Here is a 72,089-nt window from a genome sequence, read left to right as displayed (position 1 = left end):
GGAGTCAGGAACTAGGCTAGAGAAGTATTTCCAATGAGTGAATGGAGCTGACTTGGAGGCAATAGAGATCAGTGGGGTCTGTGGCAAACTGGTGTGCCCATGCTTTGTCTCATGGGGCTGTTGTGGCCCAGCTCCAGTCAATGCCAGGTTTAAACATGGGCTAAAGACTCAGATTTTTTTTAAAAGACTTTTTTATTTAGTGTGAAATTAGTTGGTTACTGTTTAGTATCCTTTTAAAACATGGTACAGACCACCTGCACATTGAAGTCAAACCATGTTTGTGGGCCAGATGCAGGCTCTACTGTGAGACCTCTGGCCCATAAACCCTGCTTTCTTTTGGACAGGAAGGAGGCAGGGGGGAGACGGAAAAGCAAGGAGCTGGCAGAAGCTACTAGGTCTAAGTCAGCTTTTGTAGGACTGTGGGGACAAATAAAAGTCTAGCACAGTGCCTGGCAGATGACAGGAATTCAAGGCTGTGGTGTTATATGTGCTATAAGTGGATATTTCCCCAAGATCACTTAGGTCAGTGATGACTTTGGGGGCTACATCAGCTCCAACTTCTGTCCCCATTTCAGGATTAATGTCTTTATAGGGTCTTAGGACCTGAAGAAGGGCATGGCAACCCATTCCAGTATTTCTGCCTAGAGAATCCCTTGGAAAGAGGAGCCTGGCAGGCTGTAGTCCATAGGGTTGCAAAGAGTTGGACACAACTGAAGTGACTTAATGCACACACATACACAGGGTCTTGGGAGCATCATTATGATTTGAACTATAATCTACTTCTCTCAATATTTTTTGCATTTGTGACATCCCAGAGAAGCAGAGTGACTTATCCAGGTTCTACGGCAGACGGCTGGGGCTTCTGCTTTAGGATTTGAGGTTCCAGTTCTGTCTTGGCTTAGTTCAGGGCAAGGCTAATCACTTGTCTGACAGGAACCAGATAGGGAACATCACAATGTTGGTCTGGGGACTGGTGGATGGTTCATGCTGTTAGTTGTGAGCTGAGTAATGGAGTCTGATTCATGAGGGGGATTAGGAGAGAGGACAGAGAGAGAAGGAAGGGAGCTGATACCAGGGTGTGGAGGGGAATTGCAGTCTGGGGATGGATGAGTCTCTGATTCTTGTCAATTCCCCATCCTCCTGACCCTGCTTATTTTTCTCCACCTCCTAAAATCCCCCACTGTTTGATGATATATAACAGTATCTTCCTTGTCTGACTCCTCCTAGTAGAACGTAAGTTCCATGAGGGCAGAACTCCTTGTATTGGCTGCCACTGGGTCCTCCATGCTCAGCGCAGGCCCTGGAGCAGAGCAATATTGATTGTCAGAATAACAGCGGCCATGGATGCACATGCTGAAATAGTCCCCATCGTTCATGCCAGGGATGGGACCAGTCATGGCTTCATTTACGCCTGAGGTGCTCCAGGTGACTAGCCCACTGCGATGCTGCTGAAAAGTAGTTGCTGGTCATTTGGACCCAGAAACCAGTCCCCCTATTTTAAGCATGGGGCTCAATCCCCACATTACTTTGCACATAAAGTCCACAATCTTGGCAATACCACTTTGACTGTTGCTTCAGTGTTTGTGAGCGGAAAGGGAGGTCTGAGTTAAAAGCTTGAAATGTAAGAGATTCCTGGATACAGTACTGTATTACTCTGAATTGTAGTGGTTGACACCAAGACAGAGCGTGTCATATTGAAATAAAAGTGATCCCACTTTTATTCCCAAAACTTTGTCCGAAGTTGTGATCCAGATGGAAAGATGGAAGTGTTTCCTGAGTTTCAGAGATAAGGTGGGAGCCTCAGTCCTGACCTGGTGCCCAGACTTGGAGAGCCCTCAGCGAGTCAGGAGATTACTCCATTCATAGAATTACAGACTCACAAGGCTCAGAGCTGAATGGACCTTAGAAATAACCATCTGGCTCCAAGTTTTACAAAGAATTGTGCATAGACTCTGGTTAACAAGAATATGAACATTTTATATTTTAATAGTCACTACTTATTTTAATGTGTAGTAGACAAAAATAACTATTTCATTAATCCCACCATGTCAGGCTATTGTTGAGGGGAAGGCTTGTAAAAAAAAGTGTTTTTAAAAAGAGAAGTATTAGGTTAATTAAAAAATAGGGATATAAGAAAATGGCAAAAATCCTTTTGGCACATAAATGTCTGAAGTTTGAGAAACATAATTTTGTAGCTGAGGAAAAAAAAAATCAAAGTCACTAAGCAAGTTGTGGCAAAGCTGTCACTTAAGCACAGGTCTTCGCTTTCACTCCCAGGCAAGTGGAGTGCCAAGGAGGGAATGTCATTGTCCCAGCCTCATCAACAACTGTGTTCATCCTTTCCTGACTGCGCTGCTGTGTCATCCCTCCATTCAACAAATGCTTCTTGAGCAGCAGTGGCCAGGTATTGGGTGGGATAGAGAAGTTGTGGATGAATTATGTCACTCTCCCTGTCACCAAGGAGACTTCAGCCTATTGGTGAAGCAAAGCACTGACAGGAGGCAAGAGTGCTCACCATACACTTTTTAAAAGAAGGTTTATTGATCCAATTTTATTTTTGGCAGTGTTGGGTCTTCATTGCTGCACACAGGCTTTCTCTAGTTATGCTGAGTGGGGCTATGCTTTTTAAACTTTTTTTTTAATTGAAAGATAATTGCTTTGCAATGTTGTGTTGGTTTCTGCTGTACAGCAACATGAATCAGTCATAAGTATACATATGTCCCTTCCCTTTTGAACCTCCCTCTCTATTCACTATGATGTGCAGGCTTCTTATTGTGGTGGCTTCTCTTGTTGCAGAGCACAGGCTCTAGGCACGTGGGTTTCAGTAGTTGTGGCCCACGTGCTTAGTTTCCACGTGGCATGTGGGATCCCCCCAGGGTGGATATGGAACCCATGTCCCCTGCATTGGCAGGCAGATTCTCAAGCACTGTACCACCAGGAAGCCCCCACTATATACTTTTAATCATGAGCCCCATCAGTCCCCTTTTATGATTCAGTTCCGTCACTCAGTCGTGTCCAACTCTTTGCGACCCCATGAATCACAGCACGCCAGGCCTCCCTGTCCATCACCAACTCCTGGAGTTCACTCAGACTCACGTCCATCGAGTTGATGATGCCATCCAGCCATCTCATCCTCTGTCGTCCCCTTCTCCTCCTGCCCCAAATCCCTCTCAGCATCAGAGTCTTTTCCAGTGAGTCAACTCTTCTCATGAGGTGGCCAAAGTATTGGAGTTTCAGCTTCAGCATCAGTCCTTCCAATGAACATCCAGGACTGATCTCCTTTGAAATGGACTGGTTGGATCTCCTTGCAGTCCAAGGGACTCTCAAGAGTCTTCTCCAACACCACACTTCAAAAGCTTCAATTCTTCGGTGCTCAGCTTTCTTCACAGTTCAACTTTCACATCCATATATTACTATTGGAAAAACCATAGCCTTGACTAGATGGACCTTTGTTGGCAAAGTAATATCTCTGCTTTTGAACATGCTATCTAGGTTGGTCATAACTTTCCTTCTAAGGAGTAAGCGTCTTTTAATTTCATGGCTGCAATCACCATCTGCAGTGATTTTGGAGCCCCCAAAAATAAAGTCGGACACTGTTTCCACTGTTTCCCCATCTATTTCCCATGAAGTGATGGGACCAGATGCCATGATCTTCGTTTTCTGAATGTTGAGCTTTAAGCCAACTTTTTCACTCTCCTCTTTCACTTTCATCAAGAGGCTTTTTAGTTCCTCTTCACTTTCTGCCATAAGGGTGGTGTCATCTGCATATCTGAGGTTATTGCTATTTCTCCCTTCAATCTTGATTCCAGCTTGTGCTTCTTCCAGCCCAGCATTTCTCATGATGTACTCTTCATATAAGTTAAATAAACAGGGTGACAATATACAGCCTTGACATACTCCTTTTCTTATTTGGAACCTGTCTGTTGTTCCATGTCCACCTGTTATGATTACTTATTTATAAACCATATGTATGTCTTTCTGCACTAGTGTTCTATTTAGGATAAAACATACACAGAATTAGAGACTAATTGATAGTGAGCTAAAAACAAAAGGAGTAGCACTTTAAAAATGTTTATTAGTTGCATTTATGAATAGGACAAAAGAAACTAGATATAAAAGGAAATAAATACAAAGGAAATTAAGTACTTACAGAAACAAAGTCCATGGAATAAAGGTACATTTATTAACATTTTTTAGTATTAAAAGGTTAATTTTGTTAATGGCAAAAGACATTTTGTTCTCATTCAGAATTATTATTAGTTTTAAAAAATGTATTTGAATATGTTTTAATGTTGGTTTAGCCCTTTGTGGTAGACCATTGGATTCAAAGCTCTGGTTCTAAGTTTGGTTTTCTAAAAATACTTAGTTTTAATGGTGTCAGAGCTGAAACAAGAATCTTTATAAAGACATTGAAATCCAAATGGAAGAAATGCAATGTTGGCTATGCTTACTAAATCAAGATGCTCATTAAAAAAAAAAATCCCATCTAGCAATTGTGCAAAGGTTTTTATTGAAATTCATCTAGTCAGCTAGTCAGTTTCCATCTTCCTTAATGTCAATTCGTGTAAACTAATCAAAAGTTATATTTTTAACAAATGGGTTCAAGATCCACTGAAGCTCTCCTTGGAAAATTTTTAAATAGGTTAGAAAATTGTTTCCAAGTTGTTTTTTTTTTTTTTTTAAGTGTGCAAATACTAGAGTTTTATAAAGAAAGAGTATGACATATATTATCTTGGGGAATAAAATCACACAGTGATGGAAACATTTACAAACATCTGTTCTCAAAGTACTTTTATTGTAGCACATGTTGCTTGGGCAAAATGGTTATTTATCACTCCTTGTGAAAATACTACCTTTACCTGGAAAATATAGGTTTTTTTTTTTTGTTCTTTGTTTTAAATTAAGAATATTCCAGCTGTTAAACTACAAGAGCCAGTTCCATAAAAGAAAAGTTCAGCAAATCTAGAACATTTTTTTTTTTTGCAAAAGAAAACTATACACTCACCTTTACTTAAGAAAAAAAATTACTTTGCCAAGAGATAACCTACAGTCCTCTTATGATACAAAAGATTTTCATGGTCACCCCATATCTTATTTTAAAATATTATAAACATTCTACTATTTAAGATGATGTAATCCATAATTTCCACATATACTATATATATCACAAGATGCTGAAACCATCAGAAAAGTGAGGGAGGCGCCATCATTCCCATTGTATTGTCAGCCAGCCACTGTCCCCTCTGAATTCCCCACATACCATGTGACACATGAGGGTCTGACTTAATGAACTGGTGAGGGCAGCAATGCTTAATCCTGAATTAGATATTTGTAAAGTTTGTGTTACTCTCTAGCCAGGTAATAACACAAATAGAATTTCCTATTCTTTCTTCATACATCCTAGCTTGGAGGTGATTGAATTGGAGACAATCCAGAATGATATACATTGCAGAGTCCCATGGATGGAGGAGCCTGGTGGGCTGCAGTCCATGGGGTCGAGAAGAGTCAGACACAACTGAGCGACTTCACTTTCACTTTTCACCTTCATTCACTGGAGAAGGAAATGGCAACCCACTCCAGTGTTCTTGCCTGGAGAATCCCAGGGACGGTGGAGCCTGGTGGGCTGCTGTCTCTGGGGTTGCACAGAGTCGGACACAACTGAAGCGACTTAGCAGCAGTAGCAGCAGAGTTATGTATGGGGTGTAGACTTTAAGGAAAGTGGGCTTGGATGTCAGAAGGTGGGCATGGGTTGGGGCACTGGGTGAGTGAGGTGATCTGGAGGTGAGAGAGGAGCTGATCAGTGTCCATCTGGCAGGACCCCGGGCAGCCTCTAGAAAGGCGTAGTTTCCCTGTGTCCTCTCCTCCCCACAGAGACTGACAGCCCACCTCCTCAGATAGAGAGTAGAGCAGAGCAGTATGATGGGCCCACTGTTAGTGTTTCTGCCCAACTCAGCCCAGTGATGTCATTTGGCATCTTGAAATCAGCCAAAGGGACATATTTGTGTGTGTGCTCAGTTGCTCAGTCATGTCCGACTCTGCAACCCCATGGACTGCAGCATGCCAGGCTTCCCTGTCCTTCGCTATCTCCCGGAGTTTTCTCAAACTCATGTCCATTCAGTCAGTGATGCTATCCAACCATTTCATCCTCTGTCAGCCGCTTCTTCTCTTGCCTTCAGTCTTTCCCAGCATCAGGGTCTTTTCCAGTGGGTCAGCTCTTCACATCAGGCAGCCAAAGGATTGGGGCTTCAGCTTCAGTCCTTCCAATGAATATTCAGGGTTGATTCTCTTTAGGATTGACTGGTTTGATCTCCTTGCTATCCAAGGGACTCTCAAGAGTCTTCTCCAGCACCACGATTAGAAAACATCTTCTTCGGCTCTCAGCCTTCTTTATGGTCCAGGAGATATTCCTGACCCAGGGATCGAACGCTTATCTCTTGCATCTCCTGCGCTGGCAGGCAGATTCTCTACTGCTCCACCTGGGAAGCCTCAAGGGGACATATTTGCATCACAGAAATTGGCAAAGTCTACAAATGAGGGTTCTCTGTTTTCAGCAAGAATCCTGTTAAGTTGGTTTAACAGAAGCCCCTTACCCTTGATGCCTCCTCTTAGGAATTTCCCATCCACCGATGCCCTCACTCTGCTGTGAGGCCATAAGGGAACCTATGCCTTCCCAGAGGCTGTGTTGTCCCACTTCTTGAAGTTGAGCCCACTTCTTCTCCCCTGTTGTGATGGTTCACCAATTGCAATAGTTTAGAATAAGGCCTTCCCTATCACTTAAAGAAGTTTCAGAATAAGATTTTTTTCTTTAACCACAGCAGGTGTGAGGAGTGTCTGTACCTCTAGAAGCTTCCCTACCCTTGTGTAGACACAGGGCGCACATCTGCAGCTCTCCTCTTGGCTCCCCATCCAGGTTTCTTTTCCGAACAGCTGGGACTGGAGTGTCTGCAACACTTGGCACCACTGAATGCTGCTCTCTCTCAGTTCCTCCTCACATGCTGCTCTCTGTCTACTCCTCCTTCTGTCCTCACTGTTCTTCCTGGCAAGCTCTCTTGGGGCTCCTGCCCCACAGGGAAGTGCTCTGCCCCTACCCAGCCCTGATGCCCACTTCCTTCCATGTTGCTTCTATTCCTTAAGGTCCTAATCTCAGGCCCCTCATCTCCATTTTGCTGTGGTTATTCCCAGTTATTCTCTCTTCCTGGTCCTTTCAGACTGATAACAGGTTGGAATGATTCATCTAGCTTCTGATGTTCCAACCAAACTGAGTTTTCAGAAATCTTAAACTTCAGCATCAACTGATGCCAGTGGTGACGTTTGTTTGATTGGAACGGGTGGAGACTCAAGGATTCCTCATAGGAGCCCATCACCTCTGTTCACATTCCTTGGCTGGGCTGGGAATGTCAGCAAGGATGAGAGTTCTTCTTGAGGTGACCTTGAAGGGAAGTATGACGTTAATGGCCCCATGATCAGACCCTGACCCCACATGTCTGCCCAAAGCATTCACAGGAAAGTACTTGGTGGGGTCCTGGCCCAGCCTTGTGAAGCCACCATAGTTTGTCCTGGGCTGTGCAGGTTGGTCCATGTGGCCCTGGCACAGGCAGCTTCTTGGCCTTTTTGTTGGTGTCACTGCTGTTATGCCTAGTTCCTGATGGACAGGATTCCACTAGGCTAGTTTCCCCCAGTATCAATACTCTGACCCCAGAAACCCTTGAAGATCTAGCTTCTACTCAAGACTCATCTTCTGCCACGCCACAACCCATTCCTAGCCCCACTGCCCTTCCATGCTGAATGGAGGGGCAGGTCCTTATGCCATGTGCTTTTATCTGTTCCAGCTGCCTGAATTATCCCTCCTCTTTTCCTGGTTATATTTTCTTGCCCGTCAACCTTCAACCAAGGGACCATCTCTGTTAGGCTTCTCGCTTGATTTCATTGTCTTTCTGCCCACCCAAGCTGGCACCCCTTTATATCTTCCTGGCACCTGGGCATACATTTTGCTATACCTGACCTCACCTTTACATGGACCCTTTCTCAGAAGACACAGAGAAGCCTGTGCAAGGGCACAGCATGGATTTTTTGAATGAATGAAAATGCTCAGCCCTTTAAACCTGACCCAAAGATTCCTTCCTTTTTCCCTTCTCTGCTTGTATTTCTGAGTCCCAGACATCTGCCTTTCTGTTATGTTTAGAGGGGCCTGAGTTTGCCCATGAAACTCTCAGGTTGATTGGCCTTGAACTCAGTGGGGAAGATGAAGGCAGAGGCAGGGCACCAGGTCTAACTTTGTGACTTCGTGTTGGCTATTGTCAAGCTACTCAGGCCCATGGTCCTCTCATCTCATCTTAAACAAGGATGAAGGCATCTCATTCCCTCCTCTTCAGTTTTCACCCCTGACATAAACCCAAGCTACTCTTGTTCTCACTCAATGTGCCCAGTGGTTCTTTTTGCTGTGATTTCAAATTTTTTAGCATGACTCTGAGGACTTTCCAACTTGGCTTCTATATTGTTTTAGTTCTTCTCTCATCCACCATGTGGTCCACTCAGTTCACTGTTTCCTAAACATATTGTGGCTTTTTCATACCTTCTGGGACTTTGCACATACTCTTCCTCTCACAAAGAATGCCTCTCCTTCTCTTCCCTGACATACCATCATCCCCATGACCTGGCTTGTTTGAACCTCCTTTAGTTCCCATAGAATTGGCTACTCTTTCCTCAGGGTCCCCATAGCACTTCAAGTTGAAGATCTATGACTCCTATTTATTGAATTTCACCTTAGTTCTTTTTTTTTTTTTTTTTTAAACCCCCCTCCCTCCCACCGGATCGGGAGCGGAGGGACCGTCCCGGCCGCGCAGCCGGGCTGTCAATCAAAGGCTCTCACCTTAGTTCTTTATCCATACTTTACTTTCACTGGAGATTATGCTGATGTCCAACTTTCACATGTTCCCTCTTGGACTCCCCAACCTCAGGCCTTTGGACATGGGTCTGATCTGTGGAAGGTCCTTAAGAAACACTCGATGTAAGTGGAATATTCTTTCCTAGCTCCATTTTAACACCCTAATGCCTTGCTCTATAACACATGGCCTGTGGACCAGAAGCTATGGCATCATCTACCCATTGCAGTCTGCATTTAATAAGATCCATTCTGGATTCATTAAACACACATTAAAGTTTGAGAAGATCAGACTTATAGTCAAAGAATTCCTTTACGTCTGCCCAAAATCCTTTCTGCTTTTAGCTGACTGCTGGGACAAAACACCATTGCCCAGGCCCTTTATCTTCCCAGTGACTTGAGAATGTTTCGTTGCACCTTTGCATGTCCTCAACCAGAATAAATGAGAACAGTCTTCTTAATGTGCCAACCAGCAGGTTCTTTTCTTCTAATCAAGTCCATATGCTGTTTGTGACTCCCTTTCTGGAATGTAAAAATAACCCCATTACCAACTCCTCCTTCTAGTAGCCTTTTCTCTGTAGCCAAGTTAATTCCAAATAGAACATCTGGAAATTCTATTTTGTTGCCTAATTTAAACCAGACTAAAACCAATCTGCATAAAAGTTTATGAACTTTCTAGGGCCTCACACCTTATATTTTCCCATCTGCAGAAGCCTGCAATTTGGAAGCTAGAAGAGGAGGGATTTGGCCATCTCTTTCTCTAGGACTGCGGGGAGTGTTTGTAAGCTTTGTGCACTGGGGCAGGGAATTGGGTTGGCAGTATGGTGGGTGGGTGGAGGGAGAGGGAAATGAGGGCAATGGATAGAGCTGTACTTCCTTGTGCAAAAATAAATCTGCATAGGTTAAAGGTCTTTTAACTCTAAGCTAAGGTGATAGGTGGCAGAAGGGGCTTGGGAGAGGGAGAGTGCTGGGAGAGGGAGAGTGCTGGGTGAGGGAAGAAAAATGGAGTGTCAGCCAATGGGAGAGGGGGATGGGGAAGGAGACATACATCACCAAGGATAACTGGAGAGGTGCATTTCAACAGCTGCCCATCGAAGCCAGTGGCTCAGGACTTGGGGAGAGGCTAAAGGGTTCTTGTCTTTGTCATTAGCTTGAATAGGGATCCCAGGTGAACTGAATGGAGGGGGAAGTCCAGAAGCAAGGGCCAGGGGAGACTCTTTGTTAGCCTGGATAGAGAACAGGAAATAAAATGAACTCTAGATATTTTAAGCAAGAGTCCATATAATCCCATTCAAAATGGCAGCAGGCTTTATTTATTTACTTATTTTTGGAGAAATTGACTAGCTGATTCTAAAATTTACGTGTGGAACAGCAAAGTATGTGTGCTAGCCAAACAGCTTTTGGAAAGAAGAATGAAATTAGAGCACTTGATTTCAAGTTTTCCTATAAAGCTATGGTAATCAAGACAGTACGGTATTAAGCAAGAATAGACATATCATGTTTTGAGCGGAAGGAAATCTCATAGAATTGTTGTTGTTTCATTGCTCAGTCATGTCTGACTCTTTGTGACCCCATGGATTCTAGCCTTTCAGGCCCGTCTGTTCAGGGGATTCTCCTGGCAAGAATACTGGAGTGGGTTGGCATTCCTTTCTCCAGGGTATCTTTCTGACTGGATTGATCTTTCTTTCTGGATTGAACCCTGGTCTCTTGCTTTGCAGGCAGCTTCTTTACCATCTGAGCCATCAAGGAAGCCCTGTGTTACTCAAAAGATATGTCCAAATCCTAACTCCTGGTTTGTGAATGTAATTGTGTTTGGAAATAGAGCGTTTGCAGATGTAATTAAGGTATAATCTTGAGATGAGACTACCTTGGATTGCAGTGAGCCCTAAATCCAATGACCAGCTTCCTTATAAAAGAACATGAGGACACCCAGAGAAACATAGGAAGAAGGCCACGTGAAGACAGAAGCAGAGATTAGATCAGAATGATGCTGCCACAAGCCAAGGAATGTCAGAATGTTAGGGTAGGTGGATAAAGTAATATAATGTCAGGAGCCTCTACCAGAAGCTGGAAGAAGCAAGGAAGTATCATCCCCTAAAGCCTTTGGGGAGAGCCCTGCCAACACCTTGATTTCAGACTCTGGCCCCTGGAACTATGAGAAAATAAATTTCTGTCTAGTCATAACCACTGAGATGTAGTATTTTGTTATGACAGCCTGAGGAAATTAATGCAACAGATAAGGAGATAGAGCTCTCCTTGATGGAAGAAATTTTCTTTGAGTTTTTGTTGGGTTGTCTTTTTAGAATTTATAATTGGTTTGCAGGCACCCTGGTTTTCGTCTTTTGAGATTGAGCATTCAACCTTTTTTCATGTTTTTTATTTAAAATAAAAGCATTTTTTCTCTCCATGAACTTCTTCCTAAATTTCTCTTGCTAATCCAAGTCCTATACCATGGAAGAACCCTGGAGAAGGAAATGGCAACCCACTGAAGTATTTTTGCCTGGAAAATCCCATGGACAGAGGAACCTAGTGGGCTACAGTCCAGGGGGTCGCAAAAGAGTCAGACATGACTTAGCAACAAAATGACAATGAGGAAGAGTAGGAAGATGTGGGCTGTAGGGTCAGATAGCTGCGGGTTTAGGCACTGACTCTGCTGTGGGAACTTGGGCAAGTTGCTTAAATTCTCTGGGATTTGTTTTCCTCATCTGTGAAAACAGAGATGATCTCAACATGTCTTTCATAGTGTGGGTGAATAACGTAACATACATATCTAATATGATGTAGTATTCTCATTCTTTATCCCTTTCCTTCAAGACCAAAGTCAGGACCCTCTTCCAGGAAATTTTCTCTCTGAGGAAAATTAGCTCCAAAGTCTTTTCCTTGCAGTAAAAACAGCTCCCCTTGAGCATACGCTGTGCGTGCTATTCCCCAACGTATATAGACCTCACCAGCTACCTCCTATCCTGGGAGGGCCAAGCAACAGTCTCCACTTCTGCTTCCTGTTTTTCTTTATCAGCATCTAGCACAGGGCTAGTGTGCACATGCACACACACACAACCATACCGAAGGAGCCACAAGGAGGTGTAACCCTGAGTGGATAGCAAAGCCTCTGCCCAGCCACTGGGGATATGTGTCTTTACCTCCTGAGCCCCATTTCCTGAGAGTGCCTGTGCAAAATCTCAACCTGGAAATACTCAAGTAGGAACAGGGTATCCCTAGGAGACACAGTGTAGAAATGAGGGCTGTACCAGTGGAGTAGAAGTTTGTTAGTACTTACCTCTCTCTGTTGCAAACACAGTAAATTCTTTAAAAAAAAAGAAAGAAAAAAAAAGCCTGTCACTTTTGCCCCATTTCTCAGAGGCTTGTGCACAGACTCACTGAAGTCGAGCCTCATTACGAGGACTTTATTAAGCTTGCAAAACAGACGGGAAGAGCAGCGTGAAGCACACAGAGCTCAAGTTGCCAAAATAAATGAACAAAGCACCTCCTGATGCCTGGGCCCCTCAGGGACGTCAGCCCAGGAGACCTCGAAGGCTATTAGGATGCAACTTTATTAACTTCACTCAGGCACGTGGCAGTTAGCCTGGGGCGGCTCCAGCAGCTCCTGGCTGGAGCACGAAATCCAAGTTCAGGACTCCTCCTCAGCCCTGTCCTGATGCTCACTGCCCTGCCCTAACACCGTTGCTGTTGTAGTCCACTTGGGCCTCTCACTTCAAGGCCCTGGGATCAGAGGGTCTGTTGGGAGCATCCTTTACTTTGACGTGCCTCTCACTTGCCTGTACACCTACAGCCAAGCCATACTGAAGTGGAGAGGGGTAGGAGAGGGAGAGAGCCTGCAAGGATAGATCACTTTTGGTCAGTATTCTTGTCACACCAGTCTGCTCAACCATTACCCACTCCCACTCAGAATGGTCCACATGCTTGTAAGAGGTGAGAGGGAGTTACCCTAGGATGCCTTTGTCTTCAGGGAGAGTTACTGGGAAAGTCATGTCACCTCTGAGCCTCTCTGTCATCATCTATGAAACGGGACACACATGAACCCCAGCCCAGCACCTGGCATGTAGCAGGTACCTGCCTGTCAATCCTCCTTGCCTCTTCCTCTCCCATCAGGAGCTGCTCTGGGCAGGGGAACCTAGGTGCATGGGGAGCTGTAGGCTGGATGGGGCACTGCCAGCCTTGACCTCTCTCTACAGCCATGTGTGCTCTGAGCTGCTCTAAACACTTTACAAAACATCTGCTAGTTTCAGCCCATACTTCCCTGGGGGACTGTATGGTCCCTGTTGCCTTGAAACAAAGGATTTACCCTTTGAGATAGCAGTGTTGAAAGGGACTTTGGGCTGCCCAAAGGTGCCAGCCCCCTAAGGTATCTCCTCTTGAATCTCTCTGAAGCCTTTGAGTTTGGACTGTGATGAGACAATGATGGGGTGAAGAAGGACCTGGATCAATCCCACAGGGATGTACTGGACAGGGAGGAAGTCTGGCCTAGATGGGGGAGGGTTATATGTGTTCCCACAACTGTCTGTCAGGGGGGGCACAGCGAGGGCCAGAGATGGCCTGGCTGACATAGTGGTGAATAGGAGACCCAGCTTGCATTCTTCCCCACACTGAAGGTTCTTGCTCCACCTTAATGGACACAGTTGATTTCACTGATGGTTTTCCGGGCTTGTTTAAGTCCAATGTTGGTGAATTCACATTCACCTTCATGATTTTCTGCTACCAAGCCTGGGGGACCAAGCAGACTAGAATGTTCTTAGGGAAGGTGACTGGAGAAGAGGAAGTGCATTTTCTAGTACTACTTCCACAGACTAGAAGTCTAAAACTAGAAATGGCCCTGAGGGTTTTTTCAAAAACAATCTTAATAATAAAAAAGAATCATAGGACCTCCAACACAGATGCACATCTTCATGAGAAAGTGATTTTTTTTTTTTTTTTACTTACTGGAAATTTAGGTCATTAATGCTTCTCTTCATGCTACCTCTGTCCTGGTTGCATCTAGAAATAATTTTCTCTGAAGAGTGATCAGTTGAATGCTAAACAGGGCAAGATCCTTAAATTGTCCTTTTGTCTGAAGCACGTGAGCTTGAGAAACTGAAAGAGGGTGCTGTGACTCCCAGCTCCCTGAAAATTGACTGAAGCTTCAGGAAGCTAATTGCATTTGGAAAACTAAGGACTCAGCCTGGTGCTTCCTTCAGTTGAGCCTAAGCATAGCTTTCAGGACCCACCAGCTAAGTCCAGCTCAGCTCCAATCAACAGCATCTTCTTTAGCAGAGGGGTCCTTCGAGCATGCTCACTTTGGCAATAATAGTTCCACATAGTGCCTTGGAGATCAAACCAGTCAGTCCTAAAGGACTATGCATTAGTTGCTCGGTCATGTCTGACTCTTTGTAATCCTGTAGACTATAGCCCTCCAGGCTCCTCTGTCCATGGGATTCTCCAGGCAAGAATACTGGAGTGAGTTACCATTCCCTTCTCCAGGGGATCTTCCCAACACAGGGTTAGAACCTGGGTCTCCCATATTGTAAGCAGAGTCTTTATCATCTGAGCCACGTGGCTCAGCTAATCCTAAAGGAAATCAACCCTAACACTCACTGGAAGGACTGCCGCTGAAGCTGAAGCTCCAATACTCTGGCTATCTGATGTGAAGAGCCTGGAAAAGCCCCTGATGCTGGGAAAGATTAAGGGCAAGAGGTGAAGGGGATGACAGAGGATGAGATGTTTGGATGAGATCACTGATTCAATGAACACGAACTTGGGCAAACTCCGGAAGATGGTGAGGGACAAGGAGGCCTGGCTTGCTACACTCAAAGGGGTCTCAGCAAGTCGGACCCAACTTGGTGACTGAACAGCAATAGTGCCTTGGAGCTCTGGTTTTCTGTAGTGGTATCTGATCCAGCAGTCCTTGTTGGCAAACCATTTCACAAGTGGGACCACGGACTGCATTAGGGAAGCTATAAGATCTGTCTGGCGCCACACAGAAGATTGGGGTTGAACACAGAAAGAGGATCTGAGGCCCCTGTCTGTGACCCCCCATCCCCACAACCCAAGACTGTCCATGTCACCAAACAGGCAAACTCAGCCCAGGTTGGACAGCTTTAGCTTGTTCTTGCTCAATTCATCTACTCAGTTTAACAGAAGAGGACAATTTTGGGGGATGGCTATAGAACATGTTGAGCTTGACTGATCTGGAGTGTGTTCCTAAAGATGCTTCGTTTGGTAATGGTGGTAATTGGTGATGCTAGACCTATTTTCATCCTTAAGCAACACTGCAGGGAGAAGCGTGCACTCGGACAGAGTATCAGCTTCTAAGTGTGAAGCAGTTATTGAATGCTTCCCACCATACAGATGTCTATAAAATAACACGTATATATGTGGGCATGAGGTTTCAAAAGCCATCTGCTCTTTCATTCTTCTTGGAGGCAGTCTTTACTTAAGTTGTTCAAGACAGAAGTGTCATTTTCATTCATTCTCCCTTTTTAAAGAGTGTCAACGAAAGAGAGTCCTTAACATCTGTGGGTCAACAGCTTTAGCATTTAACAACCCTCATGGTCAGGAAATTAATCCTGACATTTAACCTAGATTCTTCTTGTTGACTATTTCCTCCATTCCGGGACTCAGTGGAGTGAGGAACAGCTGCTCACCATTCTTCCTTTGCTCTACCTGCTCACAAATGAAAACTGCCACAACCTCTCTCTTCATCCTTTTCTCCAGGCTCAAGAGTAACAATTCACTTGAGGGTTTTCCCTTTCTTCCTAGGACCTGTTTGCAAATTTATTCTAAATCTTTTCCATATTCCCCACATCATTCTTGAACTGTGATAGTTCAAAGCAATCCTGATTAAGTGGTCCTATTTTATCCCAGACCATGGACTATGTTCTTTCTCTCCACTCCCAGGCAATCCCCTCCATTAAAAACAGCCTTATCCAAATGACTTGTGTTATACCTCTATATGCTTGTTGTCTGCTATGGTTCTCTGCTTTTCTTATATGTGCCCATGGTGTATAGTTTCCCTACCTATTATTTCTTTATCCTGAGTCTGAATTGGTTTTTTTTTTTTTTTTAAAGAATCCTGCTTAACATATTTCCTTGCTCAATCAAATCTTGAAGATTACAGCCATGCCTGCAATATGGCCCACTGATGTTAGATGTTACAGAGGATTTTCTCATATTTTCTTTTTGTACTTACAGATTACTTGCATGCATATACCCTTGTGCTTTCAAAGTTGAAAACAAAAATAATAGTAGTAAGCACTTGGTGAATACCAGGGGAGTACAGATCTAAGTTCTTTCTCTCAAAGGTTAAGATTTTTTGATTGTACAGGATGTTTACATATAGCATTTTGAGAGCCTCACTTAAGATGGAATACATCCAGGGCTGGCCTGTGTGGTAACAGTGATGGTGAGGAGAGTGAACGTTTGCTGGGCCAACTATATAGTAAGCATGTGCTAAGCATATTATATAACTCAATTGAAACAGATAGTTAACAAAATTAAAATTCCAAAAAAAGATAGATTGGTGAGGGATACCCAATCTATCTATCTTATTCAGTGCTATATCCCCAACATTTGGGAGATGCTTAGCATACAGTAGGCGCTCAATTAATATCAGTTACACAAACTTATTAATTAAACATTCCCCTCTGTAACACCTACAGCACGATTTATCTCATCACCTTTCATTCGTTCTCTCCTCTGTCAACAAATATGGTGAGCCTATTGTGCAAGGCACTGTGGAAAATGCTAATATGACTGGGAAGATAGGACGAGGTGTGACTTGAGTTCCACCTAGACTTGGCCCAGATGTCCTTGCCCCAGGTTCATTGCCTTGCTGGTGCTTGCTGGGTTTATGAAGGCTAACATTTCTAGAGACAAGAAAATTGATGGATATTTTTAAGCTGAGAAGTCTTATTCATGTTATAATGGTATGTTGTTTAACATATGACTTCTGTCTTCATGAAGGATCATTAGTGCAGGTGAATTTGGGGCAAGCGGTGGCTTCCCAGGATATGGCCAGATTTTGCAAAATGATTTGCCATTTGACAAGAAAGTAATGGGCAAGGGGTTGTAGACAACTTGTTTTCTTAAGACTCCACATACCTGGGTCCATTTTCATCCATGCCCAATACCTGTATTCAAAAATGGCATAAATTCACACTTTTCTGTGCCAGAAATAGGAAGGAGGGTGAGCCCTCAAAATAGGTTGAGGGTCATGGAAGATGAGGGGGTGACTGTGCCTCCAGGGAGTTGTGGGTCTTTGGAGGTATAAGACATGAAAATAAGTAACAAGACGTGTGGTGGGAGATATGCTAAAATCAGAGCCTTCTATCTGATCCCACCACTCCAGCAGAAGGCAGCTTTCCTCTCCTCTGAACAACCCCTGTGCAATAGCATTACACCTACCTGGTATCTTCTTACATATACATATATATATATATATATATATATTTGTATATGTGTATGTACTAGTCTATATCTCCTCCTTGGCTGTGAGCTCCTAGACAGCAGGCTTGTCTGCTAAGGTCAGTCTGTCTCCCCAATCATTTTAGCATTTTCCACAGTGCCTTGTGCAATAGGCTCACCATATTTGTTGACAGAGGAGAGAATGAATGAAAGGTGGTGGGATGAGTAGTGCTATAGGTGTTACAGAGGGGCATGTTTAATTAATGTTTGTTTAACTGATATTAATTGAGCACCTACTGTATACTAAGCATCTCCCAAGTGTTGGTGATACAGCACTGAATAAGACAGACAGAAACCTTGCCCCCAGGATGCTTATACTCAGGTTGGGGACATTGCTTCTTACTTGAGGGCTGAGTGGGCTCTACTGTAGAACTGGTTGTGACCTTGGCCTTGGAATATGGAAGGAATTCTGGTGGGTGGCAAAGGGTGAAGAGGTCATTTTAGGTGCAGGGTGTGAGCACAGCCTGAAGTCAACTATGTACATTTCTATCACATGAACACGTGAGACATGACAGCAGATGACCTCACTACAGATTTTGCTGTCTCCCTGTGAGTACGCTTTACTATAAGAAGACAACGTGGGGTCCATGCACTGATTCTGAAACTGAGAGAGAGGTAGAAAAGGAAGATAACTATTTATTGGGCTGGACTTTTTTCATTTACTCTGCACAGTGGTCCTGCAAGTTGGTTATTGCATCTTCCTTTTGCAGAAGAGGAAACTGTTGCCCAGAGAGGATGTATAATTTGCTTAAGGTCACAGTGAAAAGTGAAAGTGTTAGTCTCTCAGTTGTATCCAACTCTTTGTGACCCCATGGACTGTAGCCTGCCGGGCTTCTCTGCAATGAGATTCTCCAGGCAAGAATACTGGAATGGGTTGTCATTCACTTCTCCAGGAAATCTTCCCGACACAGGGATCAAACCCAGGTCTCTCACATTGCAGGCAGATTCTTTACCATCTGAGCCACGAGTGAAGACCCTGAAGGTCACAGAGTAGGATCTAAATCCAGCTCTGACTCCAAAATGTGCACTTTTGACACTTTACCACTAAAGCAAAGGTTTGAACCAACAAGCAAGCAAATAACAAGCTGAATCTCTTCTGATGAACCTCTTGTTCCTGGTGCCTGCTTTACAAGAGTCTTCCTAGGAGTTCAGTTCTCACCATGCCATGATGACTTTATTCTCTTTCAAGTTCTTGGTAGCTGGAAGCTGGATGACTCTGCTCAGGGTTCATGCCTATTCTCAAATGTTAGCTAGAGGCAGTGAGGTCCATGGGAACTCCTCCAGGTTATAAATGATGACTACAGGGGAATTCACATGGGAGATTAGGAGGGACAGGAAAGGAATGTCACCAGACCCAACACAAAGTCATGGGGAGAGTGGGGAAGACTTCCTCCCATGCTTTCTTAGACTGTTTGGATGAAATCATGGAGCATTCTCATGAGTTTTGTAATGGTTACACCCAATGGGACACTTCCTTGATTTTCTCTAGTTTTCTATTCTTTTTCTAGAAGCATTGATCTGATCCATCTCTTGAATTTCATTAGCCTCAAGATTGTCTGAAGACTTGGAAACTGTTTTACTAGCCCTTCAGTTTTAGCTTTCCTGGGAATAAGCATATAAACTATTTTTCAAATAGGAGCTCTGATCACTGAGGCTGGATCTCTGCATCATATTTCCTGTCCCTCCATTATAGCTGGGTAGAGCCTTGAGATTTAAGTTTTCTCCAGTGGAATGTGAGCAGAATGGCCATTTCTTCCTGACCCATCAAACCTCTCATGCTTTCTTTCCTGTTCTCATTGGCTGGAAGAGTGAAGACCAGGGCTGCCTTGAAAACCTCTTGTCAAAGATGACAAAGCCTCTGTTGGCCTGGATCACTGAATGACTGTGTGTAGTAGAGCTACCCTCCAATATGCAGCTTGTCTCTGGACCACTATGGTAAACTTCTGTTGTGTTCCAGCCATTAGACCTCTTGGGTGTGTTGGTTACAGCTGTTTAGCCTACCAAACTGGATTCATTCCTTACAGCTGCTGTAACAAAATTTTCCTTGGAATGGAACTCAACCACTTTCTGTCTTCCTAAGGAGTTACCGCAGTTTCTGTGATAGATTCTGGGGTTACCAGTCTCCTTCTCTCTTCTGGGTTGGACTCAGGGAGGCAGCTGGCACCTTAAGCCAGTTAAATATACTGTCCAGCAAAATAGAAGCCTGTGTGTACATATTTATTACTTTAGTTCCTCCTCCATTCCATGGCTCCCCATAAATGAGGAAATTTTAGAAATAGAGGTAGACTGTAAGATAAAATAAGAGGAAAAGTTGGAATGTAGAAATGCCTATAATAAATCTGGTGTCACTTTTAGAGATCATCTTGAGAATCCTTGTAGCCAAAGAAAAAAGTAACCAAAGAACATGACTGATTATGAAAATGAGCAGGTTGATCCTTAGGAGAAGCCCAGCTTTCTTGGCAAGGAGGTCTGAACCCTTATCTCCTGTGATCCTCGGTGCTATTTGTACACTAAACACACAGTGACTGCATAGTATACATTTTCAGTTCAGTTCAGTCACTGAGTTGTGTCCGATTCTTTGCGACCCCATGCACTCCAGCATGCCAGGCTTCCCTGTGCATCACTAACTCCCAGAGCAGGCAAATTACATTTTTACTTATTTCTTTTATTTCATTATTTAAAATGATGGCTGTGATGCTCATTAACATATGTCATTAGTTCAGTTCAGTTCAGTCGCTCAGTCGTGTCCGACTCTTTGCGACCCCATGAATTGCAGCACGCCAGGCCTCCCTGTCCATCACCAACTCCCGGAGTTCACTCAGACTCACGTCCATCGAGTCAGTGATGGCATCCAGCCATCTCATCCTCTGTCGTCCCCTTATCCTCCTGCCCCCAATCCCTCCCAGCATCAGAGTCTTTTCCAATAAGTCAACTCTTCGCATGAGGTGGCCAAAGTACTGGAGTTTCAGCTTTAGCATCATTCCTTCCAAAGAAATCCCAGGGCTGATCTCCTTCAGAATGGACTGGTTGGATCTCCTTGCAGTCCAAGGGACCCTCAAGAGTCTTCTCCAACACCACAGTTCAAAAGCATCAATTCTTCGGCACTCAGCCTTCTTCACAGTCCAACTCTCACATCCATACATGACCACAGGAAAAACCACAGCCCTGACTAGACGAACCTTTGTTGGCAAAGTAATGTCTCTGCTTTTGAATATGCTATCTAGGGTGGTCATAACTTTCCTTCCAAGGAGTAAGCGTCTTTTAATTTCATGGCTGCAGTCACCATCTGCAGTGAACATATGTCATTAGGGAAATGCAAATTAAAATAAGATATCATGACTTACCTATTAAAATGATCAAAATCCAAAATGTTGGCAACATCAAATGCTGGCAAGGATATGGGATACTAGGAATTCTTATTCATTGCTGGGGTAAATATAAAATGGCAAAATGACTTTGGAAGACTGGCTGGTAGTTTCTTACAAAACTAAACATATTCTTACCATTTTATCCAGCAATTGTGCTCCTCAATGTTTAACCAAATGAGTTGAAAACTTTTGTCCATAGGAAATCTAGCATACCATACTTATAGTAGCTTTATTCACACTTGACAAAACTTGGAAGCAATTAAGATGTCCTTCAATGGATGAATGAATAAGCAAACTATGGTGCAGCATACAATGGAATATTAGTCAGTGATAAAAAGAAATGAGCTTTCAAGCCACAAAGAGACATGGAGGAAACTTAAATGAATATGGCTAAGTGAAAGAAGCCCATCTGAAAAGGTTACGTACTATATGATTCCAACCATGTAATGTTCAAGAAAAGGCAAAATTATGGAGCTAGAGAAAGATCAATGGTTTTGCCAAGTCTGGGGGTTGAGGAGGAAGGGTGGGATTAATAGGTTGGAGCACAGGGGATTTTCAGGGCAATGAAGCTATTTTTCTATACAATACTATAACATTCATCAAACAGGATGTATAATACAAGGCATGAATCCTAATGTAAACTATGGACTTCAGTTAATAACAGTGCATCAGTATTGGCTCATCAATTGTAACAAATGTACCACACTAGTGCAAGATGTTAAAAATAGGGAAAATCAGGATGTGTGAAGTGGTTTATGGGAATTTGTATTTTCACTCAATTTTTTTCTGTAAATCTAAAACTTCTCAAAAAAGTCCATTAATCAGAAAAAAAGATGCATTTGTAGATACTCCTAGAATTGCAAGACACTGGGGAATGGACTTGGCACCCCCAGCTGTGACAAAGTCTTCCTTTTCTTGTACTCGTTTCATAGGGCCAAGGACCCTGCAGGCTTCCAGAAAAACCTTGCTGACTTACCTCCAGTGAGGGAGCCAGGTCCCACCCAAGGAGGACAAGCCAGGGGGTGGGGGAACTAACATAGAAAAAAGGCGCCCCTTTAGTCCCTTCTCAAGGCTGCATATTTTACTCTCAGGCAGGATCTTTTAATAGCTTTTCATCTATTACCTAACCAGTGTTATAAAAGTGTCACTTTTAGAGAACATATTCAGCTTGCCTAGGGCAGCAATCCCCAACCTTTTTGGCACCAGGGACTGGTTTCATGGAAGACACGTTTTCCACTGACCTGGGAGGGGGGATGGTTTGGGGATCATTCAAGAGCATTACATTTATTGTGCACTTTATTTCTATTATCACTATATCAGCTCCACCTTAGAACATCAGGCATTAGATCCTGAGGTGGGGGACCCCTGGTCTAGGGGTTTATTATAACTCCCATTTTGTAGATCAGTAAGGCAATGGCACCCCACTCCAGTACTCTTGCCTGGAAAATCCCATGGACGGAGGAGCCTGGCTGCGTCCATGGGGCTGCTGAGGGTCGGACACGACTGAGCGACTCCACTTTCACTTTTCACTTTCATGCATTGGAGAAGGAAATGGCAACCCACTCCAGTATTCTTGCCTGGAGAATCCCAGGGACAGGGGAGCCTGGTGGGCTGCCATCTATGGGGTCGCACAGAGTCGGACACTACTGAAGCAACTTAGCAGCAGCAGCAGCAGCAAACTGAAGACTGGAGACAAAGTCCACAGCAGAATTGGCAGGGAGGATTCAACCTAGTGCTAATGGCATGCTCTCAACAACACACAGATCTGTTCAGCTGGGTGGAGAAGCAACCTCCACCCCACCTCCACCCCATCCTTCCCACCTCTTGCATCCCCTCCATCTTCCTCCTGCCTCGTGTCCCTGGAGCCCTGCCCCAAGGCCAGTTCAGCCTTCACCTGGCCCCACCCCTGGCTCTGCCCCCAGCCAGTGTCAGCTCCCTGAACTTTGGGCAAAGCCAAATGCTTGGGAGATGCAAGTTCACATGTATTTAGCACCAGAAAAGTGAAAAAAAAAAAAAATTCTCCCTAGCCATTCATGTTAAAAAATATGTGACCCAAAAGATATGAAAAGTGTACACACAACAATAACAGATGTTGTTTAACAGGTTTGTAGGACATTCCCATAAAGTTATAAACATATCTTTCAATGGTTACTTAAGATAAACAGATACAAGTCACATATTTTTTGGTACAAGAGACAACTTGCTATTTGGAAGCCAAATAAAGATTCCTAAATGTGAGATGCACCTGAAAAAGATTAGGAGATCATATCAAGGATATTAAACTTGAGCCAAATCTAACATGCTTTGCTTGGAGTTGTATGTCTCAGCAAAACAAGGGTTTCCATCTCCATGCAGTGGACCTGGGGCTGATAAGGACTCAAGGGACATTTCTCCACAACCCTACTGCGTCTCCCTTTTCTGGTGCAAAGCCACGGTCACTGGGGCAGCCTGTGCTGCCGCCCTATTGGCTCAACTTAGCCAACTTTTGCCCAGCTCTTCCTGTGGGAGCTGGGTGCTGACCAGGGGCCAGGCACAAAGAACTGAAATGGAGAGCATGGTCTGATGGAGAAGCAGATGTAAAAATAGACACTTTTTTGGTCAAACGGGACCATTTATGGGAGCATCATATGCTCAGTCAATGGGCTCTGGAAGCCAGACCGCTGGGGTTCAAACCCTAGCTCTGACAGTTACTTGCTCTGTATCCTGGGGCAAGTCAATTTACATCCCTGTGTTTGAGTGTTATCTTCTATATAATGGAAGCATAAAAGTACCTGCCTATATGATATATTGCCTTTTGTGTAAAAACTTACCCCAAATGTAGTGGCTTAAAATAACAAATACTTCTAATGTCACAGTTTCTGTGGGTCAGAAATATGGGCATTGCTCTTGGGTGCCCCTCCTCCCAATCTCTCATGAGAATATGGTCAAGGTGCAGCGGGGCTGCGGGCACCTCGGGGCTCCACTGAAGATGGTCTGCTTCCTAGTTCACTCACAAGGTGGTAGGTGGCCTCAGGGCCTCTCTGGCTGTTGGCCAGAGACATCAAGTCTTTGTCACATGGGCCTATTGGACTACGTACTTCTGACAGCTTGCTTCTCCCACAGAGAGAGGGGGAGAGAGTGAGAGAGTCAGAAATCAGTGTTTTGTGATCTAATTTTGGATGTGACCTGTTAGCACTTTTGCCGTATTCCTATTTGTTATAAGCCAGTCTCCAGTTGTGGTCCATACTGAGGGAAAGGGGATCACACAGGGGCAGGAACCCCAGTGGGGGTAGGGGGACGGGGGTTGCCATCTAGGCCTTCATACAGGGGTAGCACTCACCATGTGAAGGGGAGTTGTGCCTTTGCACCTGGGGCCCCAAGCCCATTTGTTCTGACCTCTTCAGAGAGTAGCCAGGTGCTGAGGTTTTTGCTGGGTCATGGGAGAAGCTGAACAGCCTAAAGAAGAGATAGGGGACAGGCTTAACAGTGAGGGCCGGACCTGTGGCCAAGCCTGGCTTTGACTTGCAATTCCTAAACTTGACCCTGGCCCCTCAAACTTTACTGTGATACTGTCCACCTGGGAGATATTGGATTTAGTCATATGGGGTAGGGCCTGATATTCTGCCTTTCTATCAAGCTCCCAGGAGATACCAAAGTGGCTGGGCTGTGGACCACACTTCAGTGAGCAGCAGGGAATCAGGCAACAGGCCCTCCTTCAGTAGCTCTTCTTTACACAGACTCGGAAAAGCCAGAGTCTCCACCCCTTTTGTGCTTTGTCCAGCTGAGCAGTTAGGCTATGTGAAAACAGAAAGAGAACCAATGATATAGAAGCAAATGTAACTAGGGGTAGGGCCATGGGGAGAGAGGGAAGACCCACTGGATGAGGTGTGATTAACCCTGCAGGGTAGGTTCACTCCATAAGGATGGAGAGCAGGGCTTTAAATTGGCTGGAAAGAGAAATTAGGGTCCAGAGAGCAAAGGACCAGGCTAAATGCCAGGCTAAAGTGTTTGGATTTGGTTCTGAAGTCTGGTATTGCCAAACTCAAATGCCTGCAAGCGTACGTGAGAGACAATAGAGTGGTGGGGTCTGTGGTCAGCCAGAGAGAGCCCATCTATCAAAGGGGGCCATTCCTATTCAGGCCCAGCTGATTGTAACCACATGGGATTGTAGCCAGACCATTTGGCTTTTCAAGCATGGTCACATCTGGAATTTTATGTAAAAATGTCCAACTTTCAGATGTTGTGAGGCTAAGTAAAATTAATTTCCAATCATATCTGGCTTGAGAGCCCCCCCAAATCATGACTTCAGATGAAGGCAGGAGACAACCAAGGAAAGTTTGGGTCAGGAAGCTGTTTAGTAGGGGAAACCAGCTTCTACTGGCTGATGTCCACAGAGAACATTGGTCAGGAGACCGTGCTGCCTGATGCCACTGCTCTGCACCTGTGAGCTCCAAGTCTATTTCAGCAGTAACTCATCTGGGTAAAAGGGCTCCTGGGCACCAAGGGAAGGTGTTCACTCTGCATGGAGACAGTTGCCTGCTTTAAACACAGAGCTAAACGTGCCTCCTCGTCTTCCATGGTGCCCTGAGACTGGCCATCTCCAGCCTTGTTAGAGGCCATTGTTCAATTTAAGGTCATGTAGCAAAGGAGAGTCAGGGATGTTTGTGCGCATCTCAACCCTGTCATCTCGTAGCTGGTTCTCTGCCAGCAAGTTTTGCCTGTTTCCTATGTTTCTAAAATAGTCACAGATAATTGTACTTCTCTCACAGGGTAGCTGGGGATCAAATGCAGTAACAGAGGGCAACTCCAGTTTCTTGCATGGATTAAGTGCTCAATTAATAATGTTTTTATTATTATCACTATCCAGTTTGGGGCAATAGAACACTAGATTTGCAAGGGTCATTTGGAATTATCCAACCCCCTTTCTTTACAAAGCGGGAAACTGAGGCACAGAGCTGGTGGGTGACTTGGTTCAGGGTGAGGTGGAGTCAGCCAAGATCCCCCAGCTCCTGCCCCTGTGTCATGGCTTCTCTCTGGCGATGAGCACAGGACCCCTTGCATGGCGGAGTTGGGAAAGAAATGAATGGACCAAACATTATAAGAACCAGGAAATGAGAACTCTCATTTCCTCCATTTCCTCCTCCTCTTTGTAACACTGTATTCTTGAGTCTGGTGGCTCAGCGGTAAAGAATCCAGCTGCCAGTGCAGGAGACATGGATTTGATCCCTGGGTAGGGAAGATCCCGTGAAGAAGGGAATGGCAACCCACTCCAGTATTCTTGCTTGGGTAATCCCATGCACAGAGGAGACTGGTGGGCTATAGTCCATGGGGTTGCAAAGAGTTGGATACAACTTAGTGACTGAACAACAACAGAAATCCTTGAGTCATTTAAAAGTGTGTGAAGAGACGTATGGGATCCAGGGATTTGGGCATTTAGAGATGTTGAGGAATTCACCAGAAGTTGGACTTAGTTGTTACTGTTTCTAGCTACCTTCCCTCCCCGCTCCCCCCTCCCTCCCTCCCCTTCTTCCCTGCTTCCTTCTTTCTGCCTGTGTGCCTGTCTGCCAGTTTTTCCCTCATTTAGTCCATTTTTATTGAGTACCTACTATACTCCCGGTTCTTTGGGCACTGTATTAGGCACTGGAAGTACAAGACTGAATGAAGTTGTCATTGCCCCTCCCTCACAGGACTTACAGTCAAGAAGGAAAACCCTTAATCATCAAACGATCTCACAAAAGGGGCTATGCTTTGAAGGGCACAATAGGGGCTGCTATAGGGAGTGTGTGTGTGTGTGTGTGTGTGAGCATGAGGGGGAGAGCAGAGCTCTGACCTGGTCAGGCCCCCCTAAGGACATGGCGCTGGTGTGAGCTGAAGGGCCAGTGTTGGGAGAGGGGCATATCCCAAGAAGAGGGAACAGGGAAGTGCAAAGCCCCTGAGCAAATGCAAGAAAGCCAGAGATGGTGGCTAGAAGGCTTGGTAAAGCTTTTTTTTTTTTTTTTAATTTCTTTAGTTATTTAAATTGGAGGATAAATACTTTACAATATTGTGATGGTTTTTGCCATACATCAATATCAATCATCCATAGGTATACATCTGTCCCCTCCATTCTGACACCCCCATCCCTCCAAGTTGTCACAGAGCAGCTTTGGGTGCCTTGCGTCATACACCAAACTCTATTTTACATATGATAAAGGTAAGATTTTGATCTTGATTCTAAATGCTGTGGGAAGCCACTGAAGTTGTTTGCTTGTTTTTAGCAAATCTGCATTGTAAAGAGATCCTTCTGGCTGCTGCATGGAGAAGGACCTCCATGGGGCTGGGGGTGGAAGGAGGGAGATCAGCTCAGGCAGGGGTCAGAGGTGCAGGTGGTGTGGAGGCTGAGAAGCGTGCATCAGGAGAAATTTGGGAGGTAAAACTGTCAGGATATAGGCAGTTGTTAAATGGTTGTAAATACTTAAAGGATTTCCTCCACAGAGTGAGAAATCCCTGGGCTCAGGGAGGCAGCTGCTCTGCTCCCCCCAAACAGAGCACATCAAGCCCCAAGCACGGTCCCTGGGAAGCTGCTGTCTGCGTGCTAACACCGATTTTCCACCAACACCGCATCACTGAGGATTTATTAAGAGCGCACCATGGGCCAGCACTGGGCTAGGCACCATGGCCCTCTGCCCTCCTCAAACTGATGGGGTATGGGATGAGACTGAAGGCTGCGTGCACAGCTGGTCACTGCATCTACTACGTGAAAGATCTGGGGGAGAAGCAGACTGGATTGCATTCTTCTAGATGTTTCCAAAGATCCCAAGGTTGCTGTGGCCAGAAGGATATTTAGGTTTCTTATGGATAAAGGAATCTTTGTCCTTCAGAAGTTTGTATCATGTCCAATAAATATCCATCTAGGCTTTCTTCGGAATGACATCAAACACCTACATGCAAGTGGTGAGAAATTTGGATATTTTTGAATAGAAGAATGACTTGGAAGTACTAGGAAATTACGCACTTCACAGACTGAATTTTTCAGGTTTTAGCCAGATGGCAGGGTTTGGAGAGCTCTTCTTTAGCCCTGTCTGCACAGCCATTCCAGAAAACTGGAAGGACAGTTTCTCTTTTGGCAGCCAATGGAGATGGGTGAAACGATAAGAAATGAGTTTTTCCTGTTGTGTGCATGCTCAGTCACTCCGTGTCTGACACTTTGTGACCTGCCAGGCTCCGATGTCCATGGAATTTTCCAGGCAAGAATACTGGAGTGGGTTGCTGTTTGCTTCTCCAGGGGATCTTCCCAACCCAGGGACCAAACCTGCTTCTCTTGCATCCCCTGCATTGGCGGGTGGGTTCTTTACCAACTGTGCCACCTTTGCCCTTTATTAGCTGCATCAAGCTGTCTGTCCTCGCGGGTTCCTGGGAGCCCAGCCCTCTGGAGGACCTTGGACTGGGCCTTTCTTCCAGTTCTGGACTGAGCCCTGCCCAACTATCTCCCTCCTGCGGCAGACTCATCAACTGGATGGTGGCAAGGAGGTGAAGAAAAGTCTCTAAGAGAGAAAAAACACAATCTCTCCAAGTGTTTCCAATGCTAGACACTATGGGCACTCTATTTCTAACAAAGGCTGGTGGATAAGAAGTGAAGCTGCTGCTGATTTGTTGGTTTGACTTTACTGATTTGAGAAGGGCATTCCACGCTTTAAATGGCACTCTTGAGCATTTCTCTTCCCTCTACAGTTTCCAGAAAATTCACCAGGCTGCAAATATTATTGCTCCAGATCACTAGGGAAGGGCTGTATCGGTGACAGAACAAATAGAGAAAGAAAACTATTTGTTTGCAAAAAAATGCATGGATGAGTAAGAAGATATTTAGGCTCAGATTTACAAATTCTTGCAAATGCTACTTCTAGGATGCTCTTCTTATCCAGAGCTATTCCCTTTTATGGAAAAATCATTCTTAATAAAGATCCCATCACCCTTAGTAAACCTTTCAACTCAAGTTTTCTTTCATGTCTTAGAGGAAATTTCTCTCCATTAGGACTGCTGGTGGATTGGTTTCCCAACAAGAGGAGACACATTTACTGCTTGCTTGTTTAACATGTGGGAAAAAATGAAAGAGGGAGTCTTTTTCCTCTGGTTGTTTTCTTGAGCTTATAATTCAAAACCTCTTCTTCCAGGGTCCCTTATCCATTGACTCTCACAGAGCAGAAGTTAGGCAAAGGAGGTCTTTCTGCCTGCCATGTCTGCCTCCTGCTGTGAAATCACAACAATGCAGGCAGGAATAGCTGGGTGAGAATCCCCAGCTCCAATGCAGTTGTGTAATTTCTTATGATAAATAGCTTGGACGACTGCTAATCAAAATTACTTTCTGGTTCTACCTTATTCAGCAAGACGAATGCATGACATGGCCCCAGAGGCTGGCATTTGTTAATTTGCAGATGTCTTTGCTCACGTTTGTCTGACCATGCTGGCAGACCCCACCTCTCTGTGCACACAGGAGTCGGGTGTAGGCCCCTCTGTCATGTCATCCTGGCCTTCTCACATGCTGACCTGCTTCTACAGCCCAGGTACCAGCCACCAAGTTCTTTCAGGGAAGCAGCTCTGAAAAACCTACATTCCAGAAAGTAAGAGGGCTCCCAGTGGTTAGAGGACAGTGATGCTGACAGTGTATATTATCATTCTCATCTCTAGAATTCCCTTCTTCCAGCAGGCTGGAGGATATATGTGGTCAAATGAGCAGGAAGGTGTGAGAAAACCTTTTTTTTTTTTTAATTGGATATTGGGACCACAAGATGAAATGTGTCAAGAAACTGCAGCTTGAGAAACCATTATCCAAATGGGTTGAAGGATTTTGGGAAGAGGCAAGAAGATCAGCTGAGATGATGTCACTGCCGTTTTAGGACTCATCTAATGACATCAGGGAGAAGGAAAGGCTAATTTCAACCACATGAAGTGGCAAACATGTGAACAGTGATTTACAAGTTCAGCTTCGGGGTTTGCTGCCTTCTGTTTTGGTGGCTTTGTGAGAGGGACCAAGTAAAACCACAAGATGAAGAATATCCATCTGATGGGATCAAACTCCTCGGCGTGAGCTTGCTCAGTCACACCTATGGACCATCTGAGTAGGAAATGTTGTCTGGAGTGAGAGCGATTCCACAGCATGGATGCTATTTCGCTCCTAGGTCTTAACCTTTCATAGAGAGACAGGCAACCAAGAATGTAGGAAGTCAAAACAAGTCATGTTTAGCCGAATTTTACCTTCCATAATCTCTTTACCATGCTTGATCCAGCAAGGCAGGAATGCTCTGGTCGGTCCATTCTGCACAAATCCATTCCAGAGGGCTGTGATTTACAGCTTAGCTCTGTTCTTGACTCTTCCTGAGAGTGAAGTTTAATGACTCAAGAATAACATTACTCTGATCAGGACTAGTGAGATAGGTCTTCTAAAGGGTGGTCTCCAGAGCAGGTTTTTAACCAGGGAAACTTAAGCTCAGAGACCACTCCAAAGTCCTGGTAAAGGTCAGGTCTCCTTCCTATTTGCAGAGGTTGACAGCGTGGTGAGTTATGAGGTTGGAGGGATAAGTGGGGCTTTTTTTGGCCTTCTCTCCAATGAATCTTGCTTGATCCAGGCCTGGACGGTTCCACCTTCCTCCCAACGTCAGGCCCTTTTGATAGTGATGGACCCAATGGAAAGACGAGAAGGCCCTTCTGCCTCAGGCTTGATGTAGAAAGATATCCACAGTGTTGGAAGGCAGGTTAAACAGGTGGTCCCAGGTGGAAGTGTCATTGGTTAAAATATCCTGATGTAAAAGCAACCCTCTTGAAATACTCTGAGAGGGTAAAAAAAAAAAAAAAAAAAAAAAGAACAACAACAAAAAAAACCACCAAGCCACCTGACGGTGCTTATAAATAGACGAGTGAGATGTTGAAATTATTTTAAGATGGATGCCTTTTTAAACTGCATTCAGAACACCTTTCGGGTCTCCTAGTTGCACAGTTCCTCAAGCAGGAGGTATTTCATCTTCACAACATCTGGAACTGTCAAAGAGGTGCGCTACAGACCTCGGATGCAGGCGCTTCTACATAAAAGTGCTCCAACAAATCATGGCCGTAATCGCAGAGCACCGCGCGCCGGGCACCGCGCACCGGGCACCGCGCACCTTGAGCCATCAGAGAGAAGAGCGGCTCTGACCTGGGGCAGGGGAGGAAGACTTACTGTAACTCCTACTCCCTCCACTTGTAATGCTGAATCAACTGTTTAAAGCGGCTTCTCTGCCATCTCCACCAAGTGGCTAACAACTGCAAGCAAGTTTATTTTCTGACCTTGTAGGAGGTGATTGACACAAAAAGTCCTCCCTCCACCCCCTCCGCGCCTCGGGTAAAATTTCCTCTGTCCTGTAAATCTGCAGGCTTGACAGAGTTGGGTAAATCTGTGCTGTTGTTTAAAGGCGTCTTCATACTTACTTGCTTTGGGTTTTCCACTGGACCTGTTGGGAGGAGGGACAGGGAGAGTGAGAGCCCCATGCTACATGAAGGTGGCCTTACACTACCTTCTATGCTGTGCTATGCTATGCTAAGTCACTTCAGTCGTGTCCGACTCTGTGTGACCCCATAGACGGCAGCCACCAGGCTCCCCCGTCCCTGGGATTCTCCAGGCAAGAACACTGGAGTGGGTTGCCATTTCCTTCTCCAATGCATGAAAGTGAAAAGTGAAAGTGAAGTCGCTCAGTCGAGTCTGACTCTCAGCGACCCCATGGACTGCAGCCTACCAGGCTCCTCCATCCATGGGATTTTCCAGGCAAGAGTACTGGAGTGGGGTGCCATTGCCTTCTCCGACACCACCTTCTAAGTGTGGGCAAAGTCAGACCTGGCCAGGGTATCCAGCTGGAAGCTGAACTCTCAGCCAGTGAAGGGCCTTCCATGACAAACCACAAAAATACCAATGATGCTTGAATCCATCTTTTCAGGGGCAAAGGCTCAAATGAGCCTTAAAAACCTGTGGCTTGTTTCATTGCTTAAAATCTGTGTGTGTGTGTGTGTGTGTGTGTGTGTGTGTGTATAGTGTGTTTCCAGAGAGAAGTAAAAACAGGAGGACCCCATAAAGGACTGAGTTTGAACTTCACAAAACTTTTCTGTAAATTCTAGCAATAAAACTAATACTGCTAATAACAAGGATGCTAATTGTAAATGCTTTAATCAGTTTCACTAAAGCATTTTGGAGCTTATGGGGCAGATGGGAAAATGAAACTGGCTGTTGGAAGCTTTGGAATTTATAAGGACCTCTCTGGTCAACATATAAAAAGAACAGAAACTTCTGTGGGTGAAGGAAGAGCTGGTGTTATAATCTCAGTCATCATCACTGTTTTAGCTTTGCTTCCATGGCAAAACAGGCACTGTTCTGGTTTTCTAAAGCACCCTTTAAATTCATTTCCTGGCAAGTGGAGCAGTCCTCCTGGAACTTGAGAATGCAGGCTGCCTGGGCTACGTTAGGGCTGAGGAAACCCAGCCGGGCATGGCTGGGGGTGGCGATGGTTTCAGGGGTCAAATGTTTCAACATCTGTTGCCTCCGAGAAGCCAGCTTCAGTTCAGACACCTCTGTTGGGGCTGAGGTTGGGGGGAGGGACGGGCAGCGGGACAGGAAGACCTGCTGCCATTCTTTGCATCGGAGAGCTTGGTTTCTTTTCCCCTCTGCTTTTCAGAGAGGACGGCCAAGTGCATGACTTCTACCCCCCTGTGGTAACATCATGCCATGACATACGCTCCCGAGACAGGGGCCTTTGTTGCCGTGCTTGCGGGAAACGTCACCCAAGGCACCCAGGTCCCCCTTTGCATTCTGCTGTCCACAGGGTATTTTTAGGGAAGTGTTGGAGGTCAACCCCAGCATGTATTTTCCAGGTTTGGGGTTTCTCAAAATCACCAGCCCTGGGATTTTAATTTTGGCCATGAAGCAGAACCAGAACACACGGCAGCCAGAGCCACCAGTGAGGTCCCAAGTCCAACACTCACTGAGGGTCAGGGGTTCAGGAGGACAAGTGGTCTGTCCAGTGATGCTGATACAGTTTTTGCAGTGTTTGCATTTTCTCACAGCCTGTACAGCTCCCAAATGTTCCCTTTGCACGGCATGCCCCCCACCCCCAGTTTTATATGGAGCAGATGGTCTTCAAAGAAATCAAGGAGCAGAAGCTGCAAAAGGCTTAAAGGAAAAAAAAAAGACAGTGAAACTCATATATTTCTTCAAACGACAAGATGAACTACAGATGTTTGCTGAAGGGTGATGGTGCTGCCTACAACTTAAGACTTGACTTAAAAGAAGAGTCCACTTGTGTTTAGCGTTGGACAAGCCCGGTAGCTGTCAGGGTGTGATTTATGGAGGTTGTTTGTGAGATTTTATGTCACTGGGGACATGGCAATTAAAAGGCTCTGCTCTTCAACTTGCAAAGAATCTTTCTCCAGGACCCAGGCATCCCTGATGGAAGTGTGGTGTCGCCCTGCAGCCAGGGAAGGGTGCATGTGGCCATCCCAGGCCTGGCTTGCAGGTTCTTGAGCTTCCTGAGTTCTGACCAACGTGTCTTTTGACTCCTGGGCCTCCCCCTTCACCCTCCACAGGATTCTTGGTTTTTGCAAACAGAGTTCTGCTTTTACCTGACACCTGCAGTCAGATTAATCTCACAATAAGCTTGACAAAGTTGCTAAAAGAGAAACAGTTGTCTGTTGCAGGGCCCAGCTGCATATAGAAAACAGCTGCTCCTTGGGCATGGTTTTTAAAAAAGGAAGAAAAGAATCACTGGAAAGCGTTAAAAAAGAACATAGAGCATATATTGGAAGGGCCAGTAGAGGCCTATAATTAACACAACAGTAAGTATCTGTGCTTCCATGAAAAGCTTCTTTTTCAGGGCTTGTTGTAACTTGGTCATAAATACTTATTACAAACCGAAACTGAGCAAACTCTGCTGAAAGCCGTCTCCCCTCCTGTCTCTCTGCTCTCTGAGGCTGATTCTTAATGGGTAAAGAGAGCGATGCATCTTGGACGCACTCCCAAACACAAGCCTCGGTACACATCTGTGCAGATGCAGACGTCTAGCCCATCACAAGTGTGCTCGGGGCCCTGATTCAGGCTGCTGAGGGGTGGGTTCGAGGCAGAGGCCGCAGGGCCTCGGGCAGAAGCAGCGGGAGGAGACCCCAGAGAGCCTCTGGCCTCTTCAGCAGGAACGTGGGGAGCCTTTGAAGTTACCACAACTCAGGTGGAAACCCCTCAGAGCAGACAAGGAGGAAGTCATTTGTTTTCAAACAAAGGGGAAAATTCCTCAGGACCCTGGTGTTTCCACTCAAACAAATCTCTGAAAAGTTATTCTCCAGAGGATCAAGGCCCAGCTGTTCTCCATCTCCACAAGGTTGGTAATAGAGGAAATGGGCTGCCGGTCCTGCAGCAGGAAAGATGGAGGCTAGATAGCAGGAGATGGGCAAGGGCCTTGAAACGGGGACCAGGAAGCCCCAGTGGCTGTGTTCACAGGCAGGGGGATGGAGGGCACAGCTTTTCAAGGTTGCCCAGTGTTCCTGTTGAAAACAGAAAGCCATTGCCTCTTCATACCAACACTGAACTCACTCACTATGCAACTCAGAATGAAAGCTGGAGGGACTCTGGCCCATCTTCTCTCCTTTCCCCAATTCAGGCAGAATTACGTCCAAAAGCTTCTATGGAGATGAGAATCTTGCTTATTTTTAAAAGACTTTAAATTATCCAGTAGTGGACATTTGTCATCTCTCTTTGTTCTGTTTTGATCATTGACTCTTAATCCCCTTTCTTGTGTGGGAGTTCCCCATGTGGTGGATCACAGTGGGTGGCAGAAATCTCCTCTCATTTCTGAGACTGAGAAGTCAGGGCCCTTTGCGGGCCAGGACGGAGCTTATCTTGGCTTCATTCTGGCATCTCACCCGTGGAAGGTAAGTTTCAGGTGAAGGATGTGCATTGTGCAGTTGGGTTGATTTCAACACTATTCGGGGAGGTGATAATAGAACGAACAGCCACTCCGAGTGCCTGTCAGTCTGGGTGCATCTAACATTGGGTTCAGGTGTGAGGGCTGAGTGGATCCCATCAAACAACCCTGTAGTAGATAGATAAAAGCCTGAATAAGACCTGTGGACAGCTGGCCAGGGTAGAGGGAGGCAGGCTTGGCAACCTTTCATGAAACCACGGAGTCTGGTGACGTAATTGATGGTTTCACAGACAGAGCTGGATACAGTTCTAGCTGAGTGACCCTGGGCAAGGCTCAGCTTCAACGAGCCTCAGTTTTCTCACCTGCAAACCAGAAGCCCTTTCAGTATTGTTGTGCAGGTCAAATGGGGCTCACTGCCTGGTTCATGGTAGGTGCTCAATAAGTGACAAGCTCTCTGCCCCAGAGGGAAATCCAGAGGGAGAAGATGCGGCTGAATGTTTGTGGGAACGTCGTGGGGTGTGACACCATAGCCTTCACCACAGATCCTCAAATGGAAAATGTATGTCTCACAAATAGCAAATTCCTCCCCAGTTATCCTGTTTGCAGAGCCTAATGGAGGAGCTGGACTAACAGGGCTGTGCTTTAGTCTTCATTTCTGCCCCTGCCCCAGATCCCTTTGTTTCCCTGTCCTGTTCTCTGGGGTTGCAACTGACATGCACATACTGCATCTCCCAGGCTCCCTTGCCCTCTGGCTTCTGGGTTTGGCCAATTTCAGCCTGGCCTGAGGTCTCACCAGGCTCCAAGAACACCATTCCCTTCAGGCCAAGGGGTGGGTACAACTTCCCGCTGCTGCTGCTCTCTGGGACTTTGATTTCTAGTGGTGGTTCTTTAAGTCCTATTCATATTCCTATAAATGGTCCCTCTATAAAAATTCTCCTTGGTATCTCATCTAAGTGTGTTTTCTTTTTCCTGCTGGGAAACCAAAAAATAATGAGATTGGACACAGAGTCCACCTAGGAAGACTTCCTGGAGGAGGGTGTTTCTTCTGCAGGTTTTTGCAGGAGAGGCACAACAGTTTGACAGCAATATAGAATAGAAGGCTGCTGTTCCTGTAAGGGAGACTGGAGCCAACACATGCTTAGGACTTAGACTCTGCGTGGTCTCTTCATGAGGATGGCAAAGGTACTCAGCAACAAGACATCCCTTCAGAGTCAAGAAGGGAGAGAATAATGATATTAAAAATAGAAAATAGCTGTCCTTCAGTTATTGTCTACTGTATGATGAGCACACACAACTGTGTAATAGGTATGGTATCACTGTTTTACAGATGAGGAATGAAGGGTGAGAGAGGGTCAGTAATTTGCCCAAGGTCACATTACATCGTGGAGTTGGGATTCATAAAGACTGCTTGGTACCCAGTCAAGGCTGCCCAATGGTCCCAGGTTGCCTGGAGCTGAGGGCTTTCCTGGGATATGGGGCCCCCAGGGCTCATTTTGAGTTAATGGCAGAATCTACTGGGTAGCAGTGGAGAGTCAGTGAAACTGGGCATGATCAATCATCCCTGTAATAAAGTTAATTTTCTTACCTCAAAAGATTCACTAAAATTGATTGGTGAGAATGGAATCACATGAGGGGGAGAAAAGATGGAGAAAGAAAACTACCGATTGAAATCTTCAGGCAGCAGGGAGGTGGTGCTGCCAATCCAAATGGTAGACACTCCAACAACATTTCTGTTTGTCTTGAGAATGTGACATTGTTCTTCCCTCCAACAGATTTACCTTTGCAACTCTTTTTTGTGTCAGACTTTATTTTTGGGGGCTCCAAAATCAATGCAGATGGTGATTGTAGCCATGAAATTAAAAGACACTTAAACTCCTTGGAAGAAAAGTTATGACCAACCTAGATAGCATATTCAAAAGCAGAGATATTCCTTTCCCAACAAAGGTCCGTCTAGTCAAGGCTATGGTTTTTCCAGTGGTCATGTATGGATGTGAGAGTTGGACTGTGAAGAAAGCTGAGCGCCAAAGAATTGATGCTTTTGAACTGTGGCGTTGGAGAAGACTCTTGAGAGTCCCTTGGACTGCAAGGAGGTCCAACCAATCCATCCTAAGGGAGATCAGTCCTGGGTGTTCATTGAAAGGACTGATGCTAAAGCTGAAACTCCAATACTTCGGCTACCTCACGCAAAGAGTTGACTCATTGGAAAAGATCCTGATGCTGGGAGGGATTGAGGGCAGGAGGAGAAGGGGACGACAGAGGATGAGACGGCTGGATGGCATCACCGACTCGATGGACATGAGTTTGAGTGAACTCCAGGAGTTGGTGATGGACAGGGAGGCCTGGCATGCTGTGATTCATGGGGTCACAAAGAGTCAGACATGACTGAGTGACTGAACTGAATTGAACTGAATAATGGAGGGTGCGTTCTTTAAAAGCACAAGGAGAGAAAAATGATGGTATCTGGATTCTGTGGGCTTTGAAAGAGAGTTAAGCACTGTTATTGGCAGAGTGTAACCTGTGGGTCTCTGGAGGTATGAACACTGTCAGCCCATAGACCTGCCATTAACTCAGACTCAGCAGGCGAGTGTGGAATGGATGGCATTGTCTGTGGCTCCAGGATCATTGCAAGTCCAGTCAAGATGCCCCATAATAGCAACAGAAATGAAATGACCATGCATGGGGTTGTCACCTTTGTTCTAGGTGTGCCATAAGCAGTATTTTAAATGTTCAGGAAAACTTTTCAGAGAAGGTGTAATTAATCCAGTTTGCAAGATGAGGAAACTGAGGAAGAGAGAACTTCAGGAAGTTCTCTGGGGACCTCTGGCATGACCCAGGCAGGTCTGGGCTCCACACGGACCTTTCTCTGGTGTCAAATCCTGAACCAGGATCTAGCTGCACAGCATCTGAGTACCCAGGGCTCTGGTGATGTCTGGTCGTGTTCAGTGAACATTCATGAGGTTCTGGAGTACTCTGCCAGTGGGAGGATGGGCTCTTGGAGGTGCTGAAGATCTCAGGCAGGTTTTTTAGTTCCTTCCCATTCCCATGATATCTGCCTCATGTTCCTCTAGCTTCTGTGCATTTGCACATGCTGTGTCCCTGCTAGAACAGCCTTTCTTCATTTGACCATCTGGATAGCCTCTACCCATCATTCAAGACTCAACTCAAGCACTATCCCATGGATAAGGCTCTCCTAGCTCCCTGCCCTCCAATCTGGGTGAGGTCTGCCCTTCTGGCATCTCTTCCTATCCCATTTGGACTGTGACTCTCAACACTGATTATTCTGTAATCTTCTAATGACTTTTCTGCCATCCCCCTGCCCCCCACAACTCCAGACTGTGAGCTCCTTTACGTATGTGCCAGTGGTTTCTTTGACTGATGCAAGGAGCATACTCAACTTCGTTGAGTCAGTAAGTGACAGAAGCCAGAGTATCCCAAGAGCTCTGGCTAAAGCTTGTTGATTTCCACTGCTTCTGCTAGCAGCTGGAAGAACCTCCACAGCACCTTAAGTTTTCCTTTTTAAAAAAAAAAATTATTTATTTTTGACTGCACTGAGTCTTCATCATGGTGTATGGGCTTAGTTGCTCTGTGGCATGTGGGATATTCCCAGGACAGGGGTCGAACCCATATCCCCTGTATTGGAAGGAGAATTCCCAACCCCTGGACCACCAGAGAAGTCCCTTAAGTTTGCTTTATGTTAGATTCCCCCTCACAAGCTCCTAGGAATCATGCTTTGTTGACCTGCACTGGGATGCTTTTTCTAATTTGGTGTGGTTTTTCACCTGTCAGTGCTAAGGCTAGGTGCTGTCCTCATGTATTTTTAATTAAGGGTGGTGATTTGGGAAAGAGAGATGGAGGAGCCACCATAAAAATGTATACTGGGGCAGCTACCATCTCATTTTATCAATCTCCTGAGGTTTCATTAAAGAGACCTGTAAGGGAAGGGAGAGCTTAGACACAAGCTTAACTACAGAAAGTATTTTTCACAAGACTCTTCTCTGAGGAAGGATCCAAGTTCTATAAATGTTACATGCCAGATCTGAAGGGAGGAGTTGATTTACAAATTTCCATTTAGCCCAAAGTGGATCATCTGCTCTTTAGCGAGGGCTTTCCACCTGGGTCCCTCCGAAGTGGTTGGCAGCTTTGGGGTAAGGGAGGAGGGGTCAGAAGATTGGGCTCCTGACAAGATCTACCACTTACTAGCTGGGTGGTGCTGGGGATAAGCAGAAGCCTCTGGCTCTGGCATCTCCAAGATGGTGATGGTAAACGTCTGCCAGCCTTCCTTGTAGATCTAGATTGAGTATGGCTCATAGATACTTCCAAATGCAAATGAACATATCCTTATTTTATGGTTAACAATCAAAGCTAAAGAACAATTTGAACAAACAAATCTGCTTCAACTCTTCTGTTTTGCAATGTAAGCGAGGCCCAGGAAAACACCATTCACAAAGCTCTCTGGATACAGACACCCCCTGGTGCTGAGTCCATACCAGTGAGATATGACTCAGGGAAGGACCCAACCCCAGCTGGAACTGATGGGAACCACAGAATGCTTGGTGAACTGCACTTCCTACTTCAGTTACACAAGTTATGCTAGGTATTTGTAGGGCTTTGCCTCTCGATCAGGAATATTCCCTTGTAATAGTGCTACTTGAGTTCATCATGCTGGTGCCAGAAATGTAAATATGATTTAATTGATTAATAGGGATTAATGGCCAGTAATTAAGGCATAACGTGTAGGCTGGTAAAAATCACACAAAACAAACCTATAGGATTTCCTTGCATCTGATTGTTCTCTCTTGACTGTGGACTGTAGCTGAGGGACAGCTGCCTTCTGAAATATGGGTAATAAATGAAACAAAATGCACATGTCAATATATGATTTAGAATCCATTTATTGTACTGTCACTGAAAAATATCTGAGCTTTGTCAACATGAAGCTGGTCCTTAATCTCTGATTTGAAGGGCATCTGTTGAGGAGAAGGCTCTCACCCGTGCTTGGTACGAGTGATCTACTTTTACTGGATTCACTGTCTAGAAAATCCTGGGCTTCTGTTGCCTTCAACCTTCTTTGATTATCGAAAACTTTCCTCTGCTGCTAACATTTAGGAACAATGTAATAAGTAACTTCCAATTAAAGTTTCCCATACATGGCAAAATCGTAATGAATGAATAAGTAAAGGACACATAATGGAAGCCTATTAGCCAAGTGAATATACTCCTTTAAGCCAAATTTCTATACCACTTTTGTATTATCTCCCATCAGAAGAGAACGTGCAATTACCAATTTTATCTTATCTCGGGCTTATTATTAAAGAGTAGTAAAGGAAACTTCATTCTCGAAGCCATAATGTGATTTTTGATTAATAGAGGGATTCTTATGTGACAAGAATATTTCTCCTAGGCAGAGTCTGCCCATGGATTTCTGCCTGTAACTGGAAGCTACATCTCAAGTGGAACAACCTTTCAACAATAGAGGCTATGTTTCTACATGGGGATCGGATTCTTAAGGTGAGAAGGACAGGGGAAAGCATGAGAAGGGCAGGGAAAAACTGACGTGGGCTTCTTAGATACTGTTGTTTATTTAGTTGGTTCCAATCATTCTGGTGGCTCAGTGCTAAAGAATCCACGTGAAATGCAGGAGATGCAAGAGACATGGGTTCGATCCCTGGGTTGGGAAGATCCCCTGGAGAAGAAAATGGCAACTTGCTCCAATATTCCTGCCTGGAGAATTCCATGGACAGAGGAGCCTGGTGGGCTACAGTCCATGGGGTTGAAAAAAATCAGACACAACTGAGCATAGCACAGCACAGCAGATGGCAATCATAATATCAAAACCGACACTGATTCTTGTCCAAGAGCGAGAGGAGCAGCCCACACAGCTCATGACCTCCCAGCCTCTGTTGGAAACCTGAGTGTGAAAACCCTTCTTCATCTGCCATTGTTTCTAGCTGGGGACTGAGGCATGTATCAGGCACTTGATAGAGATCTATGAGTCTAAGGACCCAAATGTCTGCACTCTCACCACCAACTGCACGTTAAAATGGTTTGAATTTGAATTCCAGACCTTCAAGCCAGCTTTTCCCAGAGAGCTGCTGTAAGGAAGTCACCTGGGAACTTGCCCCTGACTCTGAGTGGCCTGTGTTTATGCCAGTGACCTGGGGAGTTGTAGGTAGGGGATAAGGGGAGGGCTGTATTGCAGTCAGCACCCTCCTCTTTTCAGAATGTGGCAGGACCAGATGGCTTCCTGCGGATCTGGCATTTCTCTTGCCAGCTTCATGACACTGAGCAGATATTCAAACTCATCTGAGCCTCAGTTTCCTCAACTGGAAACAGAGGTTCTACCTCCTTGGGGACTTACGAGGATTGAAGCAGTGCTTTAGCACATAAGCATCACCATGGTGAAAATGAAGCTATTGGTCTAATGGGCTAGGTTCCTGATATGGCTTCATTCTTGTGCTCTAGGGAGCTCAGTTCAGTGCTCTGTGATAACCTAGTAGGGTAGAATGGGAGGGTGGGAGGGAGGATCAAGAGGGAGGCCACATATATATACATATGGCTGATTCCCAGGTGATAAAGAACCCACCTGCCAATGCAGGAGACTTAAGAGACGTCTGTTCAGTCCCTAGGTCTGGAAGATCCCCTGGAGGAGGGCATGGCAACCCACTCCAGTATTCTTGCCTGGAGAATCCCATGGACAGAGGAGCCTGGCAGGCAACTGTCCATAGGGTTGCAAAGAGTTGGACAGGACTGAGTGACTTAACATGCACATGGCTCATTGACGATGGTGTGCAGCAGAAACTAATACAATGTTGTAAAACAATTATATTCCAATAATTTTTTTTTAAATTTATGTGTTCCCTGTGGCTCTCTGTCCTTCCTTGAGGCTGCTCTGCTGGCTCTGGTCACCTCCCAATCCACAGGGTAAGTGTGGTCAATCCAGGGGACCCATACCTTTGACAAGCTTCTGGGATGGGATTTAATTCTGTCCATAAACTTTATTTCTATCATTTGGCAGGAGAACTCAAATGCCTAAAAGAGCAGAAGCCCTTCCTTCAGAAATTTTCCTTCCAGAAGTTGATCATAGAGGAAATACCTGAGCAAGCATAAAAGGTAACATAGATACAAATATTCCGTGGAGCACTGATTTTAAGTGCAAAAACATGGGATAAAATCATGACGGGGGCTGCTGGTCACACTGCGGTGCGTCTAAACAGTGGGGTCCTGGGAAGCTAATTAAAGACAATGTTGCAGAAGAATATCTACTATTGTAGAAAGATGGTTAGGATTTGGTAAGTGGAAAATCAGGTTATAAAGGAGAATACATCATATGATTCTATTTTTTGAAAAACAAAACAAAGCAACTTAGGGATTTATTCCCAAAAAATAAATATCAAACTGATTGGTTCAAGATTGAAAAGGGAATATGTCAGGGCTGTCTGCTGTCACCCTGTTTATTTAACCTATACACTGAGCACATCATGAGAAATGCCAGACTGGATGAGTTGCAAGCTGGAATCAAAATAGGCGGGAGAAACATCAACAACTTCAGATATGTGGATGATACCACTCTAATGGCAGAAAGTGAAGAGGAACTAAAGAGCCTCTTGATGAGGGTGAAGGAGGAGAATGAAAGAGCCGGCTTAAAGCTAAATATTAAAAAACCTAAGATCATGGCATCTGGCCCTATTACCTCATGGCAAATAGAAGGGGAAAGGTGAAGGGAGTGACAGATTTCCACTTCTCAGGCTCTAAAATCACTGCGGATGGTGACTGCAGCCGCGAAGTCAGAAGACGCTTGTGTCTTGGCATGAAAGCTATGAAAAATCTAGACAGTGTGTTGTAAAGCAGAAACATTCCTCTGCCAACAAAGGACCATATAGTCAAGGTTGTGGTCTTCCCAGTGGTCATGTACAGCTGTGAAAGCTGGACCATAAAGAAGGCAGAGCGCTGAAGAATTGATGCCTTTGAACTGTGGTGCTGGAGAAGACTCCTGAGAGTACCTTGGACAGCAAGGAGATAAAACCAGTCAATCTTAAGGGAAATCAACCCTGAATACTCATTGGAAGAACTGATGCTGAAGCTGAAACTCTAGTGTTTTGGTCATCTGATGTGAACAGCTGACTCCTTGGAAAAGTCCCTGATGCTGGGGAAGATTGAAGGCAGAAGGAGCAGAGGGCATCAGAGGATGAGATGGCTGGATGGCATCACTGATGCAATGGACATGAACTTGGGCAAACTTCAGGAGATGGTGAGGGACAGGGAGGCCTGGCGTGCTGTAGTTCATGGGGTTGCAAAAAGTCAGACACAACTGTGTGACTGAAAGACAACAATAAATATCAATGTCTTAGGATAGTGGGTTCACAAGTTGTTTTATATTCCCCTTCTCTCTTTTGCTTACTTCTAGATTCTGATTTAAAAAATAATCAATAAGAACTATGAACTACATATGTAATTTTCTAAAAGTGAGAAAGTATTTTGTTAAGTCTTTCTTTCAGATTGAACTTGTAGAACATGAAAATCTCCAGCTTCAGGCTGGACTTGCTCAGTGCCTGAGCAGAAGTCAGTGTGGGAGGTGGGCTTGCAGGGGTCCTGAGGCCTTTTCTGAATCCCCACTCCCTCCACCTGCCACACCTTCTCAGCACATTCTTCCTGGACAGAGCACCTCTCATGAGAGTTTTTAGTTCCTGGTCCCTTGGTGGGACAGCAGGGCAGACAGGGCATCTGGCTGTCCCAGTCTCCCTTGCGGTCAAGGGTAATTCATGTCTGGGACTAGATATGAAGGGAAGAGTAGACAGAATCTGCGAGAAGAGAGGTCTGGGAAGGGAGGTGGAGGAGGGCAAGGACAGCCTTAGGGCCCAAGGGTGAGGCTCCAGGACAGCTGGTTTCTTTCCAACTTTGCTACAAAATTTGGTGCCTTCCAGAAACAGGAGATGCTGTGGGTGGCAAACAGGAAGGGATGGGCTGGGGTGGCTCTGCCCTGGGAGACACTGTGCTCCACTGGCTGCAGACAGGGGCTTGGCAGGAGGAGGGTTACATGCAGCCAGCTGCAAGGGGCAAGGGTAATTGGCTTCTTCCTTTTGAAGGCAGAATGCTATAACTGGAAGGCCGCAAACGCAGTCTGTGATGAAGATAAAGCCACCAAAGAGGGGGCGTTTTTGGTCCCTGGGTGTTGGGCCTTTTCATTAGCTGCCAGGGCTGTGGTTTGGCCAGGCCTGGTTCCCTTCATCCCTGCTGACATAGGAACACTGTGACATGGGACATTGACGATGTCGCGTCGCCTATGGGGTGGAGCCTGGGTGCTTCGCGGTGACCTGACCCAGCTGACCTCTCAAGTCTTGCCCCTCCTAGCACACATCCTCCTCCAGCTTCTTGGAATTTGGCCTGGCCCCCTCATAATGTTTTCTGCCAATGCGGAGGCTTTAGTCACGTGCTGTTCCCTTTGCCTGGAAACCCCACCTCCTTCTGTACACCCTCAGCACTTATTCATCTTTCAAGAGCCTGTTGGAAATTTCTGTCAGGAAGCCTTCCCTGATTCACTTCATCCCACAGAAACCATCCTGTGTTTCTTAAACACCTAGGTGGTTAGCGATGTGGAGAAAAAGCCGAACAGATAAATGTGTTGAGATCTTTTCCTTTGAGATTCCAGCTGTGTATGAACTCCAGATATAAACCTTGACCACACAAGGTACTAAACATTATCTTATTTGGATAATAATGTTTTCTACTTTATTTTAAAATAGGTAATATATTCACATGATTCAAAAACATAACGTAAGTAGGAGCTAATCAAATACTACAATATTCAGTGAAAAGCTGACCTTTCACTTTATCCTCCAGACCTACCCCTTCAGCTCTCTCCCCCCACAGATAACCAGTGTTACCAGTTTCTCCTGAATCCTTCCCAGTACATGAAAGCAAACACACACACACAAGCACATACACTCACATACACAGAGTTCCTCAGTTCTTTAAAAACAGGGCCATGCCATATCATGCTATATGCCCTGTGCTGAACTTTGTTTTTTCACTCAACGAATTATTTTGCAAGTCGGTCCATATCAGTTCATCAGGATATTTTTTTTCAGGTTTTCTTGTTTTTAAAATTCCTTTGAACCAGTCTATCATGCTTCCTTCAACTCATCCTCTGTTGATGGGCATTTAGGTGGTTTCCAGGCTTTTGCTCTTATAAACTGTACTCACAACTTTCTACGTAGTCATTTCCCAGAACTATACGTGTGTGAATGAATCGTAGGGTAAATTCCTAGAAGTGGAATTGCTGGGTCAAAAGCGTGTACATTTTAATTTAGACAGTTATTGCTGCATTGCCCTTCATGAGAGTTGTGACGATTTATACTTCCCACAGAAATATTTAATGTGGTCAGTTAATATCCAGTGCTGACAACTCTGTGTGAGTCACACAGAACATGTCTACAGGCCAGAGTTCCCCCAAAGGGTGTCACTTTGTAAACTCAGCTTCAATTTCTGCAAAACATGTAATGGACAAGGGCTGTTGGCCTCAGCATCCCCACTTTTATGCGACCACTCAGTCCACTTCTGGTGTTACTCCCCTGATTCCCACCTGGGCCAGGCACATGGCTGGTCTTCACCAGAGTTGATTGATTGATGGCTGACACATGGGTCAAGCTGGACCAATCGGAGAACGTCCCAGGATTCCTACTGAAACCCAGGTAGGTAAATCATCCTTTCTCTTCTGGGATCACAAGCAATAGGGATGATGAAGTCTTGTTGGTCTCCAAAGGCCAGTTAGGCACTACATGAAGAAAGTCTCTCTGCAAAGGACTGTAAGTCAAGGGCAGCAGAGAGAAAGTCTGAGCCCCAGTCATGCCCTTAGAGACCCTGGATCCAATGCTGCCTGAAACTAACAATTCTGGACTTCTAGGTTATGTGATGGGAGAAGGCAATGGCACCCCACTCCAGTACTGTTGCCGGGAAAATCCCATGGATGGAGGAACCTGGTAGGCTGCAGTCCATGGGGTCGCTAAGAGTCAGACACGACTGAGCGACTTCACTTTCACTTTTCACTTTCATGCATTGGAGAAGGAAATGGCAACCCACTCCAGTGTTCTTGCCTGGAGAATCCCATGGACAGAAAAGCCTGGTAGGCTGCAGTCCATGGGGTCGCACAGAGTTGGACACGACTGAAGCGACTTAGCAGCAGCAGCAGCAGCAGGTTATGTGATTAATTAATATGCTTTTTTGGGAAGGGCTTAATTTATGTTATTTGCAACTAAAAGAATTCTAACTACTAGAGTGCTTTATATGTATGATTTCATTTGAATCTAATAACAATCTTTTAAGATAGGTTATTTTTCTTCCACTTTAGAGACAAAGGAATTGACCTTCAGTGAGTCTAAGAAATTTTCCAAAGGTCACAAATAACATAAATGGATTCAAATTCAGGTTGTTTAACTCCAACATCTGTGATTTAAAATTTTTTCTGCCCTGTTTCCAACAGCACCAACTTGTTTGGTCTAATACATTCTTTTTGCTCCCTTCACATTCTGACTTCTGTCCATGCCCATATAGCTAAGCCATGCATTTGGAACTACATCAAGGTACAGGTTCAAGAAGCCTGCCCACCTGGATTTCGTACCTGTGTTTGGAAAGCCAGCTGGCAAGATGTGGCAGGAGAGGGTATCATTCAGATCATGCACCTTCCCTTCGAGGGAGCGGCAGATGGAGATGTAACCAGAGAAGGTGGTGGGCATGGGACTACTGATGTCTGTTCTGTTAGAGGTCAATGCTGGGCCCAAGCTATCCCCTTGTTACCACAGAAGAGTCACTCTGAAATATGCAGCTTGCCAGGCCTAAGCACTTTCTGTCTGCAGGCTCCTCACAGGCCACAAAAGAAACAGAGGTGGACAGGCCTGTGCTTCATGCTCCTGCCCATGTGTTTTAAAATGTAGTGTATTAATAGAAGGACTTCCCAGGTGGCTCAGTGGTAAAGAACCCGCCTGCCAATGCAAGAGATGCAGGAGACCTGGGTTTGATCCCTGGGTTGGGAATATCCCCCTGGAGGAGGGCATGGCAACCCACTCCAGTATTCTTGCCTGGAGAATGCCATGGACAGAGGAGCCTGGTGGGCTACAGTTCATAGGCTCAGCTGACATGACTGAGCGCACATGCACATATTAAGAGAAAATTAAGGTCAACAGGATCAGGAGATGATTGTCATTGAAAAGACTAAATCATAGTCCCTAAGAGAAAGGGACAGGCTACATGGGGAAGAACAAGGGTCAGTCAGGAGGCAGGGTGACAAAGGGGCACATGTGAGTATGACTATAATCTGCACGGGAAGGAATGGCTGAGGCCAGGTCAGCGGCTTAGATCAACATTTGAATAAGCTCAGTGGGCTCTGTGACCCAGGGTCTGTCCCAGGTTGCCTGGTACCTGGACTTCAGGTATTAGGATAGGTGGAAAGGGACTCCGAGTGAGAAAGCCCAACAAAGGAGGTGGTGGGGTGTGAGCTCTGGGTGGGTTGGTTCCTATTTAAAAATTGCCCTTGCAGGTGAATCCTTTACTATCATTAAGAAGTAGCTAACGGATGTGAGAGTTGGGCTATAAAGAAAGCTGAGGGCTGAAGAATTGATGCTTTTGAACTGTGGTTTGTAGAAGACTCTTGAGAATCTCTTGGACTGCAAAGAGATCCAACCAGTCAATCCTAAAGGAAATCAGTCCTGAATATTCATTGGAAGGACTGATGCTGAAGCTGAAACTCCAATATTTTGGCCACCTGATGTGAAGAACTGATTCATTGGAAAAGACCCTGATGCTGGGAAAGATTGAAGGCAGGAGGAAAAGGGGGTGACACAGGATGAGATGGTTGGATGGGATCACCAACTTGATGGACATGAATTTGAGTAAGCTCCAGGAGTCGGTAATGGACAGGGAAGCCCGATATGCTGCAGTTCATGGGGTTGCAAAGAGTTGGACACAACTGAGTGACTGAACTGAACCCTGAAAGAGGAGGGCAGTCTTTCCAAAGTCAGCAAGACCCCAGATGTCATCAGATACAGAAAATAAAAGCCATAGTGAGTACACAGTGTGACTAGGAATTGGGACTGTGCATGGGGGTTTGGTCAGCTAACCAACAGTGTCCACACAAGTGTATAGTGCTTTGGATCAACAATTCCACTTTTATAAAGAAATAATTGGGCAAATAAGCAGAGATATGTATATAAGGACTTTTTATCAACATGATGTTTATAACAAAAAGGGGAAAAAAGCCTTAATGTACATCAATTAGCATATGGCTAAATAGTTTATTACTTATACTGTACAAGGTATCATTGCACAGTAATTGAGAGTATTGATGTTAGAGGTATATTTGCTGATATAAACACATAGTCACAATATGGGGCTTTCCAGGTGGCACTACTTGTAAAGAACCCGCCTGCCAATGCAAGAGACAAGAAATGCAGGTTTGATCTCTGGGTTAGGAACATCCCCTAGAGGAGGGCGTGGCAACCCACACCAGTCACAATGTACTATTGAGTGAAAAAAAATTTATAATCAATAGGTATCAGTCAGTCAGTCAGTTCAGTCACTCAGTCATGTCTGACTCTTTGCGACCCCATGAATTGCAGCATGCCAGGCCTCCCTGTCCATCACCAACCCCATAGGTATATGTGACTCTAATTTTGTTAAAAATACATTTACTTATATTATCACTGTATTTCTATTTATTTTTGAAAAAAAGATTGGAAGGAAATGTATCAAATTATTAACAACAGCTCTCTCTAAATATAGTTGCAGGTGGGAAAGAAATGACAGCAGCAGGAATACACACATTTTCCCTGTTTGTCTCTGGGACAATGTGGATTCTCAACACACCTGCTCATGTTCCACAGTGTAGCCTGTGTTTATCCTTCTATCGTGTTCTGGTAATGACTGCAAAACCACCATCCGAACCAAGGCTGCAAGTTTGTTTGACATTCACAGAAGGAAAAGGACAGTGAACCCAGTGTAGACTTTGTGGTTCCTTAAAGTGAGTGGTGAGGCTGCCAGTGCTGGTAGAAATTGATAAAAATGTATCCTGAAGCATCTCTACTAGTTTGAATCACATGCTGCTGCTGCTGCTAAGTCGCTTCAGTCGTGTCTGACTCTGTGCGACCCCACAGACTGCCGCCTACCAGGCTCCTCCGTCCATGGGATTTTCCAGGCAACAGTACTGGAGTGGGGTGCTGTTGCCTTCTCCTTTGAATCACATGAAATTGCCCCTATTCCACCATCTCTGACCTATAAAATGATGATTTCTATAAGCAAGACAAGGCCTTTCTGAACTAGAGGATGAAGTAAATTAGAGAACATCTGTTTGGGGTTTTTGCAAAGTATTTTCTTTGAAGAAGTTTCTGAGGCTCAAAAACTACGTGAAAAATTCCAGAATAGGAGATCTCTATGGTCTTTTTTAAGTTGAAAATATTGTATTTTCCTTCCCTACTCCTCCTGACTCACATTCCCTGGTGGCCCATCCACCATTCATATCTGTCTAGAAGAGGATCTCCAGGTCCCACTGGCCTTCCTGGAAACGAGGGTCCTTCCACCTGCTCAGTGCCCAGAGCTCAACAACCAGTTCTGTGACTTTAGCTTTAATCCTTGCCTCAGGTTACCTGCAATCCACATTCTCTTGGACATCTGGACCAAACCATGTCTTTTTATAAACTATGTTCAGGCCACAACTTTGGCCTAAAGCAAAACTTCACAGTCAAGTGAAGCTGTCATAGACTGTTCAAATATGACTCCATGGAAAGCCAACCCCATTTTGGCTAGTGTTCACCTGACTACTTGCAGGGAGGGCAGATAAGGACAGATATGGACAGATTCATGGTGGTGGGGGCTCCCTAAGGATTGCTGCACAGTCATGGGTCAGCTGGGGCTCAATGTACCATGCGAGTGATAGCCTCAGAAGCTGGAGGTTGGATGGCATTCTATGCAAGATGGGAGGACTTAGAAATCATTGTCATCATCATTGTTGTTTGTTGTTGTTGTTATTGTTATGACCACAATCAAATCTTGGAGAAGGGAAATTTGAGACTGTACATCTGTATCTTGAAGGAGGAAATAGAAAAGGCTTGGGTCTGAGCAAGATGTAAGGAGGGACCAGAGGAAAGGCCCCTAGGCGGAAATTATCCAAGGATGCATCATCAAGTGAGCAATGTGTTGGTTTCTCAAGGAGTTTCCATAGTAATCAAGTCCAAAGGCTGTGAAAGCAGCACCTGCCACCAGCCTCAACATGAAGAATCTACTGAAAGAGGGAAATAAGGAGGGAACACAGAGGTCAGGATGACCTACTGACCAGGATAGGCCTAGGTAGAGGAACGGTGAAGAAGACAGAGAGTCTCAAAGAGAATGAAGATTGTTAAGAAGAGGGAGGAGTCGACTGATGCCAGGTAGGGGTGGAGATTGAGACTGGGGGAGAGGGAGCCCAGTGCTGGGAGTTCCCAAGGTGCCTGCAGAGGCAGGTGACACCCTCCCTCCGATGTTTTGCAGGACCCACCCTGGCAGAGCGTGCCTCCTCTTGGAAAGCTCTATGGGAAAAGCTGGGCTGTGATTAAGATCTTTTAATTAAGGAAGCCATTTGCACAGGATGAAACAAGAGGTGGATGGAGAGTTTGCTCAAATTGGATTTTTTTTTTCCAGTTAACTAGAAAAATAATGAAAGGAACTCGTCTTTGTATAAGTCAGGGGGATATGTCATTTTGAAGGGAGCCACATAGCTACCTGGAAGAATTCATCTGTTCCTTCATTCATTCACCCCCAGTGCACATCTAGTATCACCATGACTATAAATATTGAAAAATAATGCTGACTCTGTGTCAGGTGCAGCGCTAACTGCATTGCATCAACTGTCTATCACTCCACTCAATCACCCCATGAAGCACATGCTGCTACTCTACCTTTTCTGCAGGTGAGAAAACTGTGGGCCTCTTGGATGGAAGAGGGGGAAACTAACATGAGAGGGGAGGCAGAACAGGGCTAATGTGAGCCCCAGTTCCTTTTTTTATTGCATCTCTCTCATTCTCTTTCCTGTGTGACGATTCCTGATATCCTTCCTGACTGCACACATCTACATAAAGCTCCTGTCCCTGCCACCTCGGATGTCCCCAGGGACACGGTGCAAAATGTACTGAGGTTGCCTGGTGGCTGGCTTCCAGGGCCTGGACCCAGGCAGGTGAGATGGTGCTGATACCAGTCACCGCATCTGTTGTTTCCTTCAGTGCCGTTGCAGCCTTGAATTTGGACAGTCCCTGGGCTCTGGGGCTGACCCTGCATCAAAGCTCTTGCCTCGCATGCAGGACTCCTGGTATTGATTTCATCCCCAGTTCTGAACTTTTTTCTTGGTTCTGAGTGGTATAGTCAGTGGCCTTGTTTCTTACCTTAAGTCATATAATAACATTCAAGACCGACAGAAAGGACAGCTCCTGAGTGCCACGATCTTTGGCTGGGTGCCTATCTGCCAGATTCTACCCCACAGAGTCAGTTTCCTGACTTCAGTCCCTCTACAGTCTAGTGTGGAAGAGAGGTCCGAGCACTAAGCCCCATTCCATGTGCCCTGTGTGTTGTCCAACATCTCTTTCTTTGTGGGAATCCTCCTTCTCCTCTAGGGGCTTACCTGGTGGCTCAGAGGGTAAAGCGTCTGCCTGCAAAGCGGGAGACTCGGGTTCGATCCCTGGGTTGGGAAGATCCCCTGGAGAAGGAAATGGCAACCCACTCCAGTACTCCTGCCTGGAAAATCCCATGGACAGAGAAGCCTGGTAGGCTACAGTCCATGGACTCGCAAAGAGTCGGACACGACTGAGCGACTTTACTTTCTTTCACTTTCACTTTCCTTCTCCTCTTCCACAGTATTCCTGCTTGGTTGATGGTTTGGATTGAGAAGACTATGGCCACCGCTCTACCCTAGTTGTCCAGGTTGGCCAGAGGACGCCAGCTTCTTGGCCCCAGTGATTGGCTCCCCAAGGTCATGTGACTCAGGCTGGGCCAATCAGAGTCACCATAGCTTCCTGACAGTCTTCGCGGGAATGAATTATATCGTCCTTCCCTTTAGGATTCTGAGATACTGCAGCCATGCAAAGAGCCTTTTCTGGGAGTGAAGTAAGACCTGCCAAGCAGCTCTGAGAGAGGCTGTGGTTCAGAGACAGCCATTTGATCCCTAAATCCCACTGTGCCTGAAGGGAGAATGCCCCTCGAACTTTTCAGCTTTGTGAGCCATGCGTTCTGTTTTGTTTTTCTTAAATGAGTCTGAATTTAGATTTTTTTTTTCTAATTTTATTTTATTTTTAAACTTTACATAATTGTATTAGTTTTGCCAAATATCAAAATGAATCCGCCACAGGTATACATGTGTTCCCCATCCCGAACCCTCCTCCCTCCTCCCTCCCCATACCATCCCTCTGGGCCGTCCCAGTGCACCAGCCCCAAGCATCCAGCATCGTGCATCGAACCTGGACTGGCAACTCGTTTCCTACATGATATTTTACATGTTTCATTGCCATTCTCCCAAATCTTCCCACCCTCTCCCTCTCCCACAGAGTCCATAAGACTGTTCTATACATCAGTGTCTCTTTTGCTGTCTTGTACACCGGGTTATTGTTACCATCTTTCTAAATTCCATATATATGCGTTAGTATACTGTATTTATGTTTTTCCTTCTGGCTTACTTCACTCTGTATAATAGGCTCCAGTTTCATCCACCTCATTAGAACTGATTCAAATGTATTCTTTTTAATGGCTGAGTAATACTCCATTGTGTATATGTACCACAGCTTTCTTATCCATTCATCTGCTGATGGACATCTAGGTTGCTTCCATGTCTTGGCTATTATAAACAGTGCTGCGATGAACATTGGGGTTAGATTTTGACACTTGCAACTGAAAGAGTCCTGGGTGTGTGATGTTTTTCTATGAGATGGTCTTTATTTCTTACACCCAATCCCCAGTTTTGGCAGAAGACACAGCAAAACAGGAATGACACGAGTCTTGTGATTTGCCCTGGTGTTTCCCCATGGCTTTTGTTTGCTTTTTGCTTAAAATGTTTTCATTTTGGTTTTACACCTGAGTGGTCAGTTGGCTGTAGGAAGAATTTTTTTTCCATTTTTTCTTGAGAAAGATTTCAAGCATATATAAAAATAGAATAACATATCAGCTTCCTGGAAGCCAAGTCAGAAAGAGAAATGTGACAACTCTCTTAGTCTTATAGTCAGCAAGAGTAGGTGTTGGTAAGGAGTGTCAACATTTTAGTTTTCTTGGCATTAAATTTTGTAAGGTCTTTCTCACACAACATTTTATGAAATGGACATAGAATGATGAAATGGGCAATTTCCTCAGTAGCTGTTATTTTATAAATAAAATATAATTTAAAGCTGGAGCTCTTCATTCTGGATTCCAGCTTAGGACATTTAAAAAATAGAATAACATCATAGAGTCTTCTGTCCCTGGGTATTTTAAAGATTTCTGTCAGTATTGTTGCTGTTTTTCAGTCACTATGTTGTGTGCAACTCTGCGACCCCATGAACTGCAGCATGCCAGGCTTGCCTGTCCTTTACTATTTCCCTGAGTTTGCTGAAAGTCATGTCCATTGATTCTATTAGCATAACATTCTTAATTCATTTGAGACACATTTGTTGAGCTCTTGTTACGTGGGTGGTTCCAGGGCTGGAGATACAGCAGTGACAAGATCCAAGGTTCCCTCTCCGGTGCTTGTATTCTAATGGGGAAGATGAATATAAGCAAGTTTACAAATCCACACACAGGCCATTTCAGAGAGCAATTAATGGTGGGAAGAAGAGAAGTCAGGCCCTTAAGTGAATGGTGAAGGAAAGCTTCTCTGTGGAGAAGTCATCTGAACAGAGTCCTGAAGGATAAGAGGGGATCCTCGCATGTGATTACCTGCTAGGAGACTTCCCAGCAGTCTCATCAGTATGTGCACAATCCCTGATGTTCAAGAAGGCACATGAGTGGAGCAGAGTGGTAAAGTGTTGGCCTAAGTAAGGGGTACAAGGTGGAAACCAACCCAGAGCGGGGACTAAGATCTCAGGCCAGGGCTGCCTGTCTGGTGTCATAGGTTGTGCACTGCATAATTCTGGGCCAAGTCATTCATGCACACCAGGGTTTGGCAAACTTTCCATCAAAGGCCAGATTGTAAGTATTTCAGGTTTTGTGGGCCAGATGGTCCCTGTCACAAGTACTCACTTCTGCCCTTGTCACACCAAAGCAACTGCAGACAATTATAAATGAATGGGCATGGCGGTGTTCCAACAAAACTTTATGGACACTGAATCTGAATTTCAATATTAAAACTAGAACAATTGAGATATATCTTCTTTTTTTTTCAATGCTTGAAAAATGTAAACCCATTCTTAGCTTTAAGGCTGTACAACAGGCAGCAGGTTGGACTTTGTCCACAGTCTGCAGTTGGCTGACCCTGACATAAACTGTGTAGCAGCCTGGTCATCTGAATGTCCCCGTGTCCCTTCTTCACTGTCTTTGCTTACTCGTGACCCCTACCTTGAGGGTCTACTCTCTTCCATGCCCTCCACTGGACAATAGGTGTAAATCAGACATGGGAATTATAAAGATGACTAAGATATCTTCCTCGTTTGAAGGAAGCTCCCAAACGGTTCATCATTCCAGGGTCAGGCAAAGCCCCTTCCGACAGTGAAGCATCCCAGGTCCCCCTACCCAATAGCTCTTTGTCCCTCCCCCAAGCTCTTGGAATCCTTCTTGTCTGCTTGGCGTTTACTCCCGCAATAGTTCCTGCTGAAGCTATTTTGCAGATTGTGAGTGTGTGCCTCACTTCCCACTTGGAGTCTGGTTCTTTTGAAGTCCATCTCCATCTTTGGGTCCCTAGCTGAGGGTGCTAATGTTTTTTGCCTGTTGAATTGGTTTTGAAAGAGCCTGATCTTATCAGGAAGAGCTGACCTCAAATGATGGGAGCTTTAGGGAGGAAGAGGAGAGGGGTGGGGAGTTGAGAGCAGGGTGTTCCCAGGTACTCTGACTGGATTTAACTGGGATTAATTACTGCTAATACTACTGTCTCACTTGTCTGCATTAGGCTGTCACATAAATGGTTTTTTATAATGTTTTAATGATGAAAGGATTGCTGTTTATAGAAATAAGTACCCAGCTTCTCTGCTATAATTGCTGTCTCTTTCCTGGCTACACTCTATAGTCACCTCTCAATGATCTCTGTAGGCTTTAACGCCTTGGTGATTTCTCACTCTTGGCCTTGTCAGCCTCTCATTAAGTAGTTATTGTTTGACCTGGGAAAAAACATAAAAATTACCACCCTAACCTAAGCCATCATCATCTCTTGCTTGGATTATTGCAGTAGCTTGCTAATTGGTCTCCTTGGTAGGAGATCATATATATTTGCCCCAAATATACTCACCACTCTGGCAATTCAAATTGAATTGACAATTGAATTGATGCTTTTGAATTGCAGTATTGGAGAAGACTCTTGAAAGTCCCTTGGACTGCAAGATCAAACCAGTCAATCCTAAAGGAAATCAACCCTGAATATTCATTGGAAGGACTGTTGCTGAAGCTGAAGCTCCAATACTTTGGCCACCTGATGCAAAGGACTGACTCATTGGAAATGACTCTGATGCTAGGAAAGATTGAAGGCAAAAGAAGTGGGTGACAGAGGATGAGATGGTTAGATAGCATCACCGACTCAATGGACATGAATTTGAGCAAACTCCAGGATATAGTGAAGGACAGGGAAACCTGGCATGCTGTAGACACTAGGGTCGCAAAGAGTTGGACATGACTGAGCAACTAAACAACAGCAACAAAATACTCTAAACTCAGAAATCACTCTGATCTTTAAACATATGTCATCTCAAGTAACATCTCCATTTACCCCGCCAATGATTGCCTCTCCCAGTTGGAATAAAAGTCCATGTTCTTGTAATGACTCAAAAGATCCTATGGCAGGGATTCTTAAACTTTGTGATGCCCTGGAAACCTCTGGAAGCACAGTGAAGCTTATGGATCCATTCTTGGAGTGTTTTTAAATGCATAAAACAAAATAAACAGAATTTCAAACTGAACAAGCTATCATTGTCTTATTGTGGAGCTATAACAACATACCATGGGCAGCTTAAATGACAGAAATGTATTTTTCACTGTTCTGGAAGATGGAAGTCTGAGTTCAGGATGCCAGTATGGTCAGAGAATCTTCCAGGGTTTTTGATAGCTGCCTTCTCTCTTTGTCTTCCTATAGCCTTTCCTTTGAAATCTCTCTCTCTTCCTCTTCTAATAAAGGTACTAATTTCACCATGAGGGCCCCATCCTCATGACCTAATTAGCTCCCAAGAGGCTCTGTCTCCAAATACTGTCATACTGGGGCTTAGGGCTTTAACATAGGAATTTTAGAAGAACATAACACCAATTGTAGTGGAAAAGAGTTATCAAGTTATTAAATAACAGGACTGGGAGACAGTGATAGACACACTTCATTATTACTGTAGTACATAATGAAAATACTTTAAAGAATATCAAAAAGTTAATTTTTGAAAGGCACATTAGGATTAAGGTTCTATTGGCCTAATCTGAATAAAGAATGCTCAACCATGGGTGGTCTCTGGCAGGATGACATGCGTGTCCTGTTAGATGTGAAGATGCAACTGTGATTCTTATCCCAGTCCCATTCACGGACACACTGAGAACTCTCTGTGGGCCCTGTCCAATATGATCAACCTTCTGCTCTTAACCTCTCAGAACTTGTTCCACATCTACTCACCCTGTTCTCACTCTTCCTTGCCACGCTGGCCTCATTGCTATTTCATCAACACTCCAGGCACATTTCTACCCCAGGACTTTTGAGCCTGCGGTTGTCTCTATCTAGATTGCTCTTCTTGCTGATATGTTTGTGGCTTACTCCTTTACTTCTTTCAGATATTTTCCTTAAATACCACTTTCTCATGGGTTCCTGTTTGAATATCCCCCACCAGTCCCATGCTCGCCAACCCCCTTCCTTACCATACATTTTGTATTGCCAGCTAACCTATTTTATATTTTCCCTACCTATTACCTATATTCTCTGTGTCCTTCAACTAGAATGTAAAATTCATGTAGATGGATATTTATTGGTTATGTTCACTGTTGTACCCCACCCCCATGTGCCTAAAACAGTGTTGTGCACAGAGTAGGCACTTAATAAATATTTACTGATGGATGTACAAGCTAACAATATTGGCCTGAGCAAAATATAATCAAAGTGGTAAGTCTGTGGTTTAATTTCCTACCAGATTTTGATATCCTGAAACTTTTTTCTGATTGCTTCAGTGGAAATATGCTCCTAAGTGCTAATAAAACCTCCTTAAAGAATCCAGGGCATTTGGGTCAAGTATCCATTTAAAGATAATGTCCGATTATTGAGATAATGTATGAGTGGCAAGAGTGGCAGAGAAGCAAATCCTGGGTCACTGTCCAGCTGTGTGACTGTGGATGGGAATCTCACCCTCTCTGAAGCTCACATCCTCATCTATCAGAAGAGACAGACTATCCCTATGGATCCCCAAGAGCTGCTCTGAGCTTTAAATGAGATAATTCATGAAGAAGGCAAAAGCAGGCTCAAGAAATAAATGATAGCTCTTGGCCACAGTTGTAACATATCAGAGAAAAAGAAAGCAAAGGGTTCCAAGAAGTGTGCTGCTCTGCAGGAGACCTTTGAGGTCCTGGGGAAAAGCCACAGTCCTGCTAAAGGGAACGCACTGTGCTGGAGTCCCCCTTCCAGCCTTCCCCAGGTGCTGCTACAGCCTGTCTGCAGGGCCTACCCCAGCTCTGGCCACCTGTGGATGCCTCTGGCTTTGAGAAAAGGCCTGTAAATCTGAGCTGAAGGGATGGGATGGAGAAACTCAGGCCAGGCCAGGATTAAAAAGGCAGCAGGAAATGAATACATTCATTGGACTCATGGCAAAGGGGATTTGAACTGTCTGGAGGGTAGTCATCAGGTATGCTGAGATTGGAGTAGCCCCTGGCTCACAGGCTTAAGGGGACAACTGGGAGACCAAGCTGTGAACAATATGACACTCACACAGCCAACCAGACTCATCTTCAGATTAGCTTCTGGTTCAAATTATTTGGTTGCTCGCCTCCTGTTTATTTTTGCAGATGAGTGGAAATTGACTGACTATAAGTATATTATGTCTTATTTTATTCATCCATCCACCAGATTTATTAATCACCATCTATATGCAAAATACTGAGTTGGACACTGGGGGCATGCAAAGATGAATAATATTTGAAAATGATATAAAGTTCACAAAAATAATCTTACATTGTCTTCAGAACATGAAAGAGATAGAAGCTAATTTACTTTAGTGACTGCTTTGTTGACTGTTGACTCATTAAATCATGCAATAAATACTTCCTGAGGACCTACTGTATGCCAAGTTCTGTGCTAGATGCTGGTAGAAACACAATAAAGACCTGCCATTGGACTTGAACTCCAAATGACAGACAGAACATAAATAAATAAGCATGCAGTATAGTATCAGGATTTGGCTCAAATGTAAACAATCTGCCTGCAATGTGGGAGACCTGAGCTCGATCCCTGGGTTGGGAAGATCCCCTGGAGAAGGGAATGACTACTCATGCCAGTATTCTTGCCTGGAGAATTCCATGGATAAAGGAGCCTGGTGGGCTACAGTCCATGGGTTGCAAAGACACAACTGAGCAACTAAGCACTGGTGCCAGGAAGGATGAAGCCAGGCTGGGGTGGTTGAGATAAAAGTGTTGGCAGAAAGGAGGTGGCTTTGAGCACAGAGGCCTGGACAGGGTGAGAGAAGTGCATGGGCACTTGTGTTGGGCAGAACCATGGTTCTGGACTCCTCTCTGGAAACTGCCAGAAAAATGCATTGATTTTCCCAAGATCACACAACCTGACCATAACTGAGGTGGGTGCTGCTCTGGCCTCAAGATCATAACCTGTGCCACCTAGTTTTAAAACACTGCCTGTGCGTTCAAGGACGCCTACAGTCCAGTAGTTGACCATAGCCTCAGTTCAGTTCAGTTCAGTCTCTCAGCTGTGTCCAACTCTTTGTGACCCCATGGACTGCAGCATGCCAGGCTTCCCTGTCCATCACCAACTTCTGGAGCTTGCTCAAACTCATGTCCATTGAGTTGCTGATGCCATCCCACCATCTCATCCTCTGTCGTCCCCTTCTTCTGCCTTCAATCTTTCCCAGCATCAGGGTCTTTTCAAATGAGTCAGTACTTCGCATCAGGTGGCCAAAGTATTGGAGCTTCAGCTTCAGCCTCAGTCCTTCCAATGAACACCCAGGACTGATTTCCTTTAGGATTGACTAGTTGGATTTCCTTGCAGTCCAAGGGACTCTCAAGAGTCTTCTTCAACACCACACAGTTCAAAAGCATTGATTCTTCAGCACTCAGCTTTCTTAACCACTGGAAAAACCATAGCTTTGACTAGATGGACCTTTGTTGGTAAAGTAATGTCTTTGCTTTTTAATATGCTGTTGGTCATAGCTTTTTTTTTTTTTTTTAGGTTGATCATAGCTTTTCTTCCAAGGAGCATGAGTCTTTTAATTTCATGGCTGCAGTCACCATCTGCAGTGATTTTGGAGCCCAAAAACCTAGAGTCACCTAATTACTCAATAAAGAGCACATGATGAATCCTTTAGTAAAGTACATATGTACACACACTTTAGGTAAGTGATAGACGCTCTGGCTGGTGTCCAAGCAGGGGTGGGGGAGGTAGTGAAATCATAAATTAAGACCCTGCTCCTTTGCAGTTCTTTTCTTAAGATCAGTGCTTTATTTCTACTCTTTCATTCTGGAAATTAGCATATGAAAGTGTTTGCTGAGTTTCATACTTTGAGGTGCGCTGATGCAAAACTCAGTCAAAGAAAATGTTTGTCATCGGCAAGTTCTCTTCTATGTAAAGGCAGTAGCAGTTTTCAGTCATAGTTCTCTTCAGAAATAGAACTGTAAACTTTCACCTCTTGCAAGCATTCCCTCCTCTTCTGGCCTTGGTAGCATGAAATGGAAATGTGTATTAAGGCCTGGCTTCTGAGGGAGAGCGTTGTTTAGTGCTCTTCTCCCCTGCAGCTCCCAGTGCCCAGAGAAGGGAATTCAGCTGCCAGTTGCAAACAGAGGGCCAGGATCTTAAGGACAATAGAAGGAACCGAAAACCACTTTTGCTTTTCTCTTTGCTTTGAAAGGGCTTCCCAGGTGGCGTTAGCGGTAAAGAACCCGCCTGCCAATGCCAGAGATGTAAGAGATGAGGGTTCAGTCCCTGGGTCGGAAAGATCCCCTGGAGTAAGAAATGGCAACCCACTCCAGTATTCTTGCGTGGAGAATTCATGGACAGAGGAGCCCGGTGGGCTACACCCCATAGGCTTGCAAAGAATTGGACAAGACTGAAGTGACTTAGCACGCATGCATGTGCTTTGGGAAGGTTTATTTGATACTTGAGAGCTTGAGAGCCCAGATGTTTTGTCCCCTCTTAAATGTCATTTTTCTTCCTCTATGGTTAAAAGTAATGTATATTTATTATAGGGAGTTGGAAAACACAGAAAAGTAGAAAGTATACAAATCTCACCCATAATCTCACTATCCAGAGAAAACAACAAAATCATGTGTTGTTTTTTCCCCTGATCTTTTTTGTACTGGGTATATAGTTATATAATTATATAGTTAAACATGAAGAATTATATATATATATATATATATATAAAACTCTCTATCTTTACCTATATATATAAAACCTGGCTTGCTGCAGTCCATGGGATCACAGAGAGTCAGACACGACTGAGTGAACAATAGCAATATATTAAAAAAATAGCAATAAGTTATTGACATCTGATTATATTTATAACTGAATTTCTTATGTTTTAATTAACAATAGCAATACCATATTACATATATCCTGGAGGAGGGCATGGCAACCCACTCCAGTATTCTTACCTGAAGAATCCCCATGGAGGGAGGAGCCAATGGGCTGCAATCCATGGAGTTGCAAAGAATTGGACATGACTAAAGTGATTTAGCACATTACATGTGTATTTATTCATATCACTAAACATCAGGTAGAATTTTTAAAGTTCTTCCCTCTACTTTGAATATATTACATGTTTATTGTGGAAACTTTAGAACACATGCAAAAACTGTATTTTGTGTGACAAAGGACACAATCAAAAAGTGAAAACCCACATAATAGGAGAAAATATTTGCAAACCTGTTAAATACTTGTCTGAGAAGGCAATGGCAGCCCACTCCAGTATTCTTGCCTAGAGAATCCCATGCATGGAGGAGCCTGGTAGGCTGCAGTCCATGGGGTCCCCGAAGAGTTGGACATGACTGAGTGACTTCACTTTCACTTTTCACTTTCATGCATTGGAGAAGGAAATGGCAACCCACTCCAGTATTCTTGCCTGGAGAATCCCAGGAACGGGGGAGCCTGGTAGGCTGCAGTCCATGGGGTCACTAAGAGTCAGACACGACTGAGCAACTTCACTTTCACTTTAAATACTTGCAATCTGTTAAAGGAGTGATATCTGGAATACATTAAAGAACTCGTGCAATTCAAGAATAATAATGCAAAAAACTCAATTTAAAAGTGGGCAAAAACTTGAATAGGTATTTTTCCTAAGAAGATATACAAATGGCCAATAAGTACACGAAAAGATGCTTGGCATCACTAATCATTAGGGAAATGCAAATCAAAACACAATGAAATCCTACTTCATGGTCATTAGAGTGGCTATTATCCAAAAAAAAGAAAGAAAAAAAAAGGAGAAAATAACAAGAGTTTGCAAGGATGTGGAGAAATTGGAATCTTCATGTTTCTAGCAGGAATGTAAAATACTGCAGCTTCTATGGAAAAGAATATGCTGGTTTCTTAAAAACATTAAATGTATAATAACCATATGATACAACAGTTCCACTTCTGGGACGCTACTTAAGAGAACTGAAATCAGAGACTTGCACAGCTACTCTCGTGTTCATGACAGTATTATTTACAGGAGCCATAGGAGGAGAGGATGCAAATATCTATCAATGAGTGAATGGATAAATGAAATGTGGTATGAACTGTTAAAAGACAAATCAAGGAACATGAAAAATTTTTGGTTTATTTGAGCAAAAATCAATTCAAATCAGACAACATCAAATTTTAAGTGGCTAGGAGTGAGCGAGCCACCAACAGCAGCTGGGAAAGACTTTTATAGAGAAAAGGTGGAAGCAAAGCAAAAAAAATATTTGGTGATAGCTTAAAGCCTAGTTAGCTGTTTGTGATTGGCTGGTCTTAGGTTTCAATTTCAAAACCTTGAAGCATTTACGGGCTCAGGTTTTGTTTATGTAGCCTACAATGGCATTAGGGCTGCCTCAGTCTAATGACTCTTTGTTTAGTTAATATAATGTGTGTGTGCTTAGTAGTATCCAATTCTTTTGGACCCCATGGACTATAGCCTGCCAGGCTCCTCTTCCATGAAATTTTCCAGGCAGAAATACTGGAGTGGTTTGCCATTTCCTACTATAGGGGATCTTCTCAACCCAGGGTTTGAACCCATGTCTCCTGCATTGCAGGTGGATTCTTTACCACTGCACCATCTGGGAAGCCTTAAGGTAACAATATATACAATGAAACACTATTCAGCTCTAAAAGGAATGACATTTTGACTGCTAAAAAAAATTGGTTCTGAAACTTGCTAAAATGGTAAAAAATACTTTTTCAAGATTACTGCAGTTGACGTCAAGACTATCACAATGAGGGAGAGAGAAAGGGCTCAACTCCAAATACAACAAAGTCAGCTAGGGATTTACAGCCAACAAGCAGAGTGAGGGGGTCAATGGATGGGAAATTCCTAAGAGGAGATGTTAAGGGTCAGGGCACTCTTGCTAAACTAACTGAACAGAATTCTTGCTGAAAACAGATCAGGAATATTAGATGTTAAGGGCAGGGGATTCTTGCCAATCTGACTCAGCAGAATTCTTGCAAAAACTGGATGATGCAGAACTAGAAAGGACAGGGATCAAGGTAAAGGTCCTAGTTGAGAAAAGCCCTTGAAGACACAGTTGGTGAAAGGTGAAATAAGCTAGACATGAAAGAACAGATACTGTATGTGTCAACTTATGATGATCTTAGAATAGTCACATTCATAGAGACAGAAATGGAATGGTGGTTACCAGGGGCTGGGAAGTGGAGTGGGAAAGAGGACTTATGATTAAAATTTATTGAGTAGAGTTAGTTTTAGTTTTGGAGAAGGCAATGGCACCCCACTCCAGTACTCTTGCCTGGAAAATCCCATGGACGGAGGAGCCTGCTAGGCTGCAGTCCATGGGGTCGTGAAGAGTTGGACACGACTGAGCGACTTCACTTTCACTTTTCACTTTCATGCATTGGAGAAGGAAATGGCAACCCACTCCAGTGTTCTTGCCTGGACAATCCCAGGGATGGCAGAGCCTGGTGGGCTGCCATCTATGGGGTCTCACAGAATCGGACACGACTGAAGTGACTTAGCATCAGCATCAGCAGCAGTTTTAGTTTGGGAAGATAAAAAATTTCTGGAGATGAATCATAGATATGGCTACACAACAATGCAAATTGGACTTCATGCCAAAGAACACTTAAAAATGATTGAAATGGTGAATTTTATGCTTTGCATATTTTACTATAATTAAAAAATCAATACCAATAAAAATCACCTGTTTTTTAACTACTCTGAGATAATGCTAATCTCTATTAGCATTGTGCTATATTCCCTTCTCATCCTATTTATATCAATCTATATGCTAGCTATTTATACAGATAGATGTGTGTGTGTATATATATAGATACACATGTATTTATATATATATGTACATATATATATGTATTTGAATAGCTTCATGTGTGTGGCTTTCCCCACTACATTTCAGATTAATTCCTTAGTTTGACTTTGGCTAGACTAAAGTCAGGAGGTGAGAATGTTTTTAAAATCCTTAAGTTAGATTAGTAGGGTGTTACACCTTCTTCCTTCCTTCTTTCCTTTTCCTGTCTCTTCTGTTTTTTTTTTTTTTTTTTCTACTTTTCTGGGGGGAGTGTGGCAAGTAGAATTCTAAATGGGCTGCAAGATTCCTGACCCCTGGAATATACACAACTTCTCCTAAGTATTCAACTAAGCACTAATCTAGCTCCTGCTATAAGGAGATTCTGCAAATATAATTAAGATCCCAAATCAGTTGACCTTAAAATATGGAGGTTATCTGGTGGGGCCTGACCTAGTCAGATGACCCTTTAAATTTGAGTCTAGAGGTCAGACACAGGGAGACTTAGAGATTCAGAGCGCAGGAGGTTTGACTCAGGTGAAGCGCTCCATTGTTGGCTTGAAGACAGAGAATGTTGGGGGCAGGGAGTGGCTTCTGGAGCTAAGAACAGCTGACAGCCAGCAAGGAAACACAGACTCCAGGCTCACAACTACAGTGAACTGAGTTCTGCCAATGACCTGAATAAGCCCAGAAAATAGTCCAGAGTCTCAGATAAGAACTCATTCCACTGGCATCTTGATTTCAGCCTTGTGATAGACCCAGCCTTGTGATAGCCAGGGTGGGCCAGATCTGACCCATGGGACTGTCCACTAATAAATGGGGGATATTTTAAGTCATCAAATTTGTGCTAACTTGTTATGGATAATAGAAAACTAATACAGAGATGTACTTGTGTTTGTAAGGTGTGTGGTTGTGTGTGTGAGGTGGGGGGGCTGGGTGGGGCAGCAGGGTATGCACAGCTAGTTTGTTGAAGCTTAGATTTCACATGATCCACTGTGGTTTTATGGATTGGTTATCTCTCATCCAAGGCCTTTACAGGGACACTTATATTTGCTTGTCTAATACCTCTATTAAATATATGATCAGACTCATGATTAGACTAATTTCACAGATTAGGAAACCGAAGCACAGAGGCATTGCCATGGTAGCATAGCTGGTGTCAGTGATGCTATTGAAACAGAGACCTGAGTATGTGAACTCCCTTCCCCTTCTATACCACACAGCTGTCAGTACTTTGGGGTAATTTCACTGTTACATAACTTGGGTAATGAATTTCACTTATAAATCCAACAAGGCCAGAGAGGGAGGTGATAAATTAGGAAAGGAGGGAAAAATGAGGAGTCTAAATGTCAGCTTCTTTCAAGGCCCAAGCTGTGTCCTGCCTTCTTTAGGGGATGCCAACACTTCTGATCTCAGCTCCCCATGACCTCCCCCTTGTTTATTCCTTTGCTGTGGTTCCCACCCATTTGGATCCAGAGGCTCTGCTCGTGCTCTGTAGGTGCTCAGCTCCTGAATGTGCCTGAGCATCCTATCAGCTCCTCCGGGGTGGCCACGCGTGTGCATACTGAGTCACTTCAGTCATGTCTGACTCTTTGTGACCCTATGGTTCTGTAGCCCATCAGGATCCTATATCCATAGGATTCTCCGGGCAAGAATACTGGAGTGGATTGCCATGCACTCCTCCAGGGGATCTTCCCTACCTAGGTATTGAACCCGTGGCGCCTGCATTGCAGGCAGATACTTTACCATCTGAGCCACTGGTGAAGCCCTCTCTGGGGTGGTGACTGTGTTTTACTCTTTTTTGAACCCATAGCATTCCAGCATCTTACAAGCAGGGCCTGGCACAATCCTACAGTGACTGACAACCAGGGAAATATTGCTGAAGAAGTAAATGGAGCAATGGCCTCTTCTATTATCCTTAAGAAATGTCCCCACCCTCCATGAGGAAGTACCACCTTTAATAAAAACAAACCTCACCACATTCAGTGCAGATGCTCTAACTCTTAGTCAAAGCTAACTCCCTTTTTCTGGGCTCTTGAAGACTTTGGGGAGCACTTTTATTAGGTGCATGGTTATGTGTATGATTATTCCCCCTTTGCCATCCCCATCATGTAGAGCAGACTTGTTTGAAAGTACCAGCTTTTCTCATCCAAGCTGTGGGATGACATGTGGAGACTGACTTGCTCTTTCTTTGGTGCTCGCTCTGAGTTCACCTGAACATACCACTCTTCTGCAAATTGTGATCAACTCTAGAGATGAAGACTGAATGCTGAAGAATTGATACCTTTGAACTGTGGTTCTGGAGAAGACTCTTTAAAGTCCCTTGGACTGCAAGGAGATCAAAGCAGTCAATCCTAAAGAAAATCAACCTTGAATGTTCATTGGAAAGACTGATACTGAAGCTGAAGCTTCAATACTTTGGGCCCTGATATAAAGAGCCAACTCACTGGGAAAGACCCTGATGCTGGGAAGGATTAAGGGCAGGAGGAGAAGGGGATGACAGAGGATGAGATGGTTGGACAGCATCATCGACTCAATGGACATGAGTTTGAGCAAACTCTGGGAGATAGTAAAGGACAGGGGAGCATAGGGTGCTGCAGTCCACGGGGTTATAAAGAGTTGGACACGACTGAGCGACTGAACAACAAGCAGCTAGAGATGTCTGCCCACCATCCAGGAGTGTGCACAAGACCCTGTGGCACCTCAGCATCTGGGCCAAGAGAGAGAGCTTAATTCCTAAATCCTGAGTCCCTGACTTAAGGCCTGTTCCTATCATCTGGTTATCTATCTGAGGACCACTGCCTTTTCCCATAACTCCAGACTGGCTTTCCCTGCTCCCTGGAAGGCTAGATTCTACCTTCATCCACTGATATGCAGTTGCCATTCCAGCCTGCATAGCATAACTGTGTCCCCAAACAACCTATCCATCCCCTAGTAAATATGCTCATTCATTAGAAAAGAAGGGGTTGTATCCTTGGTGTCCACCTGAAGTCCAGTGGTGGGTTTCATCTTACAGAGTGATGGAATCAGAGGAGAGAGCTCTGGTGACTTGGAGGACAATGACTGGGGAGGTTTCCATGGTTCTCTGGACTGGAGTGAGCTCTCTAGAGGCAAGCAGCTGAGGCTGGAGAGAAGGGATAGGCAGCGCCAGGGACCCCCACCTGAGCACCAGTGGCTGTATTGTCTCTGCACTGGAACCCATGCAGGAGAATTTGGGGAGGGTGGGAGGAAACCATAGCCTCAGCACTTCTGAGCAAGGGAGGAAAAAGATGCAGGAGGGAAGATGATTTGACAGGGCAGAGGCAGAAAGCAGAGTGGGTAAGCGGGGCTTGCCTAGTGGAATCGACTTGGAACCCTCCCTTTGTTTGTGGAGTGAGTGTCCTGGAGATACACAGTCTGAGCTTGGGAATCCTAGTGTGTGGAGGGGTTTGCCTAACATCTTGATCTACTTTCCTAAACTTTTTGGATGGAGAAAACCCCGAAGCCCCTGTGCCAAGCCATTTCCCCCTCTATTTGTTAAACCCATCTGCAGTTCAAGGGAAATCAGATTCATGTGTTTTCAATTCATTTACACTTAACTTATTAAAATATTGCTTTGTAAGAGCTATTTGATGTCCAGGAAGCCATTTGTGTCTCTTAAATAAATCTTTAAAGTCCCTTTTTCTTAGAAACAGGAAATTGCATTTTGCCAAATGCAAATTAACTTGCACCTCATAAAGTTCAAGTTGAGCTCAAAACATATACTGCATGAGGGTTGGGTGGGTTTCAAACTTGGCAAGCTGTCTCAAGGTTTAATCGAAACCAAAAGATAGCAATTGGAGGCTCCAAGGACATTCCAAAGGATGGTATTATTGTAGTCTGCCAGCAGAAAGTTAAATTTACATGCAGCCTCATCTCAGTTACTCAGCAGTGGATTATCAGCTCTTCTTCTCCTGCTCCTCCTTCCTCAGCCCTCTTTGCTTCCAGCCAGATTCAGAAGATAAAATTAGGGGCATTCCCCCACCCCCTTGGTCAAGAGAACTGGGGGAAGTTAGGGTGGGATCCATTGGGCTGAGTCTTTGGTTTCAGATTTTATTTGACTTTGTTCCCTCTGAACTCCAGAACCAAGAGACTTCCTCCTCACGGTGCCTAGACTTGAATTCAGACACACTCCATTCTCTCCTGGCCCATGTGGAACAGGGAGTGCATGTTACATATGCATAGACTCTCTGCCCTGAAGCTTTACAGACCTATTTTCTTCTCCTCTGTCAGTGCTGTCAGAATTGGGCAGAGAGTATTAGCTTCATTTTACATATGAGAAAGGGAGGGTCATGAGAGGTGACTCACCCAAGGTCACAAGCAGAGCCAGGTCATCTCCTGAAACCAGAGAAACAAGCCCTGGTTTCACCTGTGCCATGTAGAGGGAAGAGCCTCCCAGAACGGCCAGCCCAGACAAATAAAATGCTAGAGAAGGAAACAGTTGAACCAGAGGTCTGTGTGGTATTTTGCTGAGTTTCATCAATGTATCTTGAGTACTTAGCCTATGCTTGGCCATGTGCCAGGTCAGGGAAAAGTAGATATGAATAGTGCATGATCTCTGGCTCCAAGGCACCCTAGTCCAGTGGGGAGACAGGTGCATAAGTAATAACTAGAATAGATTATGGTCAGTGCCATCACTATGGTGTGCAAAAGGCATTCTAGAGGATCTCAGGAGGGGTGCTCAGCCCAGTCTGGGGTTCTGGAAGGCTCCTGGGGGTGAGGGGAAGGAGCTAACTGTACCAAGGCACTAGGAACCAACAAAGTGCAGCCAGGGAAAGTAGAAGGGCGGGGGCATTCTAGATGGAAAGAGCAGCAAGAGTGAAAGTGTGGAGCTGTAGAAACAGCACAGTAGAGGTGGGAAATTCTAGGTAGCTTGGAATTATTAGAGCATAAAAGCACAAAAAGAAGTGGGTGGGCAGCAGCCAGACTGTGCTAGTTCTTATCTGCCAGGCTAAGGAGCTTAGATTTAATCTTGAGTCCCAGCAGTTCTCAACCTTTTCTACTGGGCCCTTTGGAAATCTGATGAAATCTATGGACCAGATTTTGCTAAGAAAATGTGTGTCTTCATGTACACAAAATCATGACTGCAGTTTGGAGAGATTCACCTATTTTCTGAAGCCCAGGCTAAGAATCCTTTCTTCCTTGCTCAGGCGACAGAGAACTACTGACAAATGTTATGCAGGAGAGTGGGATGGTTAGACTTGCATTTCAGAGTGACATTCTCCCTATAATATCGAAACAGATTGGAAGGAAAGTAAGACTAGAGATAGGGAGACTGGTGAAAAGGTCAATGCAACAACTGAAGAGAGAGACGGTGGAGACCTCAGAAGGTCAAGAAGCTTCCCTGGAAAGAAGGTGGCAGGGTAGTGGCCATGGTCTTGGTTGCAGAATTAATCCCTTTCAGATAGAGAACTTGGTCCTGAGAACAAGCCTGGAAGGACATTTCAGGTCATCAGTGGGACCAGTAAGAGCTGGAGGACCCCAAATAGTCAGGGAGATAAAGCAAAAGAGATGAAGAGAGAATAAAGTTAATATAAGACTTGTGCCCTGTTTTCCCAATGAATGGTAATATACTAGGGTTTACTCACGGCTCCAAATTCTGGGGAAAATATTTGTTGTATACATTACTCTGCCAATTGGATATCACCTGTAGATCCTTTGTATGTGATATAGATATTTCATTATTGAAAAGTAATTTTTTACTTTGGATTTTAAAATAAACACCAGTAATGTTGAAATAAACATTGAGACTTCCAGTAATATTAGGGAGAAGGACGAGTTCTTCATGGTGGTGGGTGAAGGCTATAAAAATATGCAGGACCTCCTGATTTGGAGAAGCATAATTGACCATGGGCCCTGAATTCTGCCCTGTTAAGTCCTACATAATGTTTGGGGAGTGAATTACTCAAGAAGATAAGAGAAGAGACAAGATGGAAAAGAGAGAGAGGAAGAGTGGATCACTTCACCTATACCTAATAGATGACAACAGCGAGGCTCCAAGAGATTTCACAATTACCTGAGACCTCATAATTTGTGTTAGGGCCAAGATTCAAATTCAGATGACATGATTCCTAAGACAAGTGAATTTCTTTTTCCCTAATTGTGTCCTGGATTGTAGCTTTCCAAACTGCATCCACCTCACCTGATACCTCAGACTACTGGGAGCCCAACTATGCTTATAGACCCTGCATTTTCCTAGAATGCTTATCAGGAGGTTAAGCGTGATGGTGCCCCACAATCTGCAAATTCAGGTTTTATATTGTTTCAGTTGAAAACCTCAGTTTCTCCATGGTTCCTGGAGAAAAAGAGAGAAAAATTTGAATTATTGACACTTTCTCATGCTGACCTTCTCCACAACTCAACAGGAGATGGAGGTGAGATCCATCACTATCTCAGTAATCAAGCTATGATCTCTGTGATGAAGAGAGGTTAGAGTGTGGAAATACTTGGTCCAGGTTAATAGGACTATTTCCTTGCTGATGTAGTATAAGCAAAATATTCAGGGCCTCACATATGAGCCAGATAAACAAAGCACCAACTTCCCCATTGCCTGCCTGGGGTCAGTGTGGATTCCTCCAACTGGCCACATAAAGGAAACTGATGTTATCAGAGCATGTTTGCCCTTGTACCCTGAGGGTACTCTCCACACTGCCCTGGAATTCTGAGATGTTCTCAGAACTGGGGATATCTGTGGCTGGAACAAGATCCTCTGTCATTTGGTTTCACTAGGAGGAAATGAATGACTAAGTTAAGAATGGAGAAGGATGGGGTGGAAAACACTTTCCAGAAATATCAGGAAAGAAGCCTCTTCTCCTACAAACTCATTCATTTATTCAGTGAGGTTTATGAATGATTAATTCCGAGCTAGGCAACACGCATGGGCTTCCCGGGTGATGCTAGTGGTAAAGAATCCACCTGGCAATGCAGGAGACACAGAGATGGATCTTGGCCGGATCCCTGCATCAGGAAGATCCCTGGAGTAGGAAATGGAAACCCTCTTCAGTATTCTTGGCTGGAAAATTCCATGGGCAGAGGATCCTGGTGGGCTACAGTCCATGGGGCTGAAATGAGACTGAGTATGCATACACACAGAGAGCGCACAGCATTAAGGGTTAGACTTGGGCCCTGCCCTCCAGAAACTCATAGGGCTTGGTCCTGGGAAGCCCTGTGGGCTATTTGAACGCCTGGGTTAGTGCGTATTTTGAGCAGAGTTCAGAATTTCTGGCACATGATTGATGCTTCATAAATGTTTGTTGAATGAAAAGGCACAGTTCCTGTCCGCAGAAATATAGATGGGGTCTGGAGAAATAGTTAAGTAAAGAGAAGTGAGCCAGAGAATGAGGACTTCCACCCAAGAGAATCTCAAGGGTAGTCCCCACTTTTTTTTAACTCACATTTATCAGTCTAAAAAAGTCTCATTCTCATGAAATAAAATAAAGAAACTTGGAAAGCATAGACATATCTAAAGAAGAAAAGTTCACTTACAATCCCAAGATCAAGAGAAGATCATGAATGAAGCCCCCCAACATGAAGATACAATTTGTTATCTTGGAAAGATAATTAATTTTATTAGATGTTCATTGAACACCTGTCCTGGTTTGGCCCAGCCACTGGAGGCTGTTTGGAGCCTTTTGTGATGAAGCATGGGAACATGGAATTGATGGGGCTGCTGATCTCAGATGGGCTCGAGATGCCTGATTGTGTGTGGGTGTCCCTGGAGGATGTGGGCTGCATCGAGATTCCAGCTCTGGGTTTTCTGCTATCCCAGGGCTGGTATCTCTGAAGCAGCTGTTGGGCCACTGACTACATGCCCAGATAAAGTCCTGTTTTCCCAACTGGTCCTGGCAGGCTTGATAAAGAGAAAGAGGTCAAGGTGGTCCTCCCTAGCCTGACTCCCAGTTCTTTAATCCTAGTGAGCCCTCTATTCTGACCCACCATCCTGAGTCTGGAATCTGTTCTGATAAAATCTGTTACAAAGGCAGGACACTCTGCTTTGGGGTTTTCCAAAATGGGCTTCTGATCAGGAGAAGAACCTGATGATCTGCTGAATACAGAGGACAGCCCTGGTGGACCAGTTTCTTGTTTACATCATGATAACAGTGGGGAAGACCAGGGAAACAAATGTCTACTGACCAAGCACTCTGCTAGACAGTGACTGCAAACCAAGTGGCTGAACTCTAAAGGTCCCAAGAACCCCTCCAGTATCTGCTGTTTGGAAGAGAGGAGAGCAGGAAAGAAGAGATGTGAGGCCAAACTCCAGGTTCTCAATCCATGCCCACCAGACCACCACATTCACTTTCACCTACTTTACACCCTGGGCTCCCATGGCAGCTCCCCTTTGGACAAAGGACCCTGTGGATAAAACACATTCGAAAAGCTTTGCTCAGCAGTGATGGTCCCTACAGAGCAGTAAGACAGCCCAGTCCTTAAGGATTCAGCTGAGAAAGGACATCCTGTCCCAGGAAGAGACCCTGAGCTCAACACCTTGTCTGCCACTAGCACCTGAGGGGGTTGGGAGCAGGAGGCTTGGACCAGAGGAGACCTAGGTCGGCTGTGTTTGAGGATCCCTGCAACGGTCTCCCTGGAAAATGCACTTCCTCATTTGCTGGCCTTTTCCTCACTGGCATTATTCTTACAATATCCCTTTAAGGTATTCAGACTGCTGATACATCATATGTCTGGTGG

This window comes from Bos indicus, chromosome 2 (assembly GCF_029378745.1).
Source record: "Bos indicus isolate NIAB-ARS_2022 breed Sahiwal x Tharparkar chromosome 2, NIAB-ARS_B.indTharparkar_mat_pri_1.0, whole genome shotgun sequence".
Classification (NCBI taxonomy): domain Eukaryota; kingdom Metazoa; phylum Chordata; class Mammalia; order Artiodactyla; family Bovidae; genus Bos; species Bos indicus.
The sequence above is the reverse complement of the archived record's forward strand: the minus strand, read 5'-3'. Positions refer to the sequence as shown.